The 72,089-nt window shown below is 41.4% G+C and overlaps 1 protein-coding gene across 1 annotated transcript; it reads left to right on the top strand.

Annotated features, from left to right (window-relative positions):
• The first annotated feature begins 15,614 nt into the window (after positions 1–15,614).
• On the top strand, positions 15,615–42,136 carry LOC149288009 (NADPH oxidase 3-like). The gene is made up of 13 exons (XM_089492140.1): positions 15,615–15,659; positions 17,237–17,332; positions 17,417–17,527; positions 18,110–18,194; positions 26,017–26,162; positions 26,925–27,106; positions 29,090–29,219; positions 30,220–30,312; positions 32,675–32,928; positions 36,008–36,170; positions 37,582–37,728; positions 39,158–39,282; positions 42,010–42,136. Exons 1-13 carry the CDS (start codon positions 15,615–15,617, stop codon positions 42,134–42,136), a joined length of 1,704 nt encoding a protein of 567 aa, XP_089348266.1.
• Positions 42,137–72,089: the final 29,953 nt, after the last annotated feature.

The raw sequence follows: 72,089 nt of genomic DNA on the forward strand, positions 1-72,089 counted from the left end.
TATTGTTTATTTTGACGATGGAACCGCTGGCCTGCGCGCTCCGGGCCAATCCGGACATCACCGGTCTTCCCATAGCTAACCATACTCATAAATTGGCCATTTACGCTGATGATATGTTATGCATCACGACACAACCACGCTCCTCCCTTGCACATATCATTACAGAACTCTACACGTTTCGAGAGGTCTCCAATTATAAAATAAACTTTCAGAAATCTGAAATTTTGGGGATCAATATTCCCGACGCGCTTCGGGACCAGCTGACTAGACTGTTCCCCTTTCGTTGGCAACCCTCGGCGATTAAATACCTGGGCATTTGGATCCCTGCCGACCTTTCCCACCTGCGTCTTCTGAACTATGAGGCCTTATTGTCTTCGGTCCTCGTAGACCTTCGTCGATGGGCGGTTCCACATATCTCGTGGTTTGGTCGCATCGGGGTGCTGAAAATGTCCATCCTCCCGAAATTCCTCTATCTCCTCCAGTGTGTCCCAATCTTTCTCCCTAGGGCATACTTTAAGGCATGCCACAGGATTTTTCGGAGATATATTTGGGGTGATCGTAACCCCCGGCTGTCATTTATACACCTGGTAAGGCCCAAGCATAGGGGCGGCCTCGGTGTCCCCAATCTCGAGTGGTACTGGATGGCTTCCCACCTTCGTCGCGTTGTGGAGTGGTCGTTGGAGGTCCCGAAGCTGTGGGTCCCCTTAGAGAATTCTTTTATGTTGCATCACATTTCGGCGGTTCCTTGGCTGCCTGCCCACCTTCGGCACCTATCGCTGCCATCCCACCCCACGATATCGGCTTCGCTGGGTGTCTTGTCGAAGTTGGCCTCCCAGGGCCACCTCACGACTTCGCCTAGTCCGTTGTTTCCCATTACTCACAACCCTGCTTTGCCCTCTGCCACTCAGACTCACCTTAGGGCTCTCAGCGCACAGCTCAAGGTTAAACATGCACTTGCTTCTTCAGGGTGCGGAATTCCGACCCCTGCGGGACTTACTCCGACAGACTCCTCCCTCTTTTCAGCTTACCTTTCTACACCACCAACTTAAACATTACGCTTCCACTCTTTTACCGAACGCTCACCTTACCAGGCCGCTGACCAATTTCGAAAAACTTTGTGTATTACCTACTGAGCCGTTCCACCTTCTTTCCCATATTTACGCTCTATTGATTGATGAATTTTGCACCAGTAAACCGTTTTTTCTCAGTCTCTGGGAAAGGGACTTGTCCATCCAGCTCACGGAGTCTGAATGGGATCAGATATTTCTGCTTACACATAAGGGGTCTATTTCTAGTAAGGTTCAGGAATGCTCCTTTAAGCTTCTGTCGCGCTGGTACAAGGTCCCGTGTGACTTGCACCATTACCTGCCCCAAATATCCCCGCGGTGTTGGAGATGTGGGGCCGCGGATGGCTCTTATTTACATCTTTGGTGGGATTGCCATGACATCCGCCCCTTCTGGGAAACGGTCAGCGCGGTGCTCAGGGAGGTGGCTGACCCCGACTTTGAACCTTCCCCTGCGATACTTCTTCTCCACCACACCCAGTCCTCCTTTGGCTCCTATAAGCGTTCCCTGTCTTTGCAACTGCTCCAAGCCGCGAAATCTGTTATCCCCCGATTTTGGAAAACTCGGGGTCCCCCTCCTATCGGTGCTTGGTTTTCTAGGGTTAATTTCACCTACCTTATGGAGGATTTGTTGGCCGCTTCTAAGGGGAGGAATACAAAAATGACCTCAAATAGCTTCCGTGGACAGCCTTTATTTCGTCTCCTCGTATGATCGACCTGGGTTTCGGTACCCCTGTGCGACCCTGATACCCCTACAGCCTTGTCGGTCGTCATGCCCCCTGCCCGCCGGGACACGTGTCATTAATATCGTTTCCCATCTGTAGTGCTCGCTTGTATGACTTCCTTTCACCGAGTCACCTTCGGTAGTTCGGCTGTGCAGTGTATTTGTTTTGTTTTACTTTTTCGTTTGTTTCATTTTTGTTCTGTTCTCTTCATGGTACGATGGTACAATGTCATGTGATTTCGTGGTCCATGCCGCGTTTCGATTTCTCCTCTGCTCATGTCACTTACCTGTGCATGTACTGAAGCTGATGACCCTGGCATGCTATTCAACTCTGGACCCCGTCCGGTTTCATTTTTCCTGCCTACTGTCTGATGTTTTTCCACGGGTCCTTGATAGCACATTTGTCCCATTCTGTATTATATTGTGCATATTCTACAATGTTGCCACTGTTTGTATCCATTTTATCAGTATGCATATTTTCAATAAAGGAGAATTGACTAATTTGGTTCATTCCCTCACCTGGAGTGGTGTAAAGCACACAATATGGAGTAATGAAACATGCTTTACTTATTTGGATGTCTGATGAACAAATCTGGGTTTGGTGGATGCCAAGAGAAAGCCACCCACTGAAATGCATAGTGCCTTCTGTATACTGTAAGTTTGGTGGAGGAAGGATAATGGCCTGGGTTTTGTTTTTCAGGGATTCAGTTTGGCACCTTAGTTTCAGTGAAGGGTAATTCTACAGCATACAATTTTAGACAGTTGTATGCTTCCAACTTCGTGGCACCAGTATATCATGTTCCAGCATGACTGTACCCCTGTACAAAAAGCAAGGTCCCTAAGAATATGTTTGGTTTTGGTGTAGAGGAACTGAAGTAGCCCGCACGGAACCCCCGGCTTGAACACCTTTGGGATGAATTGGAGCAAGTCATTGTTATCCTGCATCAGCTCTTGAACTCACAAATGCGCTTTTGGGCACAAATTCTAACTGCCACACTTCAAAATCTTGTGGAAAGCCTTCCCAGAAGAGTTGAGGCTGTTATATCTACAAAGTGTGTGTGTGTGGGGCTCTCCATAGTAATGTCCAGGATTCATGACTGGGACATTCAACAAGCTCACATAGGTGTGATGGTCGGGCTTTTGAAGCCTCAGTGAGATCTCCCGACCATGCGTATGAGACAACTGCCTTTATAATTACTTTTTAAATCTCTCTTGATCTTTGCTTATGTTATATCTTATTTGTAGAAATTCAGCAACTGGATTTTCATTAAATTGGTGACGGATATTTTTCTTACAAAGAGAGCTACAGCTTTGTGGTCACTAGGTGAAGCTGTTACTTCATTTTAGTTTTACAATTTCACAACAATTTTATTCATTAAGAACTACTAAGGAATTTTATGCTTTTGTCATTATTTCCTGGAGACATTGTTACGAGTTGTACAGAAAGGGTATATTTTTATGTGTTAAGGGTTTTGTTTTTGGTGTTTTGTGATAAGAACAATGTATTTGTTGCTAAACGGAGAACTTTACAGGGAAGGTTAAATGATATATTTTTTTAAGCAATCTTACGTCATTGTACAACTGCCAAAGCAGGATAAACATCACAGAATGGGCACATTAGTTATGATATAAATAAAGAAATTTATATTTTGATATGTTCTTGCAGCACAATGTTAATATATTCTAACAGTTTACCATAATGTTATGATTTCTCTATTAGAAGATATAACAAGAATGTACAGGATACTAGATATCACTTTGTGAATGTCCAAATTAGTCATTAGTGATTAATTATTTCAAGGTTGAAGATTTAGTTAACATTTCTTAATGAAAGGTATAATAGCATGAAGAAAAAAATCTGCAATGGTAGCCCAATAATACCTTATTTAAAATTTAAATGTAGAGAATCCAGTAGAAGGATGAAAGGAAAAACAAATAAATAAAACAATATCAATTGGGTGGAGTGTGAGATATAGAAGAAAGACAATAAATAATTACGTAAGAAAATATAAGAAGCATGGTTGATTCTCACAAGTTGTTGTATTTATAGGCTTTTGACAAATAAGTAGGAATCTAAATGTAACACATATGTGATAGGATGTTTTAGAGATGCTCTTCCTAACTCCCTTACCATCAGTATTACTGATTTAGGGTACTCTATAGGCACAGTAATTGATCAACAAGGCACCGTAGGCTCTGTGTAGGGTCCAACTATGCTAAACCATGGCACTGTTTAAAAATAGTTGGAAATTTATGTGATTTGGTCCCCAGAAGCTTGTGGGGACTGAAGACACAGAACATTAAAGGGTTTTAACGCAATTGCGCCACTAAAGGGGTTAACGCTACAGTATCGTTCTCATGGAGCAATCGGGCAGCAGGGGAGGGTTGGCGCTGGTCAGGGGCAGCCTTGTACACTGAGTCCTGGCAAGTAGCGTTGCATTTAGAATTTAGCCCTTGTCAGAGTCATTCAGATCCTTAAACATTTTTCCTGCTTCTAGCACATCGAGTTTGAGGGCGAAATGTTCACTTGCTGCCTAATATATCCCACTCACTGACATGTGCTATGATAACAAGATTATTAGTGTTATTCACTTCACCTGTCAGTCTCATAATGTTATGGCTGATAGGTGCATACATCCTTACGAGCACCAAAGGTGAGGAGGACTGTTCCAGGCCCACAAATAATCACCCATGTCACCTATACCCATACCTGGCTACCCAGAGCCTTCCCTTTCAGAACGCGGCCAGGACTGTCCACTGACATCAGGGGGCGGTCCCATGATGTCGGTGGGAGGTCCCGATGACATCAGTGGGAGGTCCCGCTGACGTTGGGCACGTTCCCGTTGACGGCAGCGGGAAATACCTCAGTTTAAAAGGAAAATGGGCGGGGAGCGGGGCGTGTCAAGACCCTGCTCCCACGACTTGGAGGATTTGGGTCTTGAGCAGTGCTTCACCCGGCAATCTCCGGGCAAACCCACTTCCCAGGTATGCCCATACCTCTAAGGTTGATGCCTCACTGGAGTCTGGTAATGGTAGGTTCCTGTCCTGGCTTGATGTGCTCCTGTTCTTCCATCATAGGGAGAAGGTTTGTGCAGTGGTTTCTCCTGCCTGCCCCCTCCTCACCAGCCACAAAAAACTACTAACATTGCTTTAATGGCATTTCACTAATGCCAGCACCCCTAAGTGTGTGAGCGCCTATGAGGTACGTTTGCTTGCCTGTGCATGCAGACAAGTGGTCCCCTGGTCCCCTTAAGTTGGCGGGCCCCATCGCAGTTTTTACGCCACTAGCGAATTCTAAAATCATGCTCACTAGTAAGCAATTCAACTCATAGTCAAGTGCAAGCTGCTCAACCACATACACACGCTTAGAACACATCACAACAAACACTCTTAGATCAGCCGGAGCCCAGAAGTTCCCAAGTATGCTTATTAGTGATTAGAAGAAACTGTAGCGAGGGTACTAGTGTATGGTGAAACAGTGCAATAGTGTAGGTGATAATACAATGGAATGAAATAAATACTCCCCTTCCTAGTATATTCCCACAGCTGCAGCCCTAAAACAACACTCTCCAAATGCTGATCTCCAAAGAACTATATCCATCCACACAGAAGCAAGAGAAAAACACAAAGACAAAAATAATAGTGCAGCAGTAAAAAACAATAGTGATGTGTTGCTGTGTTGTGTATATAATGCTTATTAGTAAGCCAGTGTACAGAGATACACTATATGGACAAAAGTATTGAGACACCACACAGGGACTTTTATGACATCGCATTCTAAATACATGTTTGATGTACACTAAACTCATCCATTTATGTCTTAATGGACCTTGCTTTGTGCACTGGCGCACAATTTTGCTGAAATAGAAAAGGGCCTTCACCAAACTGTTCCCACAAAGTTGGAAGCCTAGCATTGTCCAAAATCTCTAGGTATGCTGAATCATTAAGATTTTCCTTCACTGGAAGAAATGGGCCTAGCCCATCCCCTGAAATACTGCCCAATATCATCCATTATCCCTCCTCCACCAAACTTTACAGTTGGCATAATGCAGTCAGGCAGGTAACATTCTCCTGGCATCTGCCAAACCCAGACTCACCCATTAGAATACTAAACAGAAAAGCATGATTCTGCCATGGCTGCTCAGCCATGTAAACTCATTCCATGAAGCTCTTGCCGCACAGTTTTTGTGCTAATATTAATGCTCTTCAGCTATGGAATCAGCAGAGCATTTGTGACTTTGCTCCGTGACTTTATGTGGTCTTCTACTCCATGATTGCGATACTGCTGTTCCTAAACGATTCCACTTTCCAATAATACCATTTACAGTAGACCGTGGAACATCTAGCAGGGATGAAATTTCACAAATAGACTTATTCCAAAGGTGGCATTCTATCACGGTACCACACTTAAATTCACTGAGCTTTTCAGAACGACGCATTTTTCCCCACAAATGTTCGTAAATGCAGACTGCATGACTGGTTGCTTGCTTTTGTTGTGTCCCAATACTTTTGTCCATGTAGTGTGGTTTTCTGCTTAGTAGTAAATCTAAGGCTAAGTTTGCCAGGATTTTATTCCGTGCATTGCAAGGCTTATAAATAGGCTATAGTATATTAATAAGCATAGGTTTTGATTTCTAGATAATTTGACTAACATGTAATTTAACATATCATGTTTCCATGGACACCATTGAATCGTTTAAGTGCAGATTGTAGCATTTTTTAACAATTGTTGTCTACTGTCTACATTTCATTTGATTTTAGACAGGTCATTAAAAAAAATGTGTTATTGACATCTGTTAAACAACAAATAAGATTTAGATCTTTAGCAATTGAATCAAGTCTACTGTATCTGGTTATTATTTTTTTTTTTTTTATATAATCATACATCATATTCCAAAGCACTGTACAATGGATAAACAGGACATGACAAATATTATCCATTGAGTATAACACTTTGACACCAACAAGTCTTATTGCAGAATATGATGGTCCATCCAAAATCACTTTACTTGTAAAGCAGGAGCAGATATGAACCTTCTTTATTTAATTATGTCTGTGATTTTCACAAAACTTCAATGTGGCAAGACCTGAAACTTTCAAACCCATACTCTTTTCAATTTAGGTGATGAGATTCTTATAACATAATCACTTCGCCTGCTTCTGTATTTTGATAATTAACTGTATTTCACCATTTAATAGGAATTTAAATACCTTTCAAATTCCATAACATCCACTTTATGTGCTGATTAACCAACAACCATTTAATCATACCAAAATGAGAGATTATTCCTTAGTCCAAACCATCATATTATTTTAAAGCTGTGGAATTAGAACATATTCAGAAAAAAATATTGTTCACATTGAGGTGGCGAACATTTTGTTTAAATCAGTGCCTAATTAAAAACACACGAAGAATATTAAAGAAGCTAACTAAACTTTTTAAGACGCAGATACTTAAAGTATGACATACACCAATAGCATGAATGAAGTAGCGTCCAGTTTTCGGTACCTCTTACAAATAAGACAAAAGACACTTCTTTATTTTAAAAACTTTATTAATTGTCAGATATGGAAATTATTTGTCCGCGGTGCGGACTAAATAACTACAGCACTGCAACACTCAACCTTTATTAATGTTTCACAAAGTGTTAACGATTATTAAAAACAACACATTTGACACATTATATCAATATTTATTGTCAAATGAAAGTAAACATATAACCAATTGTAAACATTTAATAACCAAATAATTGTCACGCACAGCGTACAAATAGAACATGTAATCAGGTAGAACAGTACGGGCAAAGTCCAATAGACAGATAGCAGGTGTCCAGTGCAGAATGGTCGAGGAGCAAGCCGAGGTCAGGAAGCCGGAAGTCAGGATCGTTGCAGGGTAAGCCGAGGTCAGGAAGCCAGAAGTCAGAATCGTCGTGGAGGAAGCCAGAGTCAAACGCCAGAGAAACATGAACAGGAACAAGCCGAGTCGGTAACAGGAAATCAAACAGGAACGCTTACTGAGGAATAGACACTATCAAGATAGGTACGACCATCAGAAGGCAAAGCTGGAAGGTTTCTGAGTCCCTTAAGTAGGCAGAGGAAGTCAGGCACCAATTAGCGTTTTCCCGCCAAATATTCAAAGTGCCGTTACGTCACTTCCGGTCCGCGGCCATCTTGTGATTGACGAGATCGCAAATTCCTAAAAGGAGCGGTAGTACTGGCTGGCGCCACTAGGTGGCGTGCAGAGGATCGCGTGCACGCGGCAGGACCAGACCTGATTCCCATAGGCGGCGGCTGCTGCGTAGAGGTGCGGGGTCTTCCTCGTCCTCGCAGCGGAAGCTGTCTCGCGCAGGCGGGAGGTCTCCCTCTTTTCCGCGGTGGCTGCTGTGCCGAGGTGGGGGGTCTCCCCCTTCTTCGCGGCGGCGGCTGCAGCTGCTGTGCCGAGGCGGGGGGTCTCCCCCTTCTCCGCGGCGGCTGAGGCTGCTGTACCGAGGCGGGGGGTCTCCCCATTCTCCGCGGCGGCTGAGGCTGCTGTACCGAGGCGGGGGGTCTCCCCCTTCTCCGCGGCGGCTGCAGATCCGAGGACCCGGAGGAACCAGCAGCCAGGTACGTAACAATAATAACCAAATTAATAACCAAATAAGTAACCTGCTGGTATGGGCATGACCACCTGTATCCCTGCTGGAACTGCCGGCATCCCCTAGCGCAGCAGTCACACGACCATACGATTCACAGGGGCAAATGCCCCTGGAGTGTCCTGCACTTACACCTCTGTGCACCACAAGTAACCATACCTAGATGGTTAACTCCTGCACCGTACCAGCGTAAAAACCTGAGTACCCGGCCAAGGCCGGTGAACGCGATCCCCTTGCACTTCACCGGCTCCCCAACACAGCCTCGGCCCTCTCTAAACCGGACTAAACGTCCAGCAGCCAAATATCCAAACCAATATTGGACAAATGAACGCCGTCGTCGCGGAACAACCACGCAACGTCACCCTCCAAGTCCCTATGCCTAACCACAATGCCACCCCGAAAAGACACAAAATGCGAAACCGGCCTATTAACCTGCTTGCGAGCATGCTCAATACCCGCCAACGAGTTGGCCCCACGCCAACGCAATCGGCGAACGATCTCAGACCAGACAAACACAGTCTCCGGATAAGCGGCCCAAAGCTGAAGCAGATCCGACCTAATATCAGCTATCAGCGCCCGAATAGGCACCGAACATAAATCATTCCCACCGACATGCAGGAGCAGGATCCGAGGCACCCCATGGATCTGAACGTGACGAGACACCTCCCGGGACACACGATCGCCCAGAAAACATAGGAGTGCCCCAGGATCCAAACTGCTCCTGAAAAGCAAACAAAGAAAACAAATCAACTGTCAAGAAAACCAAACATCACAACAAATGAGGACGAACATACGACTGAAAACGGCTAGACTCCCACCTACCCAACCTCATAATCACCTCCTGACGCAACCCCCAACGAGCAGCTTCCGTAGCCGCCCCAATCTGAAAGGAATGGGACTCATACTCACTGACCGACAAACCGAGGCTCACAAGAGCCCGCCTAAACAAAGCAATAAACTGGAACCGAGACAAAGGGGACCCGTCCATATGTAACAGCAAAGGCCCCCCACCCTGAGGCCGCACCGCAAGATAAGTTTCCAGACAGCCATGCGGGCAGACGGTAGAACCGGGCAGAGCCTGCAAAACAATGAAACGCCCCCTGCCCTCCTGGTCTGTCTTGGACCTCCGAAGGCATAACCGGACACCCCCACTGGTCAACAAGACATCATCAAACAGCATGCCCCCAGGGACAGCCTTGCTGGGGCTCACTAGTTCCCCAATACGGAATGCGCCAAAGAAGGCGAGGACAAACGCCAGCCGAAACAACAAGAACTCCTCCCGAGACACACAGGCCCTGTCCAAAAACGCCACCAACTCCAAAAGCAGGGGATAGGAAACCGGCCTCCTAGAATCCCGCCTAACTGCCCCTCTCCGATAACCCCATAGAGCCTGACGAACCATGAAATGCTTTGTGAAGTCAGGCTCACCCCGTCCTTAAAAGGCCATCGCCGCCATCCGGCGATCCAAACCCGCAACCGATACCCCACTACTAAACCAATAGCCCACCAGCCACAACAGGCCCTCCACCCTACTGAGACCCCGTTCCAAGCCGGAAGCCTTAGCCCAAAAGGCAGACCATTCACCCCAAACCTTATCGTAAAAGCCACGCGTGGAAGGACCAGGGAACGCTGCAGAAGGACCTCTACTCCAGCTCGCCCAGACTCCACATCCAAACCGAAAAATCCGTGCCCACCTTGTCCGCCCCGGGCGCCAAAGCGAAGAATCGGTCCCACTGCAAACGAGAAAGGGAGTCTGCTATACAATTGTCAACACCAGGAACATGAGAAGCCCTAAGGCACATATTAAGCTGAAGACAACGCAACACCAATCGCCGCAACAAGTGCAATACCGGAACCGAGGAAGTGAGATTAGAAATCGCCTGAACCACTGCAAGGTTGTCACACCAAAAACGAACCTGGCGATTAGCGAGCCAATCACCCCAAACCTCCACCGTCACCAAAATGGGGAATAACTCCAGAAAAGTTAAATTCTAAAGCTCCCAACACACCAACTACCCTAAAAATAAGCACCGAACCCCACTGCACCCTCGGAATCCGTCCACAACTCCAGCTCCTCCATCCACAAAGACTGACCATTATAGTCGCTCAAAAATAAATCCCACACTTCAAGATCAGCCTTTAGAGAACTCGTGAGCCGCACATAATGATGCAGGGCGACACACCCACAGTCGCCAACGACAAACGCCACGAAAAAACTCTGCCCATTGGCATAACCCGAGGCGCAAAATTAAATTTACCCAATAAAGACTGCAACGTCACCGCAAAGTCACCTTGTGCAACCGCCGAAAACTCGCCACCAAAAAACGAAGCTGTCAGGAACCAATTTTTCACTGCCTGAACCATGGCTTTTTTATACCTGTGGCGTTTACATCTGCGACCACTAGTGGTCACCCTCCGCCCTCTGGAGCACTCAGAACTCAGGTGTGCCTTGTTACCTGGGTTGAGCCCTAGTCCATACATCCAGCTGGGCCTTGTTATCTGGATTACCCTGCCTTTATGAACCTGCCCTGCCCTTCAGTCAGGGCCTTTGTATTGAAGTCTATGGACCTTCCTGCTGTGGTTCTGCACCTGTACTGTTCCTGGTTCCCTGCTTTGTGTCCTGATCAAGTGGATTCCCTGCTTTGTGTCCTTCCAAGTGGACTCCCTGCTTTGTGTCCTTCCAAGTGGACTCCCTGCTTTGTGTCCTTCCAAGTGGACTCCCTGCTTTGTGTCCTTCCAAGTGGACTCCCTGCTTTGTGTCCTTCCAAGTGGACTCCCTGCTTTGTGTCCTTCCAAGTGGACTCCCTGCTTTGTACCCTTCCAAGCGGGCTGTGTGCCTTTTGTACCCTTCCAAGCGGGCTGTGTGCCTTTTGTACCCTTCCAAGCGGGCTGTGTGCCTTTTGTACCCTTCCAAGCGGGCTGTGTGCCTTTTGTACCCTTCCAAGCGGGCTGTGTGCCTTTTGTACGCTTCCAAGCGGGCTGTGTGCCTTTTGTACCCTTCCAAGCAGGCTGTGTGCCTTTCGTGCCCTTCCAAGCGGGCTCTCTGTCTGTCGCGCCCTTCCAAGCGGGCTCCCTGCCAAAAGACTTATTACCTGTATTTTATTTTGCCATACGTCCGGTTACTTGCTTAGACTATATTACCCTTATTTGCTGGTCCTGTTATATACATGAAATACACTGCATTACCTGGATTTCTGTTTGTGGTGTCTTTGTTTGCATAATCATGCACCGTGGGTTACACCCCTTTTTCCAGCACCGGCCCTACTTCCTTTCGGCCGCTTGAGACACTTGGTAAGCGGGTGGGCACCATTACAGCCGGAGCATTCGTGTTTAAAGCGACACAATGTGCCCCACTTGCACTGCCCCTCATTAAACTTCCAGCAATATCCTTTTTTGCTGCCCAGCCGACACCCCTGAACCGGGAGTGCCGGCACCCGCCTGAAAAGGCTGCGACCCAGGAAGACCCGGCGTCATAACACGCAGCCACAACGCATTATCTTTATGGTCCCACCGAACCCCAGGACACACAGCCATGCGCTGTCTGAACTGCTCATCATAACGCAACCACGCCTGCCCACAATAAACCCGATACGCTTCCCCAATCGAGTCAAGGGAGCAAAACAACCCAGAACAATGCTCAGGCACCTTCTGCCCAATGACACTGGCCAAAATGGCAAAAGCCTGCAGCCAATTAGAAAAGGTGCGAGGAAGCTAACGGTATCGCCACTTCTCCTCATCCTCGTTTTTAGAGGAAGGAGCGAAAATATTTCCACATATTCCCCCTTCCAAATCTTGTCCCTCACTTCCTGCTTTAAATCCGTACCCAAAGGAGCCTCAAAACAGACATATATCTCTCCACGGGCAGCGTCCGCCAACCGAACCGGATCAACCTCAGCACGCGAACCCCCAGCAACCGGGTCAGCGGGAACACTGCCAGTGGTAGCAGGAGCAGTAACAGCAGCCGGCGCCACCTGCCCCACGGCCCCAGACGGCACCCCAGGAACAGCCAGTGAAACACTACTACACCCCAAAGCACTGAGACCACCAGCCCCAGGCGCAGCACATGACCCCCACAACTGTGCTGGCGACGCACCCTGACCCCCTAAGCCACATGTCGCCACAAGATCACGAAAAACAGACAGCAATTGGAGTGCCACCGCCGAACTGTCCCCAGAACCCGCAGGTGTTTCCTAGCAAAACAGAAGAACTCCCACTACTCCCAGCCAGCCCACCAACAGGTGTAGAGTGCGAAGAGAAAGGAGAAAATAAGGGAACCGAATGCTCACCCTGAGATGCAGTGCCCCCAGCAGTGGATGTAGAAGGCATCGCCTCTGGAGAATGTACAGCAGAATCAGCAGACCGGAACACAGCTGAAGTGCTCAGCAGATCATCATCAGGCTCAGTGCGTGGAGCAACTGAGCGACGGCCAGCAGCAGCCCCCCCAGCCTCCCTGCTGCCTCCCGGTACTTGCCGGGCCCCAGCACCGGCCCGCGAGCTAGGCCGCGGCACAGCCTGCGCAACAGCCGCATCCCCAGCACGAGAAGCGGCCCTCCGAGACGAGTGCGCCCGGGTGCGAGCACCAGGGCGCCGAAAATCTATGTCGCGGTTGCGGCCTGCGTGACTGCGCCGCCAAGCTCCTACCCGGAGCTCAATCGGGACTGCGGTGGTTAGGAATGCTGCGGCTGTACCTCCGGGGCGAGGCCTGCCGGGCTGCTGGATGGACCGGAGACGCGGGTGCTACTCTCCGGCCAGACACCTCTGGGCTCAGCCTGATGGGGGGACGGGAGACCCTGGAACGGCTTGAACGCGACGTCCCAGGGGCAGGAGAAGGACCAGGAGTCGGAGCAGCGGCCAGGATCCCGGATAGAGGCTCCCGGAGCCACTCCACATCACCACCAGCAGCATCTTGAAGCTCTTGAAACAGGGACTCCATGCTGGAAGCCATTAAGTACCTGAAAAAGAGAAAAGGTAAAACGCACTTTTAAAATGATTGCCCCTATAGTGCAAGACCCTTCCATATATACCCCTCAGGGAGGGTAATTACCCCCTCCCATCTGGCCCTGCATGTGCCACCAATTTAACACTTTCAGTGCCAAAATGTTTTCCTAGTCATCCCTTAACCCCTTAACCAGGCTTGACCATCGGTACCTCGTCCGCACTACATTCATGGGGCCCCTCCGTCCAATTCTTTCCCTCTGGGGCTGTTCTTATAATGTGTAAATTACAAGTACCGTATTTGCTCGATTATAAGACGAGGTTTTTTTCAGAGCAAATGCTCTGAAAAATACCCCTCGTCTTCTAATCGGGGTCGTCTTCTAATCAGACCTCAAATAGAGGTCTGATTATGAGACTAAGATCCAGATCCCCCGCACCGCTGCAGGGGACCTGGATCCTCCCCCCCACACACACACTTACCGGTGCTTCCTGCTGTATTGCCGGGGCAGCGGGTTGACGTCCACGCGATCCGCGTAGACAACGTCCGCTGCAGCCGGAAGGAGGTGTGGCTAGCAGCGGGGGTTGTCTGCGTCCGTCGCGGATACCTTCCCCGACTGTCAGAAATCAGAGTGCGGGGAACTCTGATCTCTGACAGCCGGGGACGGTATCCGCGACGGACGCAGACAAACCCCCGCTGCCAACTCCACCTCCTTCCGGCTGCAGCAGAAGGAGACGTCAACCCGCTGCCCCGGCAATACAGCAGGAATTTGGAAGCACCGGTAAGTGTGTGCGTGTGTGTGTTAAATGGGGGACATAGGGCATTTCTGGAATGCCTTATACCCCTATATGCCACTCTGGCATTTAGGGGGTTAAAAGGCATATTATGGGGCAGAGTGGCATATAGGGAGGTATAAGGCATTTCAGGAAGCAGAGTGGCGTTAAGGGGGCATTTAATAGAGCACTCTGCCTCCTGAAATGCCTTATACCTCCCTATATGCCACTCTGCCCCATAATATGCCTTTTAACCCCCTAAATGCCAGAGTGGCATATAGGGGTATAAGGCATTTCTGGAGGCAGAGTGCTCTATACAATGCCTTTTAACTCCCTTAATGCCACTGCCTCCTGGAATGCCTTATACCTCCCTATATGCCACTCTGCCCCATAATATGCATTTTAACCCCCTAAATGCCAGAATGGGATATAGGGGTATAAGGCATTTCTGGAGGCAGAGTGGCACATAGGGGGTCAAAAGGCATATCATGGGCCACAGTGCCATATTGGTGTGGCAAGCCTGGGGGCAGATGTGCGTAACTGGGGGACAGGTTGGAAAATACAAGGAAATAAAAACAAAAAAAATATTTTTCTCAATCATAGCTTTATTTAAAAAATAGTTTACATGAATTAACTTTTACTGGCAAAACTTTTTTCCTTTAGGGTCGTCTTATATTCAGGCTTTTTCTTTTTTTTCCTAAGTTAATATTCAGATTTTGGGGGGTCGTCTTATAATCAGGGTCGTCTTATAATCGAGCAAATACGGTAGTAGTAAATCCCCTTTAAAAGTAATTATATTTTTCCATCCTGCTCTTATTTTCAGGTATGCAACTCATACTTCCAGACTTAGTAAAGCTAACACTATTTGAGAAGCTTACATGTTTAGACTTGGGCACAAAAGATGTCACAAAGAAAATAATAAAACAAAATCTTTTATAAAAAATAGTGACTTCAATTACTAGGTTCAACCAGACAGAAGCGTCTGACTTTTGGTCATATATTGTATTCTCACCAGGACTTATATTATATGGATCAAAAATGAAATAATTATTTGTTAATAAAACATTAATATTAATTTCTGTTTAAAAGCTTGTATATTCTACTTGTGATAATTCCAGTGTAGGGGTAAAATGTGTTATTAAATATATTTTACGGTAGCACATAGTACAAATCATCATATTTTTCAGGTTAGTATTTGAAGTTTTATTAAATACAGGGAAGCTTCATCACACAAAGTAAGAGAACAAAAAAGCTTATTTTCTCAAAGGAATGATTGGAAATAGACCACCTTTTTGTTTGTCTTGATCACGTGACCATGACAGACTGGTGATGGGCTTTTGGCAGATGGGCTTTAATTAGAAAATTCCAAAGAGAAGAAGATATGCAACAGTTCAAAGTAGAAGAACCGAAAGCAGACAAAAGTAAGGTGCTAAAGGTTTCTAACCTTATACAATAAATAACACTGTAGATCAGAATCCAAACTACAGGATGGGGTACTGGATTTTGAACGAAACCACAAATTTCATCATACTGGTAAGTAAACATGTGTTTAATATTTTACAGTACTTTAGCACAAATATAGTGTAATAATAATTGCTTAGGGACTTCCACGTTATTTTGATTGCTACAGATAAGCTTTTCCAGTAAATGTTTTGCATTAGAATAATCATAAGGTATCAGTGGTTAACCCTTTGCTTGTTGAACACCATATCTAAAGGTTAAAGGACTGTAACTGGTGATTACAACTGTGATTGCACAGTTAATTTATTCACTAAAGAGGGAGTTGGCAGGAGAGCTCACAGGAGAGTTGTGTTTTACTTACTTAACTTCACTGTATATTGTTAAGAGGTAGTCAAAGTGAACGTCTCCTGCAGGAATATTGTATAGTTAAATCTATACAATTTCTCTGTGTTCCTCATCCAAACTAATCATCGTGTAGGGCCAGCACAACTCTTCTTATTGGCGAAACGTATCAGTTTTAAATATTTCTTATATAAATAAAATATATTGAAATCTTCAGTCCCCCAGTGCCCCGCAAATTTATATGTGAAATACCTTGTACTAGAGCTAGATAACATGGTTAGATTGCTTACGGTATCACAGGGTGCTGCTGGGTTTAATGTGGAACCAAGCCATAAGAATAATTTCACGGGAAACATGAAAACGGTATCATCCAATAATGTAAGAAGTTAAGCAAAACCTGGAGTACTATAAATAATTGAATCTTCATCTTTTCTTTAAATGTTCCTTAGATTTTTTTTTCCAAATCCATACAATAACATGCAATATTTACTGCTTTTTTCAATATAAATTTGGAGAATTGAACTGAATTATGGAAAATAGATTGACTTACATTGACGTACATGTAAGCTATTTTTGGCTTTCAGCATAAGCATTATTACAAAATGGGCAGATACAAACTACATAGGAAGTCCATGTATCTATTGTTAATGGGAAAATGTCAACACTTTGAGAATATTTGATATGTTTTTAACTGCATGTATTTTATGGAGAAATAAATCTTCTTCTACAGTCCCATATTAGGAGTGTCATCTATAGGGAAATGTTCGAGAAAATAAGTGCAAAAGCACATTGCTTCATAGCCTGCCAAATGGATCAAGTATAATTCTATAAAACATGTCAATTTACGAAAGAATTTGTAGAAATGTCTCTTAATTCCTAAAACATATACATTTATACGGAACGTATAAGTGGCAAAAGGCAGGCTATGAGGCATAAAAACAAGCTATTTATATATATAGGATATCAGATGATGACTTCTAAATAGGGTTTTTTTGTCTCCAAAGCCAATGATTTTTCTAGTGCAGTAAACCCCATTCTGAATGTGTTTTAAGCCTTTTAGAGTCAACGTGCCTTGGTGCTTCGAAATAGTAGCAGTTCTGCTTCTGGAAAATATAGGAATATTGACTAAGGAACATTTGATTTCAAACCTTTGAAGACTATATGGCCATACTGTATCTCTACTTTGAAATTGAGGAGATGTAATGTTACCTGTTACTATTCAATAAATTGTTTCCCTTCCTTATTTTTCTATAGTAGCACTTATATGTTACAATGAGACACAACTCAACATTTTCAATGTGTTCTAGGTTGCATGGCTGGGATTAAACCTATATTTGTTTATTGACACCTTTATGTGGTATGAAAATGCAGATTCTTACCTCTACACGAGAATTCTACTAGGCGTAAGTATTATATAGACTAGACTTGAATTTTTCATTCATAAATGCCCACGTAACACATGCAAATGTATTCTTTTTTGTACACAGTCAACCTTGGCTTGGGCTAGAGCTTCCGCGATGTGCCTTAATTTCAACTGTATGCTTATCCTGTTTCCAGTGTGTAGAAACTTTGTTTCATTCCTCAGAGGAACAAGTACAGTAAGTTGTAGACTTCTTCTGTTGTATTGTGTTTTATGCTGAAAATATATCTTATTTTGAACATATTTTATTATACAACATAAAAAAACATATAAAAGTTAATTTTGTTATGCTGTATGCCTAAACTATCCTTTTGCTTGTTCCATCACATATTCTAAGACCCTTAGATAATAATTTTATATAGGAATTGCGTGGTTGTAACCAATCTCTGTGCTAGAGGCGCAAGCATGTTAACTTCATTTAATGCTTTCTCAGCATGCTGTTGCATGTATCCAACTGCTGGAGTGGCAGTAATTATGTGTCTCTATTGGCCACCGGACCACCAGGCATTTTTCCAGGTGTGCTAGATGGCCTACCTGGGCCTGTTAATGTGGCATTTGGGCTGATTGGAGGATACTAATGAAACTTTGACTGAAGTATTATGGGAAATAAATGATTATTTGCATTAAATGTCTAGACAAAGCACTGGATATAAGAAAATCTAAATAGCACAAAGACAAAATGTTAGATGATTTCAGTGCTTGGTTCAGTGACATGATCTCTTTTAAATATTAGTTCCTAAATACATTATTTTTATTGTAGTGCTGCAGAGGACATCCAAGAAGAGTTCTAGACAAAAACATTACTTTTCACAGGCTTGTTGGCTATATGATAGCACTGCAGGCAGGTACGTAGAATGGATATTCATTTAGTTTACAGTAACTGTAAATGTTTTGCAATAAAGCATTCCTACAGAAAGGTGAGTTATTGGAAATTGATTGTATTGTATTACATATTTTAATTTAACAATGCATTTAGCCAATTTATTAGAGCCAGCTGTAGCTTGTTACTTTATTTTTGCATGTGTATTTTTCTGTGTAATTGGTTTAAAACTGAGGAACTCTTTTTGCAGTGGTTGAGAAGTGTGACAGATAGTGGGTATAACTAGCATATTAATATCAAGTTCCAAAAGCCTTTCCTTTTCAAGTCGCTCTTACAAATGTGTCCATTAAAAGGTAGCAGTAACTCCATAAATGAGGAGGAATAATCTTGCAGGTCCAGAGAATAGGAAGCCAAAATTACTGTACTCATGGTTTCTAATATTTACATAGTGCTTCTTAATTCTGTAAAGCCAATTGCATGACTTACTTTAGTGTATTGAACTGTAAAGTGTAAGATTTCACTTCCATGAAAAAAAACGTATTGTAATGCATAAACCCAGAATTACATCCTAGGTACATTGACATTGAGGCAACAGTACTACAAGCAGCTTGTAACGATTAAAAGACATTTTAATTATTTTGGTCTCATGATTAACACATAAGTGGATCATATGGGGAAATGGTGACTGCACTGAAACAAGAGCCACAGCTTGACAGCATACAAGCATTGTGCAGGGTTTATATAGGGCTGCAGGCTATTGTGATAAGCACACCCTGATCTCGGCAGAAGAGACAGGATATGTGAGTGCATTTCTTTTATTTTAAATATTATTAAAAAGTGTAAGTCTGTGAGTCCAATAAGTGCATACTGACTGTTTATCAGGCAGTATTTTTTAAAGATATTGGAAGACATATACAAAATAAATGTTTTCCCTCTTTTAAGGTGTTATATCTATTTTTCCAATGAACTTTAAGGTTTTACTGATTAAAACTGTTTTCTCTCTTGCCCTGGAAAGTCAGAGGGTCTGATGTTTCATGGTTATATTTTTGTTTATCCCGGCCTAATTCTAAGATTTCTTTATATATATATATATTACACCCTCTTTGAATTCTATGGTTGTACAATGATGTGGCAGTCATACAGAAAATTATTACTTCAAGTTTTGGTGCTAAAAGTTCTACAAGCTATTGAATCATAAGGTGTACATAGTTTTTCACACATGGCTTCTCCATTTTGGCTTCATTTTTTTAAAAATAAACCATGAACACAACCATATAATTTAAAGAGGGTGTACCAAGGAATAAGGCAGAAAAAAACAGGCTTTATTGGAATCCCAATTATCGGGCTTTAAATCTAAGAACTAAAGTCGGCCATCTAATAACTGGCCGAAAGAGAATCCCAGCTGAACTAGTAGATTTACATAGATACCAAACAGAAGCTTTGAGAGTCAAAACAGAAATATTATGAAAAAAATAATAAGGCAGACTCCTTCATTGCTAATAAATTGAGACAGAGAGCTGTCAAATCAAATATTTCCTCTATAAAAAAATGAAAAGGTTTATAACCCAAAATCTATTGATACCTTTGCTAAGTTTTACAAAAATTTACTTTGACATGGATGTTTCCATCCATTTTTACAGGACCTCCATATTCCTGAGATTTCTAGGGAAGAAGTAGGGAATCTATATAACAACAAAAGAAGACTATTCAGTCTCTCAAATCTTGTAATTAATAATGATCAAGTAGAAGAATCTACAAAGCTATGCATTCATCTCCAATTGCAGCTGTTTTAAATGCAAGATTCTATGATTTCCCCATCACAAATGGAACAATGTCATTGTGCCCCTTATTTACTTTATGTTTTAGCATTAGAGTCATGAGCTATAGTGATTCTACAAAGTGTGGAGGTCTTGGGCTTTCAATTAATTACAGGTATAAAGGCTGAAATTAAATTTATTTGCAGGGGACATTTTAATTATGATCACTAATCCTCAGAGATCTGTTCCATTTGCTAGACACATATCGTAGAGCGTGATATAAAATAAATACAAAGAATGCTCAACCTATGAGCATCAATTTGAAACCTAAAACTGTGAATATCTTAAATCAACAATTTGATTTTGAAATGTTCATCTATTAAACAAGAGCTTTGTATTTGGGCTACTTCCAATCTTTTCTGGTCTGATAGAGTTGCTGCTGTTAAAATAACAGCTTTCCCGAAGATTTTGTATACATGACGTATAATTCCTTTAGGGATTTCCAAATTTATGTTATCATAGTGTAATAGAATTGCAGATAAACTCTTTCTGACTTCTGACTAATATGGGTGGACTGGGTCTTATCATAAGGTGGCGATCACAATCTATTTTACTTAATTCTACACCAGATAAAGTTGATTTGAATATGTTATGATATGGGGAATATTTTAGTTATTTAGAAGTACACCAATATATCTCCTCTCATTCAGATCTTCTTTATGGAGGAATTTGGTCTTTAATCAAGGCTCCTAACACCTGAAGAGCTATTTGCTATACTTTTTTACAAAAAACATTAATGCAAGGTAAACTACATTATATGATATAAATGGAAAACAATTTACAAAAATTAGGATAACATTTTGTTCTCTCTTTCCAAAGTTTCTTGATGTGCCAATCATCTACAGATTTCTAAGAAAGTTTTGTTTGGTATTGCACTACAGATAAATTACACTATATGCTTCTAGTCATAACTTCTACATGTTGGAAGAAGTGTGGAGAAAAGGGGGACATTTTTGCATCATTAGTCACAAGATTTTAACCAATGTGGAATAGTGTTTTTTAGGGCTGAAACAACTAATCGATAAAATCGATAATAATCGATAATGAAAATCGTTGTTCATTATCGATTAATCGAATCGACTTTTATCGATTATAAAAATTATAATCCGACCTCAGAGATCGGATTATAACACTAGAATCCAGATCCCCCGCAACACTGCAGGGGACCTGGATTCCCCTCACTGTCGGCCGGTCTCTCACTTCCGTCTCTCTCCCCCTCCCATACACCCCTATGACTCCTCCCCCCTCCCATACATCACTCTGCCTCTCTACCCAGCTCCGTTACTGACTTCATAGAAGCCTCAGCGTAAGTGAAGGGCAGTAACGGAGGCTGTCTGTGCGTATCGTTTAGACCCCCACCGGCTGACAGAGGATCATCCTCTCTGTCAGCCGGTGGGGGTCTGCATCGCACAGACAGCCTCCGTTACTCACCTTCACTTACGCTGAGGCTTCTATGAAGCTGCAGTGAAAGTTCCTGTCAGTAACGGAGCCGGGTAGAGAGGCAGAGCGGTGTATGGGAGGGGGGAGGAGTCAGAGGGGTGTATGGGAGCCACCCTCCCATACACCACTCTGGCTCCTCCCCCTACCATTCGGCAATGTGCCTCTCTACCCGGCTCCCTGGTGTCTTGTGAACCTCTGTGGCTGACAGGAGGCAGAGTGGAGTATGGGAGGGGGGAGGAGGCAAAGTGATGTATGGGAGGGGGAGGAGCCAAAGTGATGTATGGGAGGGGGAGGAGGCAGAGTGGAGTATGGGAGGGGGCAAAGTGGTATATGGGAGGGGGAGGAGGCAAAGTGATGTATGGGAGGGGGAGGAGGCAAAGTGATGTATGGGAGGTTGGAGGAGGCAGAGTGGAGTATGGGAGGGGGGAGGAGGCAGAGTGGCGTATGGGAGGGGGGAGGAGGCAGAGTGGTGTATGGGAGGGGGGAGGAGCCAGATTGGTGTATGGGAGGGGGGAGGAGCCAGAGTGGTGTATGGGAGGGGGAGGAGCCAGAGTGGTGTATGGGTGAGTTATAGTGGTGTATGGGGGGGTATTATGAATTTCAGGGCATATAGGGGGTATAAGGCATATCGATATTAGGCATATCAGGGGGGCATAAAACATATCTGGGGGTAAAAGGTATATCAGGGGGCTCAGTGGCATATAGGGGGTATAAGGCATATCGATATTAGGCATATCAGGGGGGCATAAAACATATCTGGGGTAAAAGGTATATCAGGGGGCTCCGTTGCATATCACTGGCATATAAGAGGTATAAGGCATATATGGGGGCAGAGTGGCAAGCTGGGGGTCAGATGTGCATAACCGGGGGCAGTTTGGTAAATAAAAAAAATTTAAACAAGGCTTTTTTCTCATAGTTTTTATTAAATATGAAAAATAGTTAACATATGAATTAATATTTACTAATAACTTTGTATTAAGACCTAGTTTGAGAAACACTGTGTTTGGGTTCTTGTAGCTTTTATTATTATGTCAGTAAAATAAGAAGGTGAATAGAGAGAGGCCATTGTGATAAAGAGATGAAAGTGTAAATTGTATGTTTTTTATTACATTATTTTAAATTGAAAAAAAATTTAAAAAATTTATCCGATTAATCGATTAATCGAAAAAATAATCGGCCAACTAATCGATTATTAAAATAATCGTTAGTTGCAGCCCTAGTGTTTTTTCCTTACTTTCTGTGGTTCTATCAACTGGGATAATAGCTGCACCAGAGGAGGCTGTGCTGGAATTTCTACCAGATATATTTCTTATAGATTTTTAAACTACCGTATTTGCTCGATTATAAGACGACCCTGATTATAAAACGACCCCCCAAAATCAAAATATTAATTTAGGAAAAAACCAAAAAACCTGAATATAAGACTACCCTATAGGAAAAAAGTTTTACTAGTAAATATTAATTCATGTAAACTAATTTTCATATTTAATAAAAGCTATGATTGAGAAAAAAATATATTTTTTATTTCCTTTTATTTGCCAACCTGCCCCCCCCAGTTATGCACATCTGCCCCCAGGCTTGCCATTCTGCCCCCAGAAATGCCTTATACGCCCCTATTTGCCACTCTGCCCCATGATGTGCCTTTTAACCCTCTATATGCCACTCTGCCTCCAGAAATGTCTTATACCCTCCTATATGCCACTGTGCCCCATGATATGCCTTTTAACCCCCTATATGCCCCTCTGCCCCATGATATGCCTTATACCCCTATATGCCACTCTGGCATATAGGGGGTTAAAAGGCATATCATGGGGCTGAGTGGCATATAGGAGGTTAAAATGCATTTCTGTAGGTATATATATATATATATATATATATATAACTGCTAACAGCAATCACACTCCTATCAAGCCAAGGCAGCCAGTAGATGCTGGAACCTGTGGATGATAGTAGTGTGATTACAGCCTTCCTATGCCATGCTACCACCCCCCTTACACAACCATGCTATCACACACACGCATTCACAAACATTTAAATACTCATTCATTCCATACTTGTGCAAAAACCCTCCCCCACCCCCTTACCTGAACTGCAGATCTCCCACTCGCAGACTTCTGCAGGGGTCCGGCTATGCGAGCAACTTCTCTGGCCCCGCCCCCAGAGGAAGGAGGGGGGAGGCAGAGTTATGTGAGGACTGTGCTAGCTTCCTGTTCTCCTGGACGCTGCTCGTGACCAAAGCCCGGTAAGCAGCCTGGCCCCAGCAGAATGAGGTCTGATTAGAAGACGACCTCGATTATAAGACGAGGGGGATTTTTCAGAGCATTTGCTCTGGAAAAAACCTCGTCTTATAATCGAGCAAATACAGTATTTGGCTCCAAAAATTGCATTAGTCAGAAACTGAAAGTACATTTCAAGTCCATTTCAAAACTATTAAAAGATATTTAGCATATTTCATTAGATATTTAAAATATGGAATACGTGACATTACATAATAAAGTTAAACAATTTGATCACATTTGAGCTCCATTGTCTACAGCTATTGATAAAGGAAGAATTTAGTTTAGATGCACCAGTTATTGATTCTTCATCTGAAAAAAATAAAAATAAATAAATAAGCCTTTATGTTTGGGGGAAACTTTTTGGAATATAGACATAATTAAATATGCCCATATCCAAGCTATCTAGTGATCAACTGCATTTCTATTTTCAGTGCTTTCTTTCTTTATTTAATGATGTATTTTATTGTTTTTTCTATTTTTCTTTTCTTTCATTATTTGACAATGTATTTGAGAACAGTATGTAGATTCTCATTGTTAGGCAAGGACTTTGATTGTACATGGAATTGTATTCAATTCTTTTCTGTCTATATGTGATTGGCAGTGCTTCAACTTTGTCAATGGTTTCATTGTATGTCACTATATTTTCTTTTCTCAAAACAAAAATAATCAATTTTCTTTGGACAAAAAACTATGACAGCGCAAGCTAAAATACCCCCTGCATCCCCCTTACTTCTTTTTTTTTTTTTAAATATATATATTTTATTATACAAATATAAGGTGCACAGACCAAACACATACAGTTACATACACATATAGCAGCAGGATCTTACAATTTAATAAATAAATATTAAATAATTAAAAGAAGTAAGAGAATGTTTGGAGTTCATGGAAGAGACTGGTAAAACAAATTGCTCGCAGGGTAATGAGTGCTAATAGCTTCCTTAAGATATGCAAATGGCAATAGTTTTATGTACAGGGCTCGTTTATATAAACAAAAACATATATTTTTGTGGCAGCGTGGTTTGCTACATTCTCATTTTATAGACTATACATGGCACAGGGATGGCACTATGATTTCTAGCAAATTATATTTGCAGCGCCCTCTCCTGCATAATCTGAAAAATAATGTATTTTATATTCCTTTAAGATTTTGAGAAATAAACCACAGAAATTATTTTTAAGAAAAATGTTTAAGGCAGATTCAGGGTTTTTTGGCATGTAAATTCGAGAGCTAAGGAGCTCAAAAGTAGCATTATTTTTTAATGGAAGAATTGACTGCTGCTTTCAAGCATTGTTTCACATAATCGGCTTCTTCCTAGCTTGCAATATACAAAGCTTACTTTATTAGCATCAACCATTATCTTGCTGCGTCAATAACAGGTTTTTCCTAATAGAGGTGAGCAACCTTGAAAGAAGTGCATTTAGATCTGTGTTTACATGCCAACCTTTAATTTCTCATCGGTTCTCACACTACTTCAAATGCAAGCTTTAATTGCTGAAATTGAAAAGGATGTAATTAAAGCCTGTTGGAGTTAGTGCATGTTCAAAGAAGGATACGCAACAATGTTATCTGTAATCAAGGGCACAAATGAAAATCTACTCAAGGGATCAGTACTTATGTTGGCTTTTTGCCGTCACACATGCCTGTTTATAATGAATGTTGCTGCTGTGGTTTTAACATTCATCAAACAATGCACATGTGTATATATATATATATATATATATCTGTCAGATAGACAAGCTCAAAGAATGTTTAGGAATGGGGATCATTTTTAACATAAATCTTTATATGCTTAAATCACGATGAATTCTCAGGATTTTGCATTATGTGACTATAGCATAGTTCCACAACTAAATCAATTTACTGCTGTGCATCTCTGACCACCAGAGAAATTTTAAAAGATAATGATGATCCAAAACCATATAGTATTGCAGCTTAGAAATGTATATGGGATTGTTGCTAAGATTTGGACTCAGGGTCCAATATGGGGAGGGAGGGCAGCACTTACCTCCCAAATGGATGCTTTCTTTGCTCCATGAATGGGCTTTCTTTGCAATCCCTATTGATGATCGTGTAAGAAAGGGCTGGATATTACCTACTGAGCATTGCACACCGATTGTTCTTTGGCTGATCAATTTTCTGGACCACTTGGTTGAACCTTCCCTACGGGCTCAATGGTGCCATTCTTACCTGGGGTTCAGTTAAAGAAGGAAAGAAAGTCACCTTGTGACCCCTGTATGTTTAACTACACATTAAGATAAATGCATTGTGAAAGAAATGTAGTTAACACACATTTTATATTTCCCGCAGCTATCCACATTATTGCACATTTGATAAACGTAGAACGCTATCACATGAGTCAATCAAAGGAAGCCGGGGGATTATGTAACATGCTTTCTTACGTCGGAAACAATTCCAATGAGAGTTACTTAAATCCAATAAGAAATTATAACACGGTAAGTCGCATTTCTACATTTTAGAAAGGCATTCAGGTCAAAGTCCATTTAATCTATTTGAGGTGTCTAAAAGCTTGCAATATATATTGACAATAATAAAAAAAAAGCAAAATGAACATATACAATGGATTCATCTGTCATTAGTATCAAGACTGCAGTTTAACTTGCATAATGTATTCTTTTGTTCCAAGTGGTACCTTGGACTTAGTTGCTTCATTATAAATAATCACATACATTTCCCACATGCACAATTCCACGTTCTATTTGGTGTAAAATAGGACACATTCATGGGAGGAAGGTACGGCTTGCAGGTGGAACCCAGCATTTTGTGATAAAGGTGCTGTTCCACTTAGACATTAGCACTGCAGTCTCCCTTATACCAAGCAAATAAGACTTAGGAGATGTATAATTGTGTTTACCAGTAATTTATATGTGTCATCATCAAAACCATCATAGATGTTTATAAGAAGCAATTTCTTTGGCAACAACCTATCAGTGCCTTTTTAACTCACTTCAATAATTACAAATGAGGCAAAATGATACACGATTAAATAATTATGTCTGAGAAAGACTAAGAATAATTGTCTTAATGATATACATAGATAAATTCAGAGCATGTGGAGCAGCATTGTTGGTACAAATATTGTCTATAATATGAAATGACCTCCCTAATTAGACAATATTATAAGTTATGCAGAAAAATGAATAGTTATGATATCATTTCCTTTTTAACACTTAGTGACTTCTTGTTTTTCTCCGCAGAATATAACAAAAGAAGTATTTTTTACTCTTGCTGGAATCACCGGCTTTGTTATTACTTTGGCTCTTGTCTTAATTGTAACTTCATCTACAGAGCTGATGAGAAGGTCATTTTATGAAGTATTCTGGTATACTCATAACCTGTCTATTGTTTTCTTTATTGGCCTTGTTTTACATGGTGCAGGGTAAGTAAGCATGTCAGCCTCTGTGTCTGGCATATTAATTAAAACGTTATTTGCACTAAAATAAAACTATTAAATATTAATAAATATTTATTCAGTAATCAGGGTTGTCATTGAAGGGTACAGAAGGTATAGTATCACTGATGTATTCCCCACACCCTACATTTATACCTTCTACATAAGCTGTACCTAATTAATCTAAATGCCTCTCCTAAAGAAAAAAATAGTACACCTGGTTGTGTTTTTTTCTTTTTTTAAACAAGGGGGCTTTGGGAGAATGCATGAAGCATTTTATTTTAAAAATGGTAGATTACAGGAAACACGCTAGCTGGCTTTTTTTGCTCGGAGAAATATAAGGAAAAAGGGGGGTGAGTCTTTCTTTTTGTGAGGACCCTTTAGGAGAGTAACATGAAGGGTCACGACTGGGTGCCGCCCAGGACCTAAGATGCAGAAGGTCTCAAAAGTTTTGGATGGTGGCCCTGAATTTAATATAATATAGTAATAGCAAAGCAAAGGCTGAAAAAAATTTGCTCACCTTACTGAATCTATACAGTTTAGCTTGTATAGATCAGTAGGATGGACTACAGCATTTGCTGAAAGATACAAGTGCAGAAACAGAGAAATATTAGAAATTGTGCGCTACATATTTTTTAAATTATTCCATAAAACATATATTTACAAGTTTATTTTACTTTTACATTTTAGTAATGTAACAGCACACCACATCAGTTTCCACCTCTAATGAGGGCCCAATATATTAATGAGGGGCAAATGCAGCTGCTTATATGGTAGTACCATCTATGGCTCTCAAGCATTTTGTTGACGGTAGTAAATGATAAGAAGCACACCATGACAATGTTTCATTTAACAATGTCTGTGACGAAGACAACACAGAAAATTTAGAAAGGTTAATGTAGGGTGCGTCGGCTGTGGTATCACTTCTAGGCACTAGGTGGTGATGTAGAGTTTTCCCATTAATATTTTCAATTTAGGACATTGTAGATGCATACAGTGGGCCTTCTTCAACTACCTATCTAGTTCATGGACTAAAAATGCCAAATTGTTACTCACTAGGGATTCAATTGTCTCTCAGTCTCATGCACATGTTTCGAACATAACTCAAAATTAACTCACAACAACCACAATTTCAATTAACAATCACGGTTTGTCTAGCAAAATTCTGGGCATTAGATTGAAATCAATTGAACAATAATGTTATTTTATGCTAATGTCCAGATCACCTTTATATGAAATCAAATCAAATTTTTTTACGCTCTCCATATTTAATTTCTGGGATGTTTGCAAGTAACTTGCAACACCATTATTGCTACTTAACATGGATGCTTTGTAGCACCTTTTTTAACAGTAAAATTATTTTCAAACAAACCCAAGCAATGGTGCAAATTGTGGATTATAATAGTTAATGTTTGTTATTTATTCACGCCCCCTTTTTTCTTGTTTATTCAGAAGACCTTACTTGCAGTGGACTGCTCTATGCATGTGTTGTCATGTTTACATTTTAACAATGCAATAACTGAGTTTACACATTTCTAAAAAATTCTGCACATGGTTTTTGATCATCTAGAAAATCAGACAAAAAATTATCAATTTTATATGTGTTTACATATGCTTAAGTAGCTTAAGAGCAAAAGTTTCCATTAGATTTCACTGTATTCTGATTTAACGGTATCTGTGTATTTGAACTGATTCTTGAAGTTATTTACTTCAGAATATCAGAATATATTTAAAAAAGGACTGTTATGAGAAATATTCGGTTGCAACTGTTAGTAAATTACTTCAAAATAATCTTTGTGAAACCTGTTAAAATAATCATATGGGAAGTTTACCGTAGTTAGATAATTTATAACCTTTCCCTCCTATGCATATAAATTGACTTGCCATTGGTGGATGTGAGAAAAAAGGGAATTAAGGGGTTGTAGGAAGAAAACAATGTAAATTATATCAAATTTTATTTTAATTCTCAAGACAGGTAGTACGTGGTCAGACATCTCAAAGCCTGTTACTCCATAACATTTCCTACTGTAAAGATCATTATGACAAATGGGGAGAAACAGCTCAGTGTCCATTACCAGAATTTTCTGGCAACAAACCTGTGGTAAGAATACTATATGTTTTAAACTATGCCTGCTGAATAAGTCTAGGAACTTAGCCAACCCTTTCATTGGCCACTTATAAAATATTATTGAGCTGACAACGATCCCAGAAGAAGCCTGGGAACTTAGCCAACTCAGATTTCAAACCTGTGTGTGTTATAAATAATGCTTACTGAAGTCTATTATTAAACTTTAAACAGAGTGTCAGCATTGAGAGGTGCCTTGCTGCAGATTATCTTTGCTTAACTGTGCATGGGCAGTGTGTTTTATTGTTTCTTGTACCGTGCCTACATTTAATCTAGTGCAGATCTAGTGGAGATTAGATGAAAAATTTCATGGCTTGAAATGTATGTGTCAAAATCTATCTATTTTAGTCCTCATTTAAACCGCGCATCTCATTAAATAGCTTTCTTGGCAGGGTTTCAAATGGTTTGAATGGAGCATGTTTCTATGCGTTCGTACGGCTAAACGTTAACTTGCCATTGTGATCAGGTCATTAAATCGCTTACTGTTGTGTTTTATGTTTTTATGTCCCTTGTTGCAGATTCCACTTTAGTCAGGTAATGGTATCGATATTTTAAAGTTATTCTCATAACTGCAATTACATTAGTTTTAATTAGTGATATGCTGCCAATTAATTACCATTATTACCATTTTCAAAGTTTATCTATATAAGATTTGCCCTTTATAGTTTTCAGGGTATATAGAAAGTTTTCTGCCATCTTTGATGATATTAGCTGCACATAATTTATTTAATGGGATAAATCTGTGTGTCCTGTGTAATTTGTATAAACTGCCTTTACTTCTGGTGCATGATTCACAATTCACTATAGATTAATTTCCCTTTTTTTTATTATTATAATATATTTTTAATCTGCCCCAAGATTTCATATTTTCAAATAAAACCTTAATTAAGAAAACGTTGTTACTTAATGGAAGATAGTTTAAGGAAAACAATTATCTAATGTAATGATTCCATTTTCTGTCTTTCATGTTTTTCAGTCTTGGAAATGGGTGATATGTCCTTTAGCCGTGTACACTTGTGAAAGAATAATACGTTTTTGGAGATCCAAACAAATGGTTGTCATCACAAAGGTAATTCTATATACTATTTTTTTGTTATATAATTTAATTAATTAGCACAAAATGTACTGTGATGCAGCACAGAGCAAAAGCAGTATCAGCACAAACCATTTGCAAAATCAAACATATCATTCACTCACGTCAGGCTCCGGGTTTAGGTCCCACAGCCTGTCTGTTCTACAGAAAACGTCACAATAGAAACAGCAATGCCGGATATTCAGCAATTTGGCGCTTATAGAAGGGAGTTACGACATAGCTTTTAGTAGATCACAATTACACAATTATTCTAGTCTTGATGTTTGAATAATTAGAATTTTAATAAAGACAGGAGATGAACAAATGTGAGCCTTCTGTCTTGCCATAAAATTAAAAAACAATAAAACATGGGAGCAGATGAGGATCATCACTGGCTACAGTACAGTAAAGCTCACCAACTCACATGGTGATCTGAATACACCTGCAGCATTCCCATTTGCTGGAGCTGATTGGAGTTAAATATATCACATGCAGGGAGATGTGTTCAGCCGAACACATCTTCTAGACACAAATTAGCCGGTAGCAGAGCAATGGGCAAATGTAGGGATTTAGCAGAATCTGTCATGTAAAGGGACCTTACAGCTATCAAATGCATTACAGTGCATATGATGGCTGCAGTGTCCCTTTAACCAAATAACTTGGCGAACCAATTTGAAGTCATGTTTTCAAATTGTTATATCATAAACAAACAGTTAAAATAAACCTACATTGATGGTATATTTGGTCTCTGCATGTAAAGTATATACAAACTCTTAAACATATACTGCATCTATCTAATATATCTATCTATCTATCTATCTATATAGATAGATAGATAGATAGATAGATATATACACACATACATACATTGCTGTGTATTTTCCCCTTCCCAATTTCTTCTAATTTTCCTTATTTGTCAAAAATGTTTCACATCATCAAACTATTTTAAAATTATACAATAATAACCTGAGTAAGCACAACATTTTTAAATGATGATTTCATATATTGAAGGAAAAAAGCTATCAAACCCTATTCGACCCATGTTACATAGTTACATACTTATCATGTCCAACCATTCCACAAACCTATACTAGTTGATCCAGAAGAAGGCAAAAAATTGTCAACTCAAAGGGAAAAAACTCTTTCTTCACTTCCAAGGCAGTCAGACTCAACATTTCCTTACCTTCTTTTACAAGTGATATCTAGTAAAACATCCAAATGTTTTTAATATAATAATTGAATATATGTGGAGTACATTGCCCCCATAGTTACCAAATCAACCAATTAACTAAATTTAATTGATAATAAGGTGCATTTTTTGATCTAATGAAATTCAAGAACAGATGAGAAACAAAATCTGACATCTATCAATCTAGAATAGGGTTACAAAGCCATTTCCAAGGCCCTGAGACTCTAGCGAACCATGGTGAGAGCCACTATCTACTAATAGAGAATACTTGGAACATTTGGTGAACCTTCCCAGGAGTGGTAGGCCTACCTAAATCCCTCCAGGTTGCATTGCTGCTTCAGGACATGGACCACTTGCCATAATTGATGGAACGATGAATTCTGTTCTCTACCAGTAAATCATGAAGAAGAACTTTGGACCATGAGTTTGTGGCCTATAGCTCAAGCATAGCTGGGTTATGCAGCAGGACAATGATATCAAGTCACAAGCAAGTCCACCTCTAAACAACTGTGACATGAAGTCAGTTCATGCTCAAAAACCCTCCCATGTGACTGAATTAAAACAATTCTGCCAAGAAAACTGGGCCAAAATTTCTCTACAAATATCGCAAATGTTTTATTGCAATCGTGGCACAACAAGTTATTAAGCTTAGGGGAGGCAATTACCTTTTGACATGGGTGATCTAGGTTTTGATTAATTTTTTAACTTCAATAAATAGAATGATCTTTTAGAAGCTGCATTGTGTGTTTACTCTCATTGTCTTACATTAACATTAGTTAGAAAATTTAAATGTGACAAATAAGCAAAACTAGAACAAATCGCAGTGGTGCATATACAGTATATGCATATAAAATGCTAGTAAACTTGCATATAATGGATTGAGTCCCTCCTGTGTTCTACATCAGAATACATTATACACATAGCTTACCCAACACATGTGTGTTTTTTTATCAGACATTTTTATTTTAAATCACCCTTCAAAATAACAATGCCCCTTTTTAATGAAAGGTGCTCTTTAGCGAAGAGGTCTAGCTGAGCTAGTTATGAGGTTTACCTCTTTAACTTATCCAAACTCTGACCATTCATCTGTTTTGCTGTAGAGTTGTTTCTATTTATGGTAACTGTAAATGATGGTAAAGTAGTAAAATGTGTGTTTAATGTCTTTTTTAGGTTGTTAAACATTCATCTGGGGTTTTGGAAATTCAGATGAAGAAGCATGGGTTTAAAATGGAGCCAGGCCAATATATATTCCTTCAATGCCCTTCAGTATCGCAATTAGAATGGCATCCATTTACACTTACATCAGCTCCAGAAGAGCAATATTTTAGTGTACACGTGAGAGCAATTGGTGATTGGACAGAACGGCTCTTTGCAGTATGTGGAGCAGACAAAAATATAAGTTTGGAACCATGGGAACTGCCAAGGTTTGTGGGCTTTAAGCTAAAAGACTTATGGAAGGTTTTAAAACACATATGATAAAAATAATACTTATGTATAAACTAAGGAATACAATATGTCTTATCAATGGTTTTAAAAAGAAAAATACATGTCAATGATAGACTTTTATGAAGAATCTACATCAAACTGGTATAAATCTCTCCCCATTATCTTCAAAGTAGTCCATCCAGCTGCTTTTATTCTAGATATATTTTCCTGCATATGCAATACTCAATTTGCCAGATAATTGTGTTAATGGAATGGTGAATTCCATGTTACATGATTGCCACAAATACATCTAAACTACTGCCTTTTATATTTACAATTATGATACAGTAACTATTGTTATCCCCCTATTCCATCTCTTTGCTTGCACCAATGTACCCAACAGCTCTATGCCACTGTTAGTAATTTGAGATTAAGTCAGTTTTAATGGAGAATATCCCCAAGCATATTTTTAAATCCATCAATGCAGAAGAGCCAAAAAAGAAACAGGGAAAATATATCTCTACTGTTGGAGACAGTCTCTTATAAGATAATGATGTTTATGAAGTGATATAAGGATGAGTGTCCAACTGACGTCACCCAGGAGCACACACTACAAGTTTTTCACCCTTCATTTAGATACTCAGGGCAGGTAACGCCTAATGCTAAGTAGAAATTCAGCTCGAATAGTCAGCCACTAAGCACGTGGTCAGACAAGCCAGGTATGGTACACAGATCAGGTCAGCAAGGTACAAAATCGCTAGGCAGAGGATAGTCAGACAAGCCAGGAATCAAACTGTGACGTTCCGGAATCAGTTTGCTAAATAGGCAAAACAGAACCATACTAGGATGAAACAGAATAGCAGTACCCGGTTTTTAAATCCCCCGCATCACTAGTGTGCCCTTTATTGCACATCACAGATGGCTCAGCAGCCCAACAGGATCGCACTGGCAGCCGTTGGGTAAGTAAAACAGAGACCTCGCTCCAGCTAGCTGCTTTTTGGTTGCCTGCAGGCCCAGGACTGGGACAAAAAATAGGCCTGGGCATTTCAGACTGAGCAGCCCATTTTTATGAAAAAACATATATGTACATACATATACATAATACTTGGTCATTCAACATTGGAAGCCTGAGGCCACAATTTAGTGCGACTAATCCTTGAAATAAATATTATAGAGTAAATAACACAATTCCTTATCTTTTCCACTATTTCAGGGTGATTTCAGGGCCTTGAATGTTTTGTCCCCTGAAGTCACTACAAATTCAGGAGGGCATTTTATCTCTGGATAAGTTAAAATGAAATAGTTCCCACTGTAAATTAAGGAAACAGATAACCAAACACACACACCAGGACAGGCTTTTCCCACACCGACGCCCAGACACACACACCAGGACAGGCTCTGCCACACCGACACCCAAACACACACCAGAACAGGCTCTGCCACACCGACATCCAAACACACACACACCAGGACAGGCTCTGCCACACCGACATCCAAACACACACACACACCAGGACAGTTAAAGAAAGAAGAAATGTTTCAGCACTCAACTCCCAGGAAGCTGGGAGCTAGCAGGAAAAAGGGCAAAACAAAAACAGAAAGCATAACAAAAATAGCAACGTTTCGGCCAAACAGGGCTGTTTGAGCTTGGCAAAGACCCTGTTTGGCCGGAATGTTGCTTTTTTGTTTTGCTTTCTTTGAGTAAAGTAACCTAAGGATTGGAAGCTGATTGGAGTGCTGGGGTTCTTTTCTGTGTTCGTACACACACCAGGACAGGCTCTGCCACACCAACACCCAAACACACGCACACACACTAGGACAGGCTCTGCCACACTGACACCCAGACACACACACCAGGACAGGCTCTGGACAGGCACACCGACACCCAAACACACACACACCAGGACAGGCTCTGTCACACCGACACCCAAACACACACACACAACAGGACAGGCTCTGTCACACCAACACCCATACACAAACACACACCAGGACAGGCTCTGCCACACCGACACCCACACACACACCAGGACAGGCTCTGCCACACCGACACACACACATACACACACCAGGACAGGCTCTGCCACACCGACACCCAAACACACACACAACAGGACAGGCTCTGCCACACTGACACCCAATCACAAACACCAGGACAGACTTTGCCACACTGACACCCGCATCCGAAGGGTTTCCACAGACGGTTTCACTCAGCCTGCCTGGGGCATCTTTGCCCCCATAACAGCCTGCCTGTGGCAACTTTGCCACCAAAACAGCCTGCCTGTGGCAACTTTGCCACCAAAACAGCCTGCCTGTGGCAACTTTGCCACCAAAACAGCCTGCCTGTGGCAACTTTGCCACCAAAACAGCCTGCCTGTGGCAACTTTGCCACCATAACAGCCTGCCTGTGGCATCTTTGCCCCCCCTTACACATCCATGCTATCACACACACATATTCATTCACTTGTTCACAAATATTTATTCACTAATTCACAGATAATCATTCACTCATTCAGATATTCATTCATACATTGATACTCATTAATTCCCTCATTCAGATACTGATTTACATATACTCATTCACAAACATTCATTCACTCACTCCTTCACAGATACTCATTAATTCACTCTTTCATTCAATCTCACATACACCATACAGCCTCCCTCAACCCCTTACCTGAACCGATGATGCACGCGCCGCTCCTGACTGGGCCTATTTTAAGGTAGGGGCCTGGAGCTGTAGCTCCATTAGCCCCTAAGTCAATTCGGCCCTGGCTGGCCCGGCCGCGGCCCTGCTCCGGCCCGGCCCACCGGGCAAATGCCCGGTGTGCCCGATGGCCAGTCCGGGCCTGGTTGCCTGTAGTGGATCTCTGCTTCGTGACAATGAGGTGATACTGAGAGTAGCACAAGGTCCATTTGTCTTTTTTTTTTTTCTAAGAATACTCACCTTTAGCATTCTTCAACCATGTTCCTTGTTAATATATTAAATAATATATTAATATATTAAAAAATAATCCAATTAAAACTTTTTGCAGTGCAAGCTACTGATTTTTTACATTCTGTATGTTATCAATCAAGGTTGGCTGTAGACGGACCATATGGCTCAGCAACTACAAATGTATTTGACTATCAAATCAGTGTATGCATCGCAGCTGGGATCGGAGTCACACCGTTTGCTTCAGTGCTGAAATCTATTTGGTATAAGTACTGTAACCCAAATCCACTGACGAAGATAGAAAAGGTACTAGAAAATCGTGTGTATCATTCTTAATTACCGGTTGCCGACATACCTTGGTTGCAAGTGAGTTATTGTTGTCCTTGCACATATTTTATGATTTATTTTCATCCCTTTGTCCTTTACTTGATAAATAGAATTGCAGACACCCTGGTGTCATCTTGAAGAGTACAATGTTTATAATATACACACACACTGTAGCTCTCCAAGGTTCCCAATTACCCAGGACAGTCTTACTGTGCTATGTCCCAGTACATTTCCCGATTATGTACACACAGTCACAAACCCATTTCCACCTCCCCTACATATAACCATCTATTGACCTGTCCCTTACTTGCCTCTAACAAGGACAATGGCACACAAATGTTTACTCTCTACAGGGAAAATTGACAATCTCACTTTACTATTCATATGATGGGCAAGTTTCTCCAGCATGAAATGCTGACCTGGCCCTACATAATACAAAATTCAATATGTAAGAATGTTAAGAAATCTAAATGATTTAACTATAGGTTACACAGGGCCATCCAAGCTCCTGGAAGTTCTCAGGGGTTGGATCTTTATAATTCACAGATTATTAATTCTACCACACACTATCACTTGCAATCATATAAATGGCAGCTCACCAAGGGAATTCCCTTTTACACTGGGAGGACCAATCAAAATTCATGTTACTGACTATTGCCATGGTGACAAACTTTTAGATTGTATGCCTAATCATTTTATTGAACAGTTTCAGGACTGCTCTGAGCAAATTGTGATTGCTTGCACCTCTGGTAAAATGTATTAACTCAACTTTACTTCAGCAGGAAATAAATGTAAAAATAGTATCAATGTAGTGGGAAGCAGGTTGACCGAGAGGTCTCTGGACGTGACTGGTGACTTTCTCATTGTCTAAGCCAGCTACAATTGGGTAGCAGCACCAAGTTCCAGGGGAAAATCTTCATTGAACCACACCGCCAGTCATGACATAACGGACCATTCAGTTTTTAATGTAACACAGACTTTATTGAGGAAATACATTGAAGTAACAGAACAAAAGTAACTCTGGGTGAACACATAGAAACACAAACTGAATGATCCACCATTACCCCTGGCAAATGGAGCATCAAGTATGGGGGGTAAGGGCTCGGTTAGTGGGACCAATTGATTTGAACAAGAGAAGTGAGAACACAGGGACCAACCCGGGACTTCTGATTGGGTGGAGACTGAAGGTAGCGACCAGTCAGAATGGTGCCTATAATCTGAATTTGGAGATCAGAGTGTATGTACCTGGAAGAATTCGGGAATGTGTGGAAGTTTATCAGGTGGGGGACACATCTATCATCGGGTACAATAACATCACAAGCATAACATAACAATCAGTAAAAAAATCATTAAAATTTAAGCAAATGCAATGTTTTTGTATTTGTTTTAGGTATATTTCTATTGGATTTGTCGGGATACACGTGCCTTTGAATGGTTTGCTGATTTTTTAATATCCTTAGAAGAAAAAATGACAGAACTGGGCAGAAGTAATTTTTTAATCTATCATCTTTTTCTCACTGGCTGGGATGAGGATCAGGTAATATATACATATAGGCAAATGCCATGTCAAATAGAATTTTATCTTCTTTCTGAGCATATATATATATATATATATACATAATTCTTCTGTTTACTGAGAAGTCTGCCTCCCCCTCACTTCCATCCCACCAACTGTTTGAACAAAATGATAGGGCTGACAAAGGGGGCAATATGTTTTACAACGTGTTTTACTTGTAGCCCACAGTGACCAAAAACTAATTTGGATATGACATCATATTCTTGCATTCTCCAACAGTAGTTGGTGTGCAGGACTCAAGGGAGTAAGTTTTAGGAGAGATCTGTCCCAGCGGCTGCATATATCTCCAACTCATGTGGAGAATGGCAGCTGTTAAGTGGGCCCAGGAGATAGCTGACATGGGGCTTTTAGGGTAAGCCTGAACACATTGAAGCAGACCCTTTTGCCGTAAAGATTTCCATGTTCCTAGGGTTTCTATTGCCTCAAGTAAACTGTGGCTCAATAACACTCTACTCCTGCATGCACTTGATGATTAACCTAAGAGCAAAACACTTATAAGTACCTAGACAGCATGATGTATTCTATATGATATTTAATTGCAAAATCTGTTTCTGGGATGGGAAATGCAACAGTCTAGTGTGTGGACACTACAGCCAAAAGACTAGAATACTCATGCTTTAAATTTACATGAAAGATTAGTAAATTCCCATCACCTAACAAATACAAACACCTAATATGTTAGGTATATTCAAGTAGAAAAAAACTTGCATAAGTATACATGGATCCAAACACACTGAGGCATGAAGAAGGGCTATCCAAAACACGTTGCTTTTAAAGCAGCACCTCACATCTTTTTTGTTTTCCCAGCTGTATCACTATTGAACAGATAGTGTGTTTGTATAAGTATTTTTTTTAAGTATATATTCACTTTTTATATCTGGAAACATTACCTGAAGTGATTTTTTTGTGGCATGTATACTTATCCAAGTGTTTTTCTACTTGAACATACATTATTATCTCCTTATATTTAATTTGTTTAATTTATCAATAAATTACATATATTTTTCTTAATTGAGATTTTGTATTTATATATTTATTTAACACTGTCCATTTTTGTTGACGTTTCCTTTAGTGTCCAGGTTATATTTCACATACCAGTATATGACATTTTACTTCCTGGTTTTTATGCTGGATAGGCTGCTTTTTTTACTATTTTGATATGAATTTATACATATTTTTCCCCAATGGGGTTCGTATAGTTAATTTTACACAGTGGTGTTTGTTACTTTGTATTGCTGTACATTTTTTTCTTTATTTGTGATATAGAGTTATCAGCAGATACTGAAAACATGTTTAAATATAAATATTTTACTATAATATGAAAACTTAAGAAAGGTGAAACAAAATGCTGCTGTCCAACATGGCATATGTATGTATTTATTTATTCTAGGCTGCACACATTGCTTTACATCATGATAGACATCTGGATGTTATTACAGGTCTGAAGCATAAAACACTCTATGGGCGACCCAACTGGCACAAAGAATTTAGTCATATAGCAAATAATCACCCAAGGTAATACTTACTGAGTTTTTAATGTACCAATTAAAATGTAAAGTGCTAGAGTTTAAGAGCAAGTGCTCTGAAAAATACCCCTCGTCTTATATATTCAAGGTCGTCTTATAATCAGACCTCAGACAGAGGTCTGACTGCAACACTAAGATCCCTAGCAGCGCTGCAGGGGACCTGGATCCTCCTGTCTGGCAGCCGGTGGACATCTGCACGCATGCAGACAACCTCCGCTGCTACCAATAACTACAGGGGTCGGAGCAGACGCAGCTGCGACGGGGCCCGTGCATCTAGGGGGCCCGGTGTGACCCCTACTTCCTGTCTCCTAGTACCGGTTCAAAAAAGTTTAGCACCAATCAAGGTCAAAAGGGCGCTTTCTAAACTATTTTGCACTGGGAAACAGGAACATATCGGGGTCATGTTACATCACATGACCACGCAGTGAAATCAAGGCTGCTCACGCACTGTGCGCCAGCAGCCAGAGACAAATGCAATAGCAGTGAGAGGTAAGTGGGGGCAGGAGGTAGGATATATGTATATGTGTTTTTTTATATATCTATGTATATATGGATGTGTACTTGTGAGTGTGTGAGCATAGATGTGTACGAGTGTGTGTGAATATGAGTAAGTATGTGTAATTTGTGTAAGTGTGTTTACATATGATGTATGTTGGAAGGGGGGAAAGAGGCAAAGAAGGCACTGACCAGTTGTGTGGGGGCAATGATGGCACAGACTAACTGTTAAAGCTGGGGGGCCTGGGGCAACACCAAGCCCCTGTGGTTTCTAGTTATTCCCCTGATTTAATGCAAAGTCAGTGAATAGAAGAAAAATCGAAATCAAATCAATATTTAGTGTGACCACCCTTTGCCTTCAAAACAGAATCAATTCTTCTAAGTACACTTCAATTCGGCAGGTAGGTTGTTCAAAAAATCATGGAGAACTAACCACACTCTCTCTCGTCATGTAATCCCAGATAGACTTGATAATGCTGAGCTCAGGGCTCTGTGAGGGCCATACCATCACTTCCAGGACTCTGAAGATAGTTCCCAATGACTTTGCTATATGTTTGGGGTCACTGTCTCTCTGATTGTAATGCATGATAGATAAGTATCTGCCTGTACCTCTTTCCATTGGAGAAGACATTATTTCTGACCAAATCCCCAACTCTATTTGCAGAAATGCAGTCCCAAACATGAAAGGAACCTCCATTATGGTTCACTGTTGCTGCACCTCTCATTCTTGTACTGCTTCAGGCTTTCGGTGAACAAACTGCCTTCTGCTACAGCCAAATGTTTTAAATCATCAGTCCAGCACCTGCTGCCATTTTTTGTCTTGTTGCTGTACCCTGTGTCGTCAGCAACCTCACCTTATTAGTGAGTTTGACTGTTCCTCAACCAGTTTCATTTCTCCTACACAGCTGTTTCTGTTTCAGTTAATGATTGCGCTTCAACTTACATGTGAAATTGATGATCATTAGCACCTTCTTGGTATAATTGTTTAATCATACACCTAAGTTAGTTTGTACATCAATATTGATGTATACTACAGTATACTACAGCTTCTCCAATCCACCCCACACCAGTGCATTTTCTGCACTGCATGATTGAATTGACACTTGCAGTATAGTAGATGAGCGATGAGCATTGAGCAACAATTTCAGTCTCCTAACACTGACTAACTGTCACTGACCTTCTCACACTCCAACTCTCATCAGTCTGTAACTGCTACTGGTAAGTTAAAATTGTGTCACTACAGATATACCAAAAGCTTGTCCCTTCCCCTTGTAAATGCTGATTGACCAGAGTAAAAAATTTAAGGAAAACCCCACAGGTTGATGGACCCATCAATCACAGCTATAACCTTCAATGAGACCTCCCCTGATTATTTTTGGCTTTTTCTTTCTATCAGGCATTGATATGACTACATACAATCCCTCCCACTTTACCTCAACAAGCACCAGAAGGACTTGTAATTGTCCAAATGTGGCAAATGACTTAACAAATCTTAACGACATTTTGGAGATTTTGCCATTGACTTTCGTTTGTTTTGTTTGTGAATCTCCTCATTTTTGGAGATTCACATGAAAAATGATTTCTCACAAAATTGGCAAATTTAGTCTAAAATAAAGTTTGTACAAATCCAAATCCAAAAGAACACCTTTCTTCGGTTCACTCACTATATATTGTGTTAAATAATGAAACTATTAAGTTGTCTATTTTTGAAAGCGTTCTTACTTTACAGCATTTTTTCACACCTACCCTAAACTTTTGCACACAACTGTATATGTTGTATAAACCCACATCATACACGTATAGTGGGAACATCCATCTTGACTTCCTATTCTTAGGACATGGATAATTATTCCTCCCAATTAGTTTATCCCTCTCTTATTAAGAAGTTATTTTTATTCGTTTGGTTTAAGCTGATCTATAAAAGCTGACATGTAAAATATGGTATCTACAAATATGTCCAGTACACTGGTACATAAATTAGGGTGACCACACCACACGCAAGTTCTTACAAAGGATTCCTAAACAACAGTACCTGGATGGACCCCTGTATAGCATGGAAACTTATTCCTATGTATGTTACAAGAATAGTATGTTTCAAAACAATTTGCCTTTACCAAACTAGCAATGTAGCCACTACATGAGTTGATCAGCTGAATTAATAGATAATAAATATGGAAAAATTTCTAAAAATGCTTTAATGTGTCCTTCTGTTCATTTTCAGCAACAGCATTGGAGTATTCTTCTGTGGACCAAAATCCATCTCCAAGATACTCAACAAGATGTGCAGTTTGTATTCTTCTTCTGATCCAAGAGGTGTTCATTTTCACTACAATAAAGAGAGTTTTTAACCTTGATGTATAGATAAAACGTAGTTTGAAAGGAGATAGTATAACTTTAAAGATTATAAAGACAAACAGCCTAATCACACTTAAATAATATACACAGTCTGGTTTAGTCGACTCCAGTGCATATTTCCATATTGTGCTGAGACACAGATCTTAGCTTCTCTAAGGTTAACGACTAGACTTGGGCACCAGGGGGCTCTTCGTGTTCGTCTTCGTGCTCGTCTTCGGGGGGAAAAAACCTTCGTATTCTGCGAATATTCGCCCGTGCCTGTCTTCTCTTCGGGCGAATATTCGCGGACATTCTTCGTGCTCGTTTAATCTTCTTTTCCTTCCCGGTTGCCTAGCAGGGGTTAATACGGGGTTAACAACACATCGGAGCAGCAGCAGCTGCCGTGAAGGAACGTGTGTGCAACTCTATTGGTCGTTTCGGCAGGGGGCTGGTCTGGCATCAACGAGTGAATTGCAGAACGCACTTCATTCGTTGATGGCAGGCCAGCCCCCTGCCGAAACGACCAATAGAGTTGCACACACGTACTGAGGTGTACTGTACACAAAATGACCTAGAGACAAATGCTCCAAGGAACTTGGCCTCCGTTTATCATACACAGTCACACATCCATAGATGTTTAATAAAAGAATAGGGATTATTTTACATTTTTAAATTGATTTTGGACCACTTGTAATACATGCCTAACATTTGCTACCTATTCACAATGGCATACTTTGCAACAACCCAACTTTTACTGGACAGGACTGGAAAAAAGCAGGACTGTCCACCAAAATCTTAGGTGTGTTGGCAGGTATGCGGATGGAAAAATGTTGGACAAGAACTAAAAAATAGCTTAGGGTTAATGTACGGTTATGTTTAAGATTAGTAGCAGTGCACTGGTTTGGTTAAAGATGTATTATGTCTAAATAATAATTTAATTTTAATTTTAATGGGTTTTAAAAAATTAAGGGGTTTATTTAAATGTATTTTAAAGTTAGATTTATTATTTAGTACTTTATTATATTTATTTAATGTTTATACTAGTGCTACCTACCGAGCTATAACTACCAACGTGTATTTGCATACCTAGATAGCTAAATTAGATGGGACAGGACTGGAAAAAAGCAGGACTGTCCCTGAAAAAGTTGGGTCTGTTGGCAGGTATGTGGATGGAAAAATGTTATAGTATGAAGTGTGAGTTATAGCGTTAATGCTAGTGAGTGTAGACGTGAAGGCCAGGACAAATAACAAGAGGAAAGGTCCTTGTGATTTGTGCATTGTACGTGTATGTGTTATGTGTGTTATGTGTGTTGTCACTGTGTGTTATATGTGTTATGTATTATGTCACTGTGTTATTTGTGTTATTGTGTGTGTTATGTTTGGTTGGTTGGTTGTGTATCAGAAGGAAAATAATGAAATGGAAATGGAAAAGGAAATGGAAAAGGCGAATGAGTGGGCAATTGGCGACCCACTCACCTGTTTCACCCCAGAGCAAAGCATCCAAACACTGTCAGTCCTAGACGTTTGGCAGCGGACTTCCAGAGCTCAGACACAAGGCCCTAGCGTAAGCTGGCCACTCCGGCGGAGGTAGCAGGCGTTGCCACACCGCAAACAGACGCAGCCAGGGGGGAGAAACTGCCCTTACCATTAGGGACATTTTGGGCATGACTCTAGCCAGGAAGCGAACTGGCACAGAAGAGATGCTGGCACCACCACAACCACCACCACCAGCAGCAGCATTGAAAAATGGGAAAGGCGAATGAGTGGGCAATTGGCGACCCACTCACCTGTTTCACCCCAGGGCAAAGCACCCAAACACTGTCAGTCTTAGACGTTTGGCAGCAGACTTCCAGAGCTCAGACACTAGGCCCTAGCGTAAGCTGGCCACTCCGGCGGAGGTAGCAGGCGTTGCCACACCGCAAACAGACGCAGCCAGGGGGGAGAAACTGCCCTTACCATTAGGGACATTTTGGGCATGACTCTAGCCAGGAAGCAAACTGGCACGGAAGAGATGCTGGCACCACCAGCAGCAGCAGCAGTGAAAAATGGGAAAGGCGAATGAGTGGGCAATTGGCGACCCACTCACCTGTTTCACCCCAGGGCAAAGCATCCAAACACTGTCAGTCTTAGACGTTTGGCAGCAGACTTCCAGAGCTCAGACACTAGGCCCTAGCGTAAGCTGGCCACTCCGGCGGAGGTAGCAGGCGTTGCCACACCGCAGACAGAGGCAGCCAGGGGGGAGAAACTGCCCTTACCGTTAGGGACATTTTGGGCATGACTCTAGCCAGGAAGCAAACTGGCACGGAAGAGATGCTGGCACCACCACCACCAGCAGCAGCAGTGAAAAATGGGAAAGGCGAATGAGTGGGCAATTGGCGACCCACTCACCTGTTTCACCCCAGGGCAAAGCACCCAAACACTGTCAGTCTTAGACGTTTGGCAGCAGACTTCCAGAGCTCAGACACTAGGCCCTAGCGTAAGCTGGCCACTCCGGCGGAGGTAGTAGGCGTTGCCACACCGCAGACAGAGGCAGCCAGGGGGGAGAAACTGCCCTTACCGTTAGGGACATTTTGGGCATGACTCTAGCCAGGAAGCAAACTGGCACGGAAGAGATGCTGGCACCACCACCACCAGCAGCAGCAGTGAAAAATGGGAAAGGCGAATGAGTGGGCAATTGGCGACCCACTCACCTGTTTCACCCCAGGGCAAAGCACCCAAACACTGTCAGTCTTAGACGTTTGGCAGCAGACTTCCAGAGCTCAGACACTAGGCCCTAGCGTAAGCTGGCCACTCCGGCGGAGGTAGCAGGCGTTGCCACACCGCAAACAGACGCAGCCAGGGGGGAGAAACTGCCCTCACCATTAGGGACATTTTGGGCATGACACCAGCCAGGAAGCGAACTGGCATTGAAGAGACGCTGGCACCACCAGCAGCAGCAGCAGAATTGGGAAAGGCGAATGAGTGGGCAATTGGCGACCCACTCACCTGTTTCACCCCAGGGCAAAGCACCCAAACACTGTCAGTCTTAGACGTTTGGCAGCAGACTTCCAGAGCTCAGACACTAGGCCCTAGCGTAAGCTGGCCACTCCGGCGGAGGTAGCAGGCGTTGCCACACCGCAGACAGAGGCAGCCAGGGGGGAGAAACTGCCCTTACCGTTAGGGACATTTTGGGCATGACTCTAGCCAGGAAGCAAACTGGCACGGAAGAGATGCTGGCACCACCACCACCAGCAGCAGCAGTGAAAAATGGGAAAGGCGAATGAGTGGGCAATTGGCGACCCACTCACCTGTTTCACCCCAGGGCAAAGCACCCAAACACTGTCAGTCTTAGACGTTTGGCAGCAGACTTCCAGAGCTCAGACACTAGGCCCTAGCGTAAGCTGGCCACTCCGGCGGAGGTAGCAGGCGTTGCCACACCGCAGACAGACGCAGCCAGGGGGGAGAAACTGCCCTTACCGTTAGGGACATTTTGGGCATGACTCTAGCCAGGAAGCAAACTGGCACGGAAGAGATGCTGGCACCACCACCACCAGCAGCAGCAGTGAAAAATGGGAAAGGCGAATGAGTGGACAATTGGCGACCCACTCACCTGTTTCACCCCAGGGCAAAGCACCCAAACACTGTCAGTCTTAGACGTTTGGCAGCAGACTTCCAGAGCTCAGACACTAGGCCATAGCGTAAGCTGGCCACTCCGGCGGAGGTAGCAGGCGTTGCCACACCGCAAACAGACGCAGCCAGGGGGGAGAAACTGCCCTCACCATTAGGGACATTTTGGGCATGACACCAGCCAGGAAGCGAACTGGCATTGAAGAGACGCTGGCACCACCACCACCAGCAGCAGCAGCAGCATTGGAAAAGGCGAATGAGTGAGCAATTGACGACCCGCTCACCTGTTTCACCCCAGGGCAAAGCATCCAAAGACTGTCAGTCCTTGGCGTTTGGGAGCGGACTTCCAGAACTCAGACACTAGGCCCTAGCGTAAATTGGCTACACCGGCGGAGGTAGCAGGCATTGCCACACCGCAGCAAGTGCAACCAGGGGGAGAAACTACCCTCTCCATTAGGGACATTTGAGGCATGATTTCAGCCAGGAAGCGAACTGGCAAAAGATACTGGCACCACCACCAGCAGCAGCGTTGGAAACGGAAAAAGGTGAATGAGTGGGCAATTGACGACCCGCTCACCTGTTTCACCCCAGGGCAAAGCATCCGAAGACTGTCAGTCCTTGGCGTTTGGGAGCGGACTTCCAGAACTCAGACACTAGGCCCTAGCGTACACCTAGCTACACCGGCGGAGGTAGCAGACGTTGCCACACCACAAACACGTGCAACCAGGGGGAGAAACTACCTTAAACATTACAGAGAAAAAAAATTAACTTTCCAAGCTAAGAGCTGGGTAACCCAACTTGGGCAGATTGAATTTAAGAAAGGCAATCTGCTCCATCAGATGAGGTGCCATGCGTGAGCGCTGTGGACTCAGTATGTTTCCAGTCATAGAAAACACGCGCTCACTTTGAACAGTGGTTGGCGGACATGATAGTAGCTGCTGCGCAACCCATGAGAGTGCAGGCCACACACACTCTTCTTTTCATCCCAGTAGCTAAGAGGATCAACATTAGGCGCAGAAGGAACTTCACAGAGGTAAAGTTTGACCATTTCAGCAGCACTACTCTCCTTTCTGCTGCTAGCTCTGTCAGATGGTCCAACTATACTCCCAAGTGCCTCTTCCCAAAACGCAGCTGCTCCACTCAGCTGTGTTGTGCTGCTTGTGGCACTGCTGCTGATGCTGCTGCTAGGAGTAGCAGACCACATCATCTCTTCCTCCTCCTGCACCTCTCCCTCCTCGGACAGCATTCCCATTTTACGCTGCCAGTCACGCACCTTGTTGACCAATTGCTCCCGGTAGCTACTGAGAACATTAAATTTCAAAGCTAGCTTTCCCTTAATTCTTGGATCGCAAAGGCACGCTAGCATCATTTCGGGACTCTCTTCCATTCGTTTGCGAAGGTGTACTTTTAGCAGATCCTTCAGCTTCCTGGCTATGGCTGCTACGTCAGGATGTAGAGTGCCACCTTGAACAGCCTCACGGTTTCCAAGGAACACATCCATCTTGCTGCCTAGATGGGAGAACACTGGGATTACCTGGGCCAGACTGGCAGTGTTTGAGCTTAAATTTTCTGTGGCATCCCTGAATGGTTTAAGGACTGCCACTAGCTGGGCGATCACTGTCCAATCCTCCCTATTCAATGGAGAAGTAATCCCAATATTGTGCTCTGAGGCAAGATTATGGATTGCCCTCTGCTGCTCCAAAATCCTCTCCAGCATGTCTAACGTGGAGTTCCACCGTGTACTGACATCCTGGCGTAGGCAGTGTACGGGAAGACCTGACCTCTCTTGCTCTTCCCTCAAAAGTTGGCTAGCCTTAACACTATGGTGAAAGTGCCCAGCGATCTTTCTGCAGCGGGACAGAACTACTGCTGCCACATTAGTTCCTTCTGACATTGCTGCCTTCACTACAAGATGGATGATGTGGGCTGCACAGCGCACACCAACAATATGACCATCTCGCAGCGCTTTCACCATATTGGCACCTCCGTCAGTTACCACAAAACCAACTTCAACATTGGTGCCCGCCTCTGCTCCCACCCAAAGGCTAAACATTTTCCTCATTGCATGCAGAATATTTTGGGAAGTGTGCTTTTCATCCATCACTTCTGCATGGAGAAGGAAAGATCGGTAGCCTGCTGCAGCAGCTTCCTTAGACACACCGGGCTGCCACCAGTGTGCTGTCAAAGAAAGAAAGGCATGCTGGCCGCTAGGTGCACTCCACAAATCTGTAGTGAAATGAACACACTGACCAGCAGCCTTGGAAAGCTCCTCTTTCACTGCTGCAACACAGGACCGATACAATGAGGGGACAATGTTCCTGCTGAAAGTGGAACGTGACGGAACTGTATATTGTGGAGCCACAGCCGCCATCAATTGTTTGAAAGGCTCACCTTCGATCATAGAGAAGGATGCCCCTCCAACAGCAATGAACTGACCAATCAGTCGCGTTACTTTATTTGCCTGCTGTTTGGGCATTGACCTTTTGGATTGGAATGCCACAAATTGTTCCAGGGTGGACTGGACATGCAGTGCTCCAACCTGCCTTGGTCTCTGGCTGCCAGCACTAGCTGCTGCTGCTGCTGCTGCTGCTGCTATTGGCTCAGAAGAAGCAGCTGTTGGGGTTTTTCCACGGCCACCAGCTATGCTGCCTGCACTAAGTTTTACTTCTGCATCTTTCCCCAATAGCACAGCGTTGTGTTGAGTGCTGAGGTGATGCTTCATGCTAGCACTGGTAAAATGGCCAGACACTTTCCCTCTGCTTATTAGCTTCCCACAATGTTTGCACTTTCCATAGCGCCCTTCTTCAACATTTTCAAAGTGCTCCCAAATTGGGGCGCGCATAGCCTTGGAGTGTGCCTTGGGTGCTGCTCCTACTGCTCGGGGTGGATGAACAGAGGCAGAAATAGTGGTGGTGGGACTGGTGGTAACAGTACTGGCCATAGTGGGACTGCTAAATGCTTTAGATTTGCTAGGTTTTGCTGCTGCTGGTGGTGGTGGTGATGGTGATGATCGTAGAGGAGAAGGTGGAGGCTCAGGGGAAAATTGTGCACTAGTCATTTGGACACTGCTCCCTGAGGAATCTGATTCCTGACCACTCATCTCCTCTACTTCCTCTGGCTCATAGTCTAGCTCTTCATTAGCCAGATTGAATGGAATTCCTGCTAGGCTGGAGCTAAGACTGATATCGTCGTGAGACTCGTGACTAGTAGTAGTGCGAGCAGGAAGAATAGACTCTGCACTTGGCCTCTCAGTCTCAGGCTCCTCTGCTACCTCGCTAGGTGGAGTCCCACTATGTGTAGCCCTCTCTCTAACTGTCTTTACAAAAATGTTGTAAGGACTTGGTGGCTTGCTAGAGGTACTAGGAGGACATGGCGTGGCAGTACCAGTGGGAACAGTAGGTGCAGCACTAGTGGTGGTAGAGGCGGTGGGGGTGGTGGTGGTGGTTTTCCCTACAAAGGAATGAGATCGCTTTTGTTTGGGACCCCTCTGAGTCTTGCTGCTAATTTGGCTCTGCTTGGTACCTTGCATGCTGCTTGTGGATGGGGAAGATGCTGCTTGGGGCAAAAGGCACTTCTTTTTAGTCACTGGGCTGGTACTACTTGTGCTACCCTTTAACTTTGAACGTGCTTCTGGTGCTTTAGGCTTTCCGTAAAAAACCATAGAGCTTGTGGGCCTAGCCGCACTACTACTGCCTGCTTTTGGTGCCTTTCCTTTACTTGATGATCCTTCAAGCAATGCTTCCCCAAATGATAAGCGAGAGCTTGGCCTACTTGGCCGACTAGACTGACGCAAAGGCTGCATCTTAGAACTGGTGGTGGTGGTGCTGGTGGTGGTGGTGGTGGTGGTGGTAGATGGAGCTTGTCCCTCCTTAGTCCCAAAAGGAGGATCCATTTCAAATTTTGTGTTGTGTGTGTAGTGTAGTGTAGTGTTTAAAAAACTATAAAAAAATAAAAAATAAAAAAAAAATAATAAAAAAGGAAAAATGAATTAAAGACAAAAAAATTAGAGGAAGTTCTCTTCAGTGCTACTGCTTAAAAAGTAAAACTATGCACTACTGCACTGTGCTGTTGTGTGCAATCTGGCAAAGTGCTAAAGTTATTTAAATTATTAACTATTTAATAACTAGCAGTATTTTATTTTTAATTTGAATTTACACGGGCCTAAGAGCTTAGCCTACTACTATGCTAGCCTAAAGCTATATTTCCTTACTATAAGTCTACCTCTAGGCAGACGCTCTCAAACCCACTAAGCTAAAGTGAGGTTAAATCAGATTCGGTATGATTTATTAATTAATATTAAGTTATATAATATTAATAGATTAAAAATAATTTACTTATATATTATGTATTATAGATAGAAGAATATAGATTATGAATTAGAATTTAGAATTAGAATTACTTATATTATAGATTATGAATTAGAATTTATATTGTTATATATTATTTATAATATATTATATATTAAGATTAAAGAAGATTAGAATTATTTTAGTACTACAGCTAGTAGCTTGAAGCTTTGCTTAGTACAGCTCGTCACAGTCAATTTTTCTTGAAAAGAATTAGAAATAAAATAAAATGTCACAGCAAAACAGTTAGCTTCACTGCTTGCTGAACAAAAACACACAGCACTTATGCGGCTGCACTCACTAGCCCAACAAGTTCACTTCACTGATGGACTGAGGTGAGCAAAACACTAAGGGTACTTTTAATAAAATTGAAATAAAATGTAAAATAAATGAGAAAATCTTTGCAAAACAGTTAACGTCACTGCTTGCTGATCAAAAAAAAACACAGCACTTATGCGGCTGCACTCACTAGCCCAACAAGTTCACTTCACTGATGGACTGAGGTGAGCAAAACAAATGAAATAAAATGAAAGATTATTAATTAAGAAAAATTGACTTGGTCTCTTGCTGTTGCTAAAACAAAGCACAAACTATAGAGCTGCAGCACCAGTACTAATAAGATTAGCTGAACTATACACTAGTAGTAATTAATTAATATTATTACTTTTATTTATAGCTAATTTAATTAACTATTAAGATAAGAAAGAATTATAGAATTATTGATATTACTGATTTTAGATTAGACACTAGTAGATGTCTTGAATGTCTACAGTACACTCTACACTAGTATACTATTACTAACTATAACTGACAAATATATATATAATTTTATAATGAATTCAATTATTAATTATATTAATTAATATTACTGATTTTAAATTAGACACTAGTAGATGAATGTCTACAGTACACTCTACACTAGTATACTATAGTATATATATATATATGACTGACAAATATATATATATATAATATTATAATGAACTATTAAATTATAGACTCTATTAAATTATTATTTATAAATTCTATTTAATTTATTTAAGCAGGACAGGCAGTAGGCACTAGTGCCAGCCCAGGGCAAGGGCACCCCAGTGCCACTGAGACACTGGGTGCACTGTCAACTCAACAGCACTTACACTACAGTTGATGACAAATTAAATAAAAAAATTAAATTAATCAAATTATTATTATTAATTATATTAAGTAGCACTGAAGTGAGGATGAAGTACACTGTGAGAAATGGCAGGCTAAGGCTTACCAGTCTCACACAGAACAGAACAATCTCTCTGTAACGCTCGGATGCAGCACAGGAGTGTTGCCAAAGCAGTCACAGCGAAAAATGAATGGATCTCTCAGGCAAGCTCTGGTTTTATAAAGGCGCCTTCAGAATTCAAAAAACAGCAGCACAGGCATTGGACGAGACCCTTAGCGTGACGTCACAAGAGTGAGCTGATTGGACAGACGAGATCAGCTCACTCCTGTTTGAAATTTTGGCGGCTGCGCGGCAAAAACGAAGACGATCACGAAGAATCTTCGATTCTTCGTGGTTGGGAGTCTTCGTCTTCTCCTACGTTTTGCCGGCACTGTATTCTCTTCGGCGTGTCTTCGGAACGAACAAAAAAACGGCCTCTTCGTGCTCGTTTTCATGTTCGCCCGAAGACGAATGCGCAAGTCTATTAACGACAAACAAATAATCACACAATACAGGTAGTTTCAATAAGCTAGTTAAGATGTGACTGCAATAGTTGCAAGGTAAGGTTACACGGAGGAAAGGGTTTGCTTTTAATTTAATATCACCATCCTATCTGTAGTTGCACCAAAAATATTTAATTTGCCATTAAGTGCCCAAGACTGTCTAATGACTATTTAATGGGTAACATTTTATGTAACATGCAATTTCTTACACCAAGGGTGTGCAATAATCTTATTAGTTGTTTTATTTGTGTAAGTCTCTGTTTATTGTTTAATCTCTTCTAAATTCTAATTTAAATTATTGTCCATTTTATAATCACCTTCCTATTGTTCTTGTGTGTATGCAAGACCTTAATTTGTTTCTAATAAAAAAGGCTTGTTTATCTACACACAGTACTAGTAGTTGTCTACTTTATTGGGTGGGTAAAGTTGATAGGAGTCCCTGCAAAGGAGCTAGAAGAATGCTTTCTTCTCCTGAAGACTGAGTGCTGTTGCTTGCGACCAAATCACGGACCTGAGAAGAACATCAACACCACAGCAATGAATCCCGTCTAAAGACCTTTAGTTCCTGTGACAATAGTTATTAACACTGCCCATTCCATAATACCTAGGGTTAGGAGGGGGAAGATGAAACTCTTTGGCATTGACTCTTAGGAGGAGGTTTTAAGAAAAAAATCATAAATTTGAAACATGTTTTTTTTAAGAAACGATCAAAGGGTTTAACAATAAAGACACATTTTCACAGCATTATTTGCTCATATTTACCAAGGGTGCCAATATTAGTGGAGGACACTTTAATTAAAAAGTTATATTATTATACTAATGTGATATTGGGAGTTATGCTGTGCCACTGTCAGTGTCTGTTAGTGTACAGTTGTAGGTGATATGGTGTATCACGGTCATTGTCTGATACAGTATAAAGTGATAAGCGTTATTGCGTACCACCACCTGGGCCTGTCTTGCGATATAATGAAAAGAGATACTCTGCACCGCTCTAAAGATTGCTATATAATAATTGGAGTTAGACTGTTGTGGTGATGAGAGTTGTGGTATTAGTACTGTCAGGCTCAGTCAGTATATATTGATAGGAGTTATACTGTTCCACCGTTTGTAAGGTTTCCACCCTGCCAGCATAGACTACGTGATAATTATACAAATGTCATGTCTACCTGCAGCCTTTAAATACCTGCTCAGCACCTCAATTAAGGCCTTTGTACGGTGGTGTATTCAGTTTTGCTGTTTCTCTGCTTCCTGGCCCTGTGCTGTTCCTGGCAGTGCTTTATTGGATTCTACCCATTTTGACCCGGCTTGTCCTGACCTTGATCTCGGCTTCAGGGTTGGCTCTTATTCTTGTGATCTCCTGGTATTGACCCAGCTTGTCCTGACTTTGATCTCGGCTTCTGATTTGGCTCTTATTCTTGTGATATCCTGGTATTGACCTGGCTTGTCCTGACCTTGATCTCCTCTTCCAATTTGGCTCTTGTTCCTGTGATTTCCTGGTATTGCCTGACTACGCGTGCCCTGCCTGAGAGCTCCCTGTGGCATGCCGTGCCTGAGGATTTCCAGCCTTGTGCTCTGGCAGTGGACGAAGCCCGCTCTGTGGTTCCCTATCTGAAGTCCGCTCCGTGGTCCCCTATCCGAAGTCCGCTCCGTGGTCCCCTATCAGAAGTCCGCTCCGTGGTCCCCTATCAGAAGTCCGCTCCGTGGTCCCCTATCTGAAGTCCATATCCTGATGTGGTGCATCTGCCTTTGTGCCTTTATCACGCTTATTGACCAGTCCTGTTCTGCCAGCATACTCTAATATAGACTGTTATCTGCATATAAATATCCGGACCAATATATGGAGTAGATCTGCTCTACACACTCTGATCTCTTCAGCGCAGAAATGTTACAAAATGTGTAAACCTGTAACTCATCTTGAGAAACAAGTACACCTTGTCCATATCATTTGCTCATATACTGTGTGTATGACAAAGAGGTTTCAACTTTTTTTACACCTGAACCAGGAAGGTGCACCTCATGTTTTGGTACCTAAACACAAAAAAAATACATATACATATCCCCTGAAGGCGCATCAAATACATCCCACTTACTGGGTCCCACTGACTAAAACTACCAGACAAGGCTAATTGGTTTCTGCTACCTTCAAAGAGTCATCTAAACGGGGAGTATATTAATTAACTATTGGCTATCCTAGAAGGGCAACCCAAATAAAATATATTTAAGCAAATAAAATAATTAAAGATATTATAGGATACCACAGCACAGATTAAGAGGTCAAATGTAATTTAGTAAATGCATAATTAGATTAGATAAGTATTTTTTTTTTTTATAAATTGGATTTTAATCCTAACATCTCAGTGAGCAGGACAAAACACCTTAATGTCAGATCTTATTGTGAATCAAACTAATTAAAACAAATGCCCCTGATTTATTTGGTCCCTTTGTTGGGAAAAGCTGGTCCCGAATCATATTAATACTGATCATTTTAATGGCATACCCAATCTTGCTCATTATTTTGTGAAAAGCTCTAATCGCTCTGAGTTTTCACTTAACTCTTTTACCTTCTTGAATCAAGGAATATCTTGATACATCTAAATTAAAAACTATTATTGGAAATACATGTACAACAGAAGCTCAGAAAGATTGCTGTCATATTATTCTTAAATAGACAACAATCATGAGGCCAGTGTTCCCTCTAAGCTGTGCGCTTGTGCGCGCACACATAACTTTTAGATAGAGCGCACACGTCCCAAAATTGTCCACACAGTACCTAACGGGAGCTGGGGGGCGGGCAGTCCGTCCAGGGTGCCGCTCATCAGGGGGGTGTCACCAAGCTGGCACTCCTCCAGAGACGGACAGTAATGTCCGCCACTGGAGGAGCAAGCTCGGTTGGGGAGATCAAGGATCTCCCTCCAACCGGCTTAAAATCAATCAAGGGAGCGGGAGGTCTGTTAATGCAGACCTCCGATCCTGCTCCCTTGCGATGCGTGCGGCAACTGATGCTGTGCGTCTGGATTTGAGGTCAGATCCCGGCACACAGCACTGAAGCCACGACCCACCACCTTCACTGCACCGGAAGGACAGGACACAGAAGAAGAAGAAGAGTCAAGAGGAAGAGGAAAGGTAAGAAAACATTAAGTGAGAGTGGATTAGTAAGTGTGTGAGAGTGATGGGTGTTGTGCTGTAGTTTATGCTGAATGTTTGTGAATGAGTATGTGTGATAGCATGGATGTGTAAGTGGTGGGGGGGATAGCATGGCATAGGGAGGCTGTAATCACATTCATATGATGCCTAGGTTCCAGCATTTACTGGCTGCCTCGACATGATAGGAGTGTGATTGCTGTTAGCAATCATATATATATATATATATATAAATATATATATATATATATAATATAATATTGTTGTTGGTTTTTTTTGTCCAATTTTGGTGTGTTATTTTTAATAAAGTGTTTTTTGTTTTTTTTTAAAGGGGTGGTTATTTTCGGTTTCGGTCAAGTGAATGCTGAATTTTCGGTTTCGGTCCAGAATTTTCATTTCGGTGCATCCCTATATACTAAGCCAGACACTGAAGCAGTAGGCCTACACCACATCAATGTTTGGCTTAGTATATAGTGATAGGGGTTATGCTACATTATTGGCAATGTCTGGCTCAATGTATAGTGCCAGGTGTTGTGCTGTGCCTCAGTATATAGTGATGAGTGTTATGCTGTACCACCGTCAGTGCGTGCCTCAGTATATAGTGATAGGTGTTATGCTGCCCCACAGTCAATGTGTGCCTCAGTATATAGTGATAGGTGTTATGCTGTACCCCTGTATCCCAATAAAATAAATAGAGGGAACATTGCATCACGCTACTCCAGTTACTTATTTTCATTAGTAAGTATGTCTTGGGTAACATAAGAAATATAGAGAGAATCATATAAATATGGGGAAATGATGAAACAGTAAAACAGGTGAAAGAGTAACATGGCTTATATCGGAAGTCAACTCAGTTCAACTTATTTCTATCAGGCTTCATTGATTTTAATTTGGCAATATAAAACATTACTGTAAAAGAAGCCACCAATAAACCTTCTGTACGTTTTAGTCATGTGCTGTGGTAAAATTTTATTTTTTAAAATAAATAATAGGTTAGGGATACCTTTAGGTAAGTGCACGGGCGTAGGAACCGGGGGGGATGGATCCCCTCCAGGAAATCATGTGGGGGGGACCGATAATAGAGAAATCCCCCCCAGGGCTGTAAGTGGTGCACAGCTGCAGCGTGCAGGACTGGTTGGGGAGATCAGTGTGCTCTCTGTCACTGAGCGCCGGGCGATGGGATATGACGTTTATATCCCAGCCCCGGCGCTCAGCATAAACAGCTGTGCGCACTGCACTGAGAGTGAGCGGCAAACCAAAAGGAGAGGATGAAGAGAAAGCAGAAAGGAAGAAGAGAAAGGTAAGAGATGTGAAGAACGAGGGGGGGGGTGTTTGAAGTGGAAAACGAGGGGGGGTGTTTAAAGTGGAAAACGGGGGGGTTGAAGTGGAAAATGGGGGGGGTTGAAGTGGAAAACGAGGGGGGTTTGAAGTGGAAAACGAGGGGGGTCTGATGTGCAAAACGAGGGGGGGTCTGATGAGCAAAACGAGGGGGGTCTGATGTGCAAAACGAGGGGGGGTCTGATGTGCAAAACGAGGGGGGGTCTGATGTGCAAAACAAAGGGGGGTCTGATGTGCAAAACGAGGGAGGGTCTGATGTGCAAAACGAGGGGGGTCTGATGTGCAAAACGAAGGGGGGGTCTGATGTGCAAAACGAGGGGGGTCTGATGTGCAAAACGAGGGGGGGTCTGATGGTAGATATGTGTGTGTGCATATACAAATGGTGAGGCATGTATATGGACAATGTTTATGAATGTGTATGGGCACTTGGGCAGGCATATGTGTGTGTGTATATGTGCGTGTATGGGCAGTGTATATGTGTACGTCTGTATGGGCAGTGTATATGTGTATGTCCGTATGGGCAGTGTATATGTGTGTATATAAGGAGTGCATTTGTCTTATAGTGTATACGTCTGTGTAAGTATGTGCAAGGGCAGTGTATATTTATGGGGAGGCATGTGTGTGTGAGCAGTTTATGTATGTTTGGGCAGGCGTGTATAAGGGTAGTGCATATGTGTGAGTACTGGCAAGTGTGTATGTGCAGGCAATTGCAGCGTATATATGTGTTTTTGTGGGCAGGCATGCGTAAGAGCAGTGCATATGTGTGTATGACCAGGCATGTCATACTTAAAGGAAAGAGAATGATTCCCTGTAACACATGTTTAACTCAGGGGCACCTAGGATTAAATCCAGGCATATTTCTGGTTAAAATGAGTGTGTGTGTGTCACTGTATGTACCATTTGGACACAAGAGAATATTGCGGGGTGCTACTTGGTCTAGGGCATCACTAATACAAAGCGCCACGTGTTAAATCTAGGGGTAGGCAGAGTAAGTAAAGGATGTCTTTGAATGCGTGTCTGGGTGTGATAGCGTATGTTTGTGGGTATGTTATTGTGCACATCTGTTTTTATGGGTATGTTGGTATGTTTCCAGGTGTGTTATAGTGGGCATGTGTCTAGGTATATTAGGGTGGGATTGTTTTGGGGTGTATTATTGTGTGTGTGTGTTTGTTAGTGTGTGTATGTGTATGTATGTTATTCAAGTGTTTAAGTGTGTGGATATGTTCCTGTGTACATGACGTGTTAGGAGTCTTAGATGGTTCCTTCAATGCATCATAGTAGTCTCTGTGGCCGTGTCCAGTGGGGTCCAACTGTGGTTGTAAGATTTTTCTGTTTCTGTGGGAATTCATCTAGTAGAACGTTTTATGAGCTGAAGGTGATATACCAAAACATTTTGGACAACACTATGCTTCTAACTTTGTGGGAACAGTTTTGGGGACGGTCCTTTTCTAGTCCATCATGACTGTGCCCCAGTGCACAAAACAAGGTCCATAAAGGCATGGTTGCAAAAATTCCCCACAGAAACTCTCCAAAATCCTGTGGAAATCGTTCCCAGAAGAGTGGAAGCTATTATAGCTGCAAAGGGGGACCAACTACATATTAATGTCTATGTATTTATAATGCAATGTCATAAAAGTCCCTGTTGGTGAAATGGTCAGGTATACCCTACCAGTAAAAATGCTATCCCCCCAGATTTTTAGGGGTTCCTACGCCCATGGGTAAGTGCAAATATGGCCTCTGTCCTGAGCTCCACATGTGGGAGGGTCCCCCACAGTCTCTGCTTATTGCTTTCTAAAGTCATATACCGTTTCTCTTAGACCAGCAGAAACCAAGGTTGTTAGGGACAGTCAGGGACTCTGCCTAAATGTTTTGTTTTTTTATCCACTGCAGACATAATCAATCTCCTGAGTACTCCCCTACATGTGTTTATTGTTAAGGCAATGGATTTTGGTAATCTAGCCTTCCGAAAGCCCCTAAATGTATGTGAATTGGCAGAATCCAATTCTCAATACAGAGATAGTCAATATGAGTGTACAAGATCATATTCATTTGTAACATAGCTTGATAGAATTTATTTAGTTATAGTCTTTCAAAACTATGAAAATTAACATTATGAATAATTTCAACAAAAATAAAATTTCATTTTTCATATGATGAACAGCTCCTCGGATGAGGAAGATGAGGAACTGGCAATTCAGTCTTCTTATTATTTGTAAGTATATTTTCATATTTTCAGTCCGACTCACTATTTTGTGAAAAGCACTCATAATGCAATTTGATAGCTATAACTAGAACACATTATTACTACCTTCTAAAGATCTTACTAGATTCAAGAAGGTAAACAAATATTTTACTTACAAATGCTCTGATACATCTAAATAATAAACTAGTACTGGTAAATACACTGAGGCTTGTCATTGTATTCTTAGATTTGTTTTTTTTCTGAATTTTGCTTCATTTGCCAACAGTGATTCACGAGAAGAATATAATGATATCAAGGATTTTAGGCCAGCCACCAGCTATCATGGAGGCTTGGATAAGGATCAGAGAGAGGGTCAATCACCTGTGTCCTCCTTATATTTCCTTGTGCAAGCTGAGCATTTATCCACCCATCCACCACTGAGATAATCTGGGATAGAACGGAATGCGTACTAATAAATCTGTTTTGTTAGAGAAATATCAATATTTTCTTTGACTTTAAAATCATATGTTTAACATATAAGGAAAGGGATGAAACTTTGCTGTATTTAGATATCTATTTCTGTGCCAAAATCCAGTTTGGCAGACTTCATACCAAAACATCTTTTCAGATGTTCCAGATTACTTTTGTTCCTTATCCTGACAATACAGCAGAAATGGTTCAGCTGTTCACTTCATTTAAAAGACAATACCTCGATAGAATTAAAAGGATATTTGTTTAATTTTTATGGGTCTAAAACATGAAAATGTAAATAGCGATTCAATAGGAAAAAGATAAAATATATATTTTCTTTTTTTTCTTTTTCACTCAACTAACAGCCAATTCGATGATAAGGAGGATGAAGAATTAATTATAGTGGTTTATTTTAAGCTGTAAGTATGTTATCAGAGCTCTGAACCAATCACTCCTTTTCACACTTTGGGTAATTTGTTGAGGGCCAGCCTCAGCACTTAGGGACTAGAAGGGGTATTACATATTGGTGATATTTTTGGGGGACATACGTTTTTTCCTGAGATTTTTAGGTTATATTATTTTGGACAATAAATTACTCATAGTGAGAGTGTCGATAATTCAGCAGGTTCTTTAGATCTGTGCCATATGAGAGGTCATAGTTAAAACAAAATATTTCTTTACACATTTCACATCACAATAACATTTTAGATCATCAATGGCATAATATGGCTTTTTTTTACTGTAGGTTTCAGTATAATTGGTCAACCAGCTGTTCCCTATTGAATGTGATTCCTGACCCCTTACCAAGCTACTTATTATATTTTTTTAATATGTAGGAGAAACTATAGCAACTATGTTGCTTATTTAAACTCCATTTTCTTCCATAGTGGCGCTCCAAAAAACAATGGAAGTGTACAATTTTGGTATGTACCTACATAAAATATATTTAGTTATAGAGACAAATTTATTACCTATAAACTGTGTTTGCCTGTAAAAATAGAAATACATTTTGCATAACATTTTTTGATTGAGACTATCATTCAATTTTATTGAATAAAAACACAGTAGTATATGCTATGATACGCATGAAGTTTTCTTTTTTACATTCCTAATATAATTACCACCAGCTACACAACTGGTAAACCTGCAAATTCTCAGATTTAATACAATAAAGTAACGGACACTCTATCTTCATACACCAACAACCACTCTTGCTTTTAAACATCAAACATAGCAACAAAGTACCATAGTGATTTAGGTTGAAAAAAGTATTTCCTATGCTTCCTCCTTTGGATCTAATAGAAGCCTAAGAAAACCCAAATTAAGCTATTGTTTGGGGTTTTTCCACTTATGGGGAAAATTCCTTCCTCACTCCAAAAGGCAATGATATTTACCGTAAGACCAAGATGCTTTAAAATATTAATGTTTATTCTATCATTTATAGTCCTGTATGTTCTGAGTTTCTAAAAAAAAAATATCCAGGCCCTTTTTGAAGACATTCACATATTGTAAAGAATCCCTTCCTTTGTTGTGGATGAAATATTTGCTCTTCTGGTCTCCTTGTTATTTGTACATTTCAGTTAGTGAACAGGTTACTGGAGAGGTCTTTATATTGGCCCTGTGCATATATTATACAATGTTATAATATCCTCTCTAAGATGCTGTTTTTCTAGCATATTAGATGAAATATTTTTAGCCTTTTTTTTTTATAACTCTACCGTATGTTAACACACTCACTCTAAAAACAAACACTAACACAGGGGAGGGCTGGCATCTTCTGTCCTTCAGACAGATATAGCTCATCTGCCGCTCTTACACATACACAAAAGTGTCACTGATCAGACTCCCGGCGTTGGCGGGTGGACTGCCGCTCGCAGATGTCGGGCGCACGATAACCCGGCACCTGGCTCCGGCAGGCGGATCGCCGCTCGCGGACGTCGGGTTCTCGACCCCTCGGTTCCCGGTACTGGAGGACGGGCTACTGTCCGCGGTAACCGGGAGTTCGAGAACCCTCCCCGGAGCTCCGTTGCACGGAACTCAAGGGATTGAGTCTGAGGTCTCCCCGGCCTCCATACTTACCTCCTCTTCTGGCGGCTACCGCAGGAACTCTGGGGGCGCGGCTATGCCGCGTGGCTGGCATCGGGGTGGTGATGGACGGCTGAGGGCTCGGCCGTGAGGTCAGCTTGGAGGCGGGGTTTTAGGTTGGCGCCGGCTTTAAAAAGCTGGAAATCCGTTTCTCCTGCACCCTGTTGTGGTCCTATACCTCGTATATTGCTGAACTCCTGATCTTCGTTATTTTGACCCTCTGCCTACCTGTTTACTCTTTTGGATTGAGTTTCTGTACCTCTGCTCTGTGATTTGTGTACCAGTTTGGCTCGTCTGACTACCCACTCCGTGTCTTGACTCCTGGCTTGTTTGACTACCTGCTCCGTGTACCAGTTTGGCTCGTCTGACTACCCGCTCCGTGTCTCGACCCCCTGGCTTGTTTGACTACCTGCTCTGTGTACCAGTTGGCTCGTCTGGAGATTCCTTCACCTGTCTACTCAGTACCTATATCTACCTGCCCATACTAGGCCTCCTTACTGTTGGGATCCTCTAAGTCCTGGTTCTCTGTTACTTGGGGCTTCTCCCCTTGTATCGGGGGACTGGGCAGAATAACTCCTGCGGTAAGTGCCATTGTACGGGTAGTCCTGACATTACAACAGGGACATGGATCCTTCTGAGTTGAACAAGGTGCTGTCTTCCCATGATCAGCTTTTGGAACATTCAAGATACTCTTGATCAACTGGCTCGGGCCATGCAAGTCTTAGTCGCCAGGTCTGACTCTGGACCGATAGCTGCGGCTTCCATTCAACCTTCCTCCACCACGTCAACTCCTAATCCTTCGTCTGCAACTTCTAACTCAAGTCCGGTTCCTGTAAAACTTCCGGCTCCTATGCGCTACAATGGTGAACCCGAATCCTGACGGGGATTTCTTAATCAATGCTCGATCCAATTTGAACTCGTTCCCCAGATGTTTTCTTCAGAGAAGGCCAAGGTCGGATATTTGATTTCTTTATTGTCTGGCAAGGCCCTGGCCTGGGCTTCTCCACGGTGGGAAAAGGACTCTCCTTTGAGCTACAATTATGCTTCTTTTGTTACTGCATTTCGTAAGACCTTGATTGATTCTGGGGCCGCAGGCTCCTTGATTGACTGTTCATTTGCCGTTCGACATCGAATTCCTCTTTCTAAATTGTTTCCTCCTATCGCTATCTCTTCTATTGATGGCCATCCGTTGCATCCTTCCTACATCACTCAGCAGTCGTCTGTGGGAATCCTGCATCAAGAATCTATTTCCTTCCATGTGATATCGTCTCTTTCTTGCCCTATCGTCTTAGGACTTCCGTGGCTCAGATTGCACAATCCTTCTATCAACTGGCTTTCGGGAGGCATCCTGGGATGGGGTTCTACGTGTCATAATCGTTGTCTTTCTAATTTTTCTACGCGCACCTCCATTTCTTCAATATCTCCTCCACCTGTACCTTGGGCTTACCATGAATTTCGGGACGTTTTTGATAAAAAACACGCGGAGGCCCTGCCTCCCCACAGACCTTATGACTGCCCGATCGATCTCCTACCTGGTACTATGCCTCCTAGAGGAAGAGTATATCCTTTGACGATTCCTGAATCCCGAGCATTAGAGGATTACATCAAAGACAATCTAAAGAAAGGCTTTATCCGCAAGTCCTTCTCTCCTGCTGGCGCTGGATTTTTTTTTGTTCCCAAAAAAGATGGCGATTTGCGACCTTGTATTGATTATCGTGGATTAAATGCTATTACCATCAAGAATAAGTATCCACTGCCTTTGATTCCAGAGTTGTTCGATCGTCTACGAGGTTCTTCTATTTTTACTAAATTGGATTTACGTGGTGCCTACAATTTAGTTCGTATGCGTAAAGGTGACGAGTGGAAGACTGCCTTCAACACGCGTATGGGACACTATGAGTACACCGTCATGCCTTTTGGACTGTGCAATGCTCCTGCTGTTTTTCAAGAATTTGTTAATGACATTTTTCGTGATATTTCTCTCCAGTTTGTAATAGTCTACTTGGATGATATCCTAATTCATTCTTCCGATCTCCAGTCCCATCGTCAACATGTTCGTATTGTCCTTCAACGTCTTTGTCAAAATCATCTTTACACTAAACTGGAAAAGTGTCTGTTTGAAGTTCCCCAAGTGTCGTTTCTTGGTTACATTATCTCAGCTCAAGGATTTGAGATGGATCCCAAGAAGCTCTCGGCTATCTGTGATTGGCCTCAACCGTGTGCTTTAAAACACCTTCAAAGATTCCTTGGTTTTGCCAATTATTATAGGAAATGTATTAAAGATTTTTCTAAAATTGTTGTACCTCTCACCCAAATTACCAAAAAAGGTTCGGACTGTAACAACTGGTCTCAAGACGCTATTCATGCTTTCGTTATCCTTAAACAAGCTTTTGCTTCTGCCCCTGTGCTTCGTCATCCGGACATTTCCAAGCCTTTTATCATTGAAGTCGATGCCTCTGAGGTGGGGGTTGGCGCGGTGCTTTCACAAAGAAAAGAATTCCGTGACAAACTCCATCCTTGTGCGTATTTTTGTAAAAAAATTTCTCCTTCTGAAATCAACTACGACGTTGGCAATCGTGAACTTCTCGGTGTTATCATGGCTCTGCAGGAATGGAGGCATCTCTTGGAAGGTGCTAGGAACCCGGTTACCAACCTCACTGATCATAAAATCCTGGGGCTCTCCTTGTCGACTCTCATGATGAATTTCATTGTTTGACTACCTGCTCCGTGTACCAGTTGGCTCGTCTGGAGATTCCTTCACCTGTCTACTCAGTACCTATAGCTACCTGCCCGTACTAGGCCTCCTTACTGTTGGGATCCTCTAAGTCCTGGTTCTCTGTTACTTGGGGCTTCTCCCCTTGTATCGGCCTAAAATAAATTGGGAAATTATCTCACTCACCAACTCTCAATCTCTAACTTCTGCTACTGACAAGTTAAAATGGCATCAGCACACTAAGCATATATCTAATGCTTGTCCCTTCCCCTTGTAAATGCCGACTGGACAGAGTGGAATAAAGTAAAGAAAAACTCCCATAAGCTGTTGTACCCATAAATCACGTCAACGACCAACCAGTCATTGATACACACAGTCCCTTCCCACTGTACTCATCAAGGGGCACACAAATAGCTTGTACATGTGGCAATCCTACCAAAATGTCGGCACTTTTTTGACAGTTTCGTAGGAGACCCTTGTTATTAGAGATTTCTACAAATGCACAAGACGATGTACGATAAGTTAAACCTAATTTCTGGTTAGGCTTATAGGGCCAATGAAAGACAATGAGGTCCAAAGCACACAGCCTGTTTGCCCACCATCTTTTGTCTCCTCGTGGAAGGTAATCGTTCACTGGACCCAACCACTCACACATAGCTTTATGGGATCACGTTTGGCTCGTTGCTCGATCATGTTTATCACATGGTACCTTATCCTCCGATACCTTCACCAAAAAACTTTTTTCTTTTTATTTACCAAATTTATACCCAATGTATCTGTGTGATGCACTACACAACTTCATAAACTCATGTAATGAATCACAGATGGTCTCATAGGAAAGCTCCCCAGAGCTTGAAGAGTTACAAGCAACTTCCCCTGTAAACAAAAGTAAAAAGTTAGAAGAAAAAAGGTTTATTGTTTTCTGTAGCATTCAGGTTGGTATAAAAATTATTTGAGTGGAAATATGGCATTAATAAAGCCTGCATGACAAGCAGTAATTTTATATCTGTACTTTCTGTCTAGGTTTTTCCAGTTAAGTGCTAAATTTCAAAAGCCAGGCTTTTTAACCTCTGCTGATTTTACGTGTATGCTCAGATGGAAATTAAATATGACTGCATAATAGAAACCATGCTGGCATTATTATTAGCAAATTACCTAAATGTAATTTTAGGCTGTAGGTAGTTGAATTTTATCCTCGTGATTTGACCATTAAATGTATTTGCTGCATTGATGGGTTTGATACTCCATTAATGCTATGAAAAAAAAATTGCAAAAAGTCTACAATTTTAGAAAGGTGTGGGTAATGTTGACATTTACAGCGTATTTACCGTACATTGTTATTTCTTGGTCTTTTTATTGCTCTGTGATATTATTGAATCCAGCAGCTTGTGCTATTCTCTAGCTAAATTTCCTTTCAGAATATATGCTAAATGATTTTGTTATGTCATTATTTACATAGCAATGGGATTGAAATAGACAGTATTCCAGTGAAAACCAAAAAAAACATGTTTTGCTCAATAACAACCCTATAATTTAAACTCCTCAGATTTTGCGTCATGCCCAGGAAATGCACAAAATAACAGAATGTTACAGTTTAGTTATATATTAGTAAATAAAAATGTAATGAAAATTAATTGTATCAATTTTGTTGTTCACAGACATTTAAATGTACTATTTCCAGTAACATAACTATGCATTATGAAAGGCTTTGCTCAGTAAGTGTCTTCTGCAAGAAATGCTAAATTACCCCTAAATAAAATAAGTTTTTTTTCAAAATCTATCTTATTGTATCTATGAAAATGCATGGCCAGCTTGACCCTTATTCATAGTAATTAACATATGAATTCCTTATTCATAGGAATTTATTCATAGTAAATAAAGGAGCAGACAGTACTTAAGTTTCAACACTCATATCATTTCACTTATTCAGATCTGTAACAAAAAATAAAAAAAACAAATAACATATAAATGAGTTAATTAAACCCAGTTGAAACAAGGGATATTTTAATCAGACCACTTCTATAAATTCTAATTACCAAGCATAACTTTTTGGTATTTTGTATTTAATGATCTTTGAAAGCAGGCTACGGTAGCAGCTACAGAATTAAAAGGACCATTCTCAGCTCCTCTTTTTTTGATAGTTTTTCCAGTTGTTTGCTATTTGTGGCTTAAATTTTATATGACCATATGATTGCCATCTTATGTATCACAGATACCTTTTTAAATTTAATCTTGCCTTTTATAGATCACAGCATATAAAACAATCCAGATCACATGCAATTACATTTTAAATAACCTGAACGGTTTATAATTTGTGATAAATATATTATTTGTTTGTATTAGCTTGCGATTAACCACAACAATCTTCATCCAACATTTTTTGATAATACTTTTTTGGGCCAATTCATTCAGAACTTTCGTGTATGAAAACATCAGTACAAGCAATGTGTGTCAAAAACTTCATAAAATGGTTTTCCATGGTCCAGAAGCTGCACAGAAGCCGAAAATTACTATGCGCAATGCCAATAGTTGGCTGCAGTGGTGTAAGACACACTACCACCGGAAGCAGTGGAAACTTGTTCTCTGTATTGATGAAAAGTCTAGATGGGTGAATCTGGGTTTGGTAGATGCCAGGAGAACACTATCTACCAAAATGCATAGTACCTACTGTATAGTTTGGTGGAGGAGTGAACATGGTCTGGGTTATTTTTCAGGGTTTGGGCTAGGCCCCTTAATTCCAGTGAAGAGTAATGTCAATGCTATAGCTACAAAGACATTTGACAACTGTATGCTTCCAACTTTGTGGCACCAGTTAGAAGAAAGGCCATTTCATGTTCCAAGATGTCTCTGCCCCTGTGCAGAAACAAAGGACCATAAATACATGGATTGATGACCATCTTAATCATCCTAATCATGCCATCTGAACAACCAACAACCTCTACAGATCATCCTGACTAGATTAACTCACCCCCATCCAAGTCCTTTCCTACTGTCTCACTTCCCCCTCAACTACTAACTAGATTGTAAGATAGCAAGGGCAGGGCCCTCTTCTCCTTTTGTACCAGTTGTTTTTTGTTTGTAATTTTAAAATATTCTATGTCAGCTTGCATTTTCTTACACATATTTTGATGCCTTTTGGGGACAATCATTTCATTACAGGACGCAGATAAAAAAGTCTTCAACAACTTGGACACGAATCCTCAGTACTGCTTCATCAGCTAATTGTACAGTCTCCCACTGTACAACTGAAATAATATTTTGGTCAGATAATGCACCTCTGACACTGTCACTCACAGAAGTAACTTTGTTTAGGGCAAGAATCTGGCCCCTTGCACCCCCCAATGGGCCCCTTATACCACACCAGTAATTTATTTGCACAGATTTACACGATCACGCCAACACACATGCACACACACACACACACACTTTCATGTGACCATACACTTGCACACTCTTGTTTACACATATACCTTCTCACACACACTTACACATCCATGCTGACACATACACATTCGTGTATACAGAGACACATTGCACACTCTTGTTTACACATATACCTTCTCACACACACTTACACATCCATGCTTATACACACACACACAGTCATGCTTACACACACTTACACATTCATGTTCTCACGCAAACACTACACATCCATGCTCACAATTAAACATTTACGCTCACACTCAACCATTTACACATGCATATCTATGCTCACAGAGACACTTACACATACACAGCCATGCTTACACATGCTTACACATACACAGCCATGCTTACACATTTAAACACACACATTCATACACATACATATCCATGCTCACACACAATCACTGAGACATACACATCCATGCTCACACACAATCACTGAGACATACACATCCATGCTCACACACACAAACACATTCATGCTCACACACTAATACATACACATTTATGTCAACACACATACACATTCATGCTCACGCACACACACATATACATGCTCACACACTTATACACGCTCAATCTCGTAATACATGCATACTCCCTTCCTTACCCTCTCCCTCCTTCCCTCACTTACCCCTTTACCTCACTCGCAGCTTTTGACCGAAGGTTGTATTATGTGAACCGGCTGTGTTCCTGCTTCCCTGGTCCAAAATTGTTCATAAAGGGCTGGTCTGACCTTGGACTGGTAATCCCCCCCTGCCCAGCCGGCCCTTTGTCCAGTGTGGCACCACCCTGATGAGTGTCATCCACAGAGGAAAGTCACCCCCCCCCCCCAGTGCCACTGAATATTTTCAATCAAGTGTGCAATCAAGAAAATTTAAAATGTTAAACTTAGAAATAGTTTCAAGAGCTTTTTGGACCACAATTCCAATCACACAAAAGAATATTGATGAGAGTGATTGTAGTTGTATCCCATAAAAGGGAGTGCATCAGTAGTACAAAATCTGTCATACATTGTCTTGTGTATTTTTTATCTATATTTTGTTTGTTTAGCAGGACTTGTAACCATTCCTAATTTGTGCCTAAACTACATTATAAAATATACTGTCAACTATAGCCTCCATAGGATGCATTAAAAGGCAGTGTACACCTTTACGATAAAGAGCAGGGATATATGATGTCACATCCCGGGCCTCCGTAGTGGCGATGGTGTATGGGGGTGCTATTCCGGGTTAGGTCTATGGCAGAATCTAACAAAAATGCCCCACGGCTATTATCACCAACTTTTTATGGAACATTAATTTTATTATGATCTCAGGGTGGATTTTCTATGCGAAATATGGACAATGTAAATTTATACAGTATACACAGAACATCAAACAAAAGTATGTAGGCAAAAAAGTAACTACTATGTTTGTTATCAGAAGTAAAGCTAAAAAACCCACTATTGATGATGACCTGTTTTTAATAAACAAACATTTGTACCATTTCATCAAATTACACCTAGTTATTGTGGTGAATTATATTGTCAATAGAAAAAATTATATAAGTTTGGATCCCACATTGTTAATGATTTTGTGTATCTAGCAATTTCTTTGGTTATTTCCTTTTCTGTCAGTTGAAGCAAACACTAATTATAATGAAAACATTTTTGCCAACAGGTAATAGAAAGTGGTATTTTGTTCCATGATAGACATGTACAGGTTGACACAGGCAATCACTGTGTCATTCACAATTACTTTAACTTGTTGAATTTGGGTTCCATCACTTCGGTAGAATTACAGCAGGCCGCTACTTGCGATTTGAGAAGCTAAATGTGTCAAAAGGTAATGTGAAGTCTTATCTGATATGTCCTTTCAGCAACAAACACACAAAAATACACAGATATATACATATAAATTATATACAGATATATACACTCACTAGCCACTTTATTAGTCATACCTTTCTAGTACCTAGTTGGACCCCCTTTTGCCCTTAGAACTGCCTTCATTCTTTGTGACATTGTTGATACAGTGCAGGATGGATCCATGATTTCATGTTGTTCACGGCAAAGTCTGACCTTGCCATCTGAATGTCATAGCTGGAATTGAGACTCAACAGACCAGGCAACGTTATTCCGGTCTTCCATTGTTCAATTTTGGTGAGCGAATTGTAGCCCCAGGTTCCTGTTCTTAGCTGACAGGAGTGGCACTCGGTGTGGTCTTCTGCTGCTGTAGCCCATCTGCTTTAACATTCGACGTGTTGTGCGTTCAGAGATGGTATTCTGCATACCTTGGTTGTAACAAGTGGTTATTTGAGTTACTGTTGCCTTTCTGTCATCTGAAACCAGTCTGCCCATTCTCCTCTGACCTCAACAAGGCATTTTCGTCCACACAACTACTGCTCACTGGATATTTTCTATTTTTCGGACCATTCTCTGTAAACCCTAGCGATGGTTGTGCATACAAATCCCCGTAGATCAGCAGTTTCTGAAATACTCAGACCAGCCTGTCTGCCACCAACAACCATGCCACATTCAAAGTCACTTAAATCCCCTTTTCTTTCCCATTCTGATGCTCAGTTTGAACTTCAGCAAGTTGTCTTGACCATGTCTACATGCCTAAATATATTGAGTTGCTGCCATGTGATTGGCTGATTAGTTTCTTGTGTTAACAGGCAATTGAACAGGTGTACCTAATACAGTGGCCAGTGAGTGTAAAAAAATCTAAGATCCTATAACATTTAAGTGTTTGTGTGTATTCATGGTTTTGATTTAAAATCACCAACAAGAGATTTAATGTGGATCTAATTCCATTATCGCTAGTTTTTTCTTAATAATCTTTCTATATTTATTTGCAAAGTATTTGTTATACTATTTCGTCTGCCTTTTTAGTTGATTGTATTACTTACTTTAACTCACAAACTTTACCTCACAACCACTGAGGTTCCAAGATGCATGGTCTCTGCTAAACATAAAAATAAGGAGTTGGGGGCATCTCTGCCCTCTTCCAACTGCCAGGATGGCCCTGTCTATCCCTACTCCTATGATCCCTGGTTGAATAAGGTCCATTCAAGCACCCCTTGGGTGCCATGAAAGGTGCTAAAAAGGTACTTACCAGTACTTATCAGTGAACCACTGGCTGCTTAATTTTCAACCAAAAAAAAATAAAAGAAACCCATGTTTTCCCATTAGCCCTGTTTGAAAATGGCTACCAGTTGAGCTGAAGTCTCCGTATGAGTTCCTAGGACCAAGTCCATAGGAGTCTGGTTCTGGTAGACCAGATGGGGTTTCCCGGTCTCCCTGTGTCCCCAATGAGCACAGGGTTCCTTAGACATAAGAAGGAACTGGGCAGGCAGGTAAGGAGTCTCCCCAGAAATCCACCAGTGTCTTCCTCCCAAACTCAAATATACCCCCATAAGTCCTCAGCTTTAAAGGGTTACTGTGCCAATGGTACTAGTGTAGTGGTCGATTCAGCAATATATGGCCATATAGTGTAATGGAATCCCCAATATTCAAGCCTTAAATGTATGCTTTTAAATAGTATTTGCAGTGTATGCACTGTTTCCTCACTTTGTTGTTCCTTTCTAATTCTACAAAAAGAAGAGGAAACAAAGAAACAGGTTCTTAACATTAAGTACCATATCATGGGAAGAGAATTCTAAGATCAAATTCCAAGTTTTGTGCTCCAAGGTAAGTAATATATGATATAATATGATTAATTGTATTGGATAAGGTGCCGGTGAATCCAGTGAATACAGGAAGAAAAAGTATCAATATGAGTGGATAGGGCTATAGCATTTCATATTAAAGAGGTCATCATCCAATTCTGATGCAAAGATGTTCCTGTTACAGGTTACTATACTAGAAATATATTTTTTATTTCTTCTCTCTTCTTTTCTCTGTCCTTTCTTTCATTTCTTTCTTGGGGTGGCCCTCTTCAAGGCCTACCTGGTATGTTGGGTTTGGCACACCTCAGACTGAATAGACCCTTCCTCCTTATTTCTCCGTTCCACTAATCCTGTTTGTTGCCCCAACCACAACTGACAGCATGCATTATAACTGATCAAGACACTCAGTGTGCAGTATCCAGCCCTATACAAAACACATCTTCACCAAACCTTACTCCATATACAGACCATGCGAGGATTACAGAAAGCTTTCACTTAAGGAATGCTCCTGTTAATAGGAAGGGGGAACACAAATTTGTAGTTTTTTTCTAATTAATTAGACAAAGAAAATACATTTTAAAACCAAATTTATACCCAATGTATATGTACGCGTTGCACGTTTTTTTTTTTATCTCCTACCAAAATTCCCAAGATCTTGAAGAGCTACAAGCAACTTGCCCTGTAAAAAAAAGTGCGAAGAAAAAAAAGTTTATTGATTTCTGTAGCATTCAGGTTTGTATAAAAATTAATTGAGTGGAAATATGGCATTAATAAAGCCTGCTTGACAAACAGTAATTTTATATCTGTACTTTCTGACTAGGTTTTTGCAGTTAAGTGCTAAATTTCAAAAACCTTTGCAGATTTTACATGTGTATGCTCAGATGGAAATTAAATATGACTGCATAATAGAAACCATGCTGTTATTATTATTATTAGCAAATCACTGAAATGTAATTTTAGGCTGTGGGTAGTTGAATTGTATTCTCATGATTCTACCATTAAATGTATTTTCTGCACTGCAGGGCTTGATACTCTATTAATGCTATGAAAAGAGCAAAATTGCAAAAAGTCTACAATTTTAGAATGGTGTGGGTAATTTTGACAGTTGTCGCTGAACAGAATATTTACAGTACATTGTTATTTCTTGGTCTTTTTATTGCTCCGTGACATTATTGAATCTAACAGCTTGCGCTATTTTCTAGTTAGATTTTCTTTTAGAGTATGTACTGAATGATTTTATGTCATTATTTTACATAGCAATGGGATTGAAATAGACAGTATTCCAGTGAACAATAAAAACACATGCTTTG

This window comes from Sceloporus occidentalis, unplaced genomic scaffold, assembly GCF_023333645.1.
Source record: "Sceloporus occidentalis isolate IW3139 unplaced genomic scaffold, rSceOcc1.0.p SCAF_54, whole genome shotgun sequence".
Taxonomy (NCBI): Eukaryota; Metazoa; Chordata; class Lepidosauria; order Squamata; family Phrynosomatidae; genus Sceloporus; species Sceloporus occidentalis.

Bases quoted from the DNA above. Each gene is read 5' to 3' on its own strand.
- LOC149288009 (XM_089492140.1), top strand. From the start codon at position 15,615: ATGGGGTACTGGATTTTGAACGAAACCACAAATTTCATCATACTG. The intron at 29,220-30,219 runs GTAAGAATACTA...CATGTTTTTCAG, and splicing joins TTTCTGGCAACAAACCTGTG to TCTTGGAAATGGGTGATATG. The intron at 37,729-39,157 runs GTAATATATACA...TATTTATTCTAG, and splicing joins CTGGCTGGGATGAGGATCAG to GCTGCACACATTGCTTTACA.